The following is a 60,948-nucleotide window of genomic DNA, read 5'->3' as shown; positions in this document are numbered from 1 at the left end:
TCCTCTTCTCACTCTTTGTTCCTTCCAGGATTCATGAAGCATCTGCTTGGTGCCAGGCAATACTAATAGACTCTGAGATATAAACATGGCAATATCATTTATTGAGATACAGATTTATGTTCCTACATAAATATTTTCTTCTGCAATTTATAGCTCTTGTGGTCCTTTAGTTCAGGCAAAATGGAAAACAGAAGTTTCTAAAGACAACAGGCAACATTCTTTCAAGTTTTTTTTTTCTTTTCTTTCTTAAAGTCTGAGACAAGGAAGAGACCGTGGAGGGAACCAGAGAGCAGAGCTTTGGAGCAGGTGAGATGTGGGTACTATTTTCCCATGGGCAGTGTCTGTGTCCTGAGAATAGCTGTGCGTCATCTCAGTGGTGCCCTACTAAGATAGCAAGGAGGAGGTGGCAATGCATTAGAAATTATAGATGTGAGAGTTTTCAGGCTTGGTAAAGCAGCCAAGGTTCAGTGGACCATTTAATTTATCATCTAATTGAGGACAATGTTGAGAGTGAAAGGAGATGCTATTAATAATTCTTGCAAGACAATAGGTGTAAATTGGGACCATCTTGAGCAAACTGGCACATATGGTCCCCTTACTTGTGACTTTGTAGCTCAAAAACAATGCAGCCCGTACCATAGGGATCCAAGGAGCTTTGAATAATGAGGATTTTAAACTTCATTCTATGCATTTTTCTTCTGTAAGATTTTAAGAGATGCTTCTGAAATTTAAATGAAAATGTCAGACATCCAAAAAAACTTTTGGGAATCAGCAAAGTTGGAAGATATATTATTATTTGATTACAAGACTGACTACTTAGGACTGTGGAATTGGCAAAAAACAAAAACAAAACAAAACAAAAAAACAGGTAATAGGATACTATCCAGAAATAGACTAAAGGAATCTTATACAACAAAAACAAAGACAGAGGCATCACAATACCAGATTTCAAGACCTACTACAGGGCAGTTATAATCAAAACAGCCTGGCACTGGGATAGTCTTGTTAAAGAAAAAAAAAAATAACTAACCTTGAAGAGGTCAGTGTTTCTGGGAAAGAAAGCATAAATTCTCTAAGTGCATCACTGAGCTTGATGTTAAGCAGGGACACTTCCACTTTCACCTTTTGTTGAACTCACATAGTCATCCCAGGCAGCACACTGCACTGCATAAAGACCTACAGCTCAACAACTATAAGCCTTCTAGGTGAAGGCTCCCCAGTCTTGTTGTAAAGGCTCATCTCCAGGTTCATGTTTCAGCTGTGGCTGCCACAAGTCATTCCAGTGCCTTATCAGGCTAGTGATTTCTGGGTGACTTGGTCTTTAATCCAATCTCACAGCTATGGCCTGATTCCTTCCTCTCTGGTGTGGGAAGTGTGTACTCTAATTGGAATTAATGCTATATGGCATCCCTTACAAGTGGATCCAGTTGGAGTGATCCACTTTAGGTGCCATTTGGCACAATCATGCTCAGTTGTTCTGGTAAATGTACAAGTGCAGCAATTTTGATTTGAAAAGGACTTGGTTATCAGGCCACCATAAAAATCTCTAAATCAAGCAGAGGTGCTGTTGAGGAGAGGGGAAATCTACCAAGGATATGAAGGCAGGAGACAATCAGTGTTAGCTGCAATTCCACCACCAGTGGCAGTGTTGTATCCTTTATTACTTCCCATTTAATTTTATCTCCCAAGTTTCCCCAGGAAGAGAGAGTCCTGGAGGAGATGTTTCCTACAGGTTTATGGAGAAGTGGACCCTGGCAGTGCTGCAGGTGGACAGCAGTGGACATGAAACTGTGCCACACAGATTCTCCATGGCTCCAGCTACTGTAGCACTGAGAGCAGAGGTCCTGCTGCTTTCAGAGCCCTCGGGGATTGTCTCATCTCACCTCATCAAGGTCACGTACAGGGACTGACAATGTAGGATGTAGAAAGACCTACTTGTTTATTTTTAAAAATATTTATTCACTTATTTGGAAGACAGAGTTACAGAGAGAGGGAGAGAGAAAGACAGAGAAATCTTGCAACCATTAGTTCACTCCCCAGTGGTCACAATGACCAGGGCTGGATCAGGCAGAAGCCAGGAGTCAGGATCTTCCTTGGGATGTCCTATGTGCCTGCAGGGGCCCAAGCATTTGGGCCATCTTCCACTGCTTTCCCAGGCACATTAGCAGGGAGCTGGATAGGAAGAGAAGTGGCCAGGATTCAAGCCAGTGCCCATATGGGATGCTGGTGTCACAGGCAGTAGCTTAATCTGCTATGACACAATACAGGTCCCAGAAAGACCTATTTAACTCCAAGCATGACAACTCTGACAGGCCGTCACATAAACATCATTTAAGTTATGATTTAAGAGGTCATCTATGGAATTTAGAAGCAAATCTATTTAAAGTTCCTTCTGTTGTTTGAAATTAGGATATTATTAATTTTACATTTCTACAAATAATTTAATATTTACAAGGGATAAGCTCTAAAACCAGTGTTATTAACTCAAAGAACATGTGTGCTTTTATACTTTCTGACCAATATGGCCCAGCTGCTTTTCCAAGAGTCATGCAAGTTTGCTGTGGCATATATCAAAATTTATAGGGGAATTTCAAAATATTTGTGGAAGGTGGAATTAAAAAAAACCTCTATACATCATTTTTTTTCATAATATGCATTTCCATAGACTTTTTGAATGTCCCTTGTACATGTAGATTTCAAAGTTTTTTCCCACACAAATTAACACCTTTTCATAAATGTTTTTGATCTCCTTCATATATTTCTGTATAACCCCAGATTTGTAAACATTTCTACCTCAGTTTTTTGTGGACTCTTGAAAATTCTGCCTAGTTCATTTTAGCATTGAGAAAAATGACTTTACCTAATTTTGAAATCTTGAGTTGACAAGGTCTAAAAGTTTTACCCAAATTTTAATGAAGAAAATGAAAAAAAAATTTATCAAATTTCTTTTTTTAAAACAAAGACTTTATTTATTTACTTGAAAGTATGAGTTGAGAGAGAGAGAGAGAGAGAATTTCATCTGCTGGTTTATTTCGCAGGCACATCATCAGGGAGCTGGATTGGAATAAGAGCAGCTGGGACTTGAACTGGTGCCCATATGGGATGCTAGTGCTGCAGACGGCTGCTAAACCTGCCATGCCACAGTGCTGGCCCCTTATTTTTGTCTAATGCAAGTTACCAGCAACTTGAGGAAGCAATTCCCCATTCACTCGTGTTGTCATTTTCAAAAAATTTTTTCAGACTTTTGGGCCTTGTTTCTTTGTTTAGTAGGAGGACTTGTTTTCTATAACTAGACACTGAGAAGTTGGAGAATGCTATCTCTCATATCCAGAAGCTGGCTTGACTTTCCTGCTGTCGTTGAAATTCTCTATTGAAACAAATGACATCACAGAACACAGACAGCAGATAATGGCACTCTGTGACTGCGATAGATCAAGACAAAAACAAGCCAACTGTGCATTCACATCTGAACGCAAAGCATGCATGCAAAGCAAGCATGCAGTCACGGTTTTGTCTTGACTTTCTCTTCCAGATGAAATTTATGAGCAGATAGAATCAGAGAATTACATCATTTCTGACAAGATGCAATCCAGAAAAACTCCTGCTTCCTAAATCCTCCCATAAATTCTAACACAGGCCCAAAGTCCGTACGTTCCGACATCTTAGTGAGACACCTCCTGTCTGTGACGTGCTTTCTCTGTGACTGCAGTGAGCCATCTACACAACTTGTTCAACCACAGTGCGTGTTCCTGTGGAGGGCATTCGCAACCATGATTCTCTTATTTATAATTTCAGCATGACCTTGCTAGATTCACTGATGAGTAAATAAAATCATCTCTGAAATCCAGGGGAAATTTCTAGGCTGACTTATCCTTTTTTTTAAATTTTTTTTAACTTTTATTTAATGAATATAGATTTCCAAAGTACAGCTTATGGACTACATTGGCTCCCCCCCCCCCCCGATGACTTCCCTCCCACCCACAACCCTCCCTTTTCCCGCTCTCTCTCCCCTTCCATTCATATCAAGATTCATTTTCAATTTTCTATATATACATAAGATCAGTTTAGTATACATTAAGTAAAGATTTCAACAGTTTGCACCCACATAGAAACACAAAGTGAAAAATACTGTTTGAGTACTCGTTATAGCATTAAATCTCAATGTACAGCACATTAAGGACAGAGATCCTACATGAGGAGTAAGTGCACAGTGACTCCTGCTGTTGACTTTACCAATTGACACTCCTGTTTATGGCATCAGTAATCTCCCAATGCACCAGTCATGAGTTTCCAAGGCTATGGAAGCCTTTTGAGTTCTCTGACTCTTATTTTATTTAGACAAGGTCATAGTCAAAGTGGAGGTTCTCTCCTCCCTTCAGAGAAAGGTACCTCCTTCTTTGAAGACCTGTTCTTTCCACTGGGATCTCACTCACAGAGATCTTTCATTTAGGTGGTTTTTTTTTTTTTTTTTTTTTTTTTGCCAGAGTGTCTTGGCTTTCCATGCCTGAAATACTCTCATGGGCTTTTCTAGGCTGACTTATCCTATTCTAGCCTTTCAGGATAACCTTTCTAACTTAGAATATGTCCTCCCCTAGTTCCCCAAATTTCTGGTACACTGTTCTTTAGATAAGTAATGGGCAAACAAAACTTTTTTTCTTTAGACAAGTAATGGGCATGCATACATACACACACACATATAAATAAATACATACAGGTATATGTATTTTTTCTTTTAAGTAATTTTATCATAGACCTCATTATGGAGAGATGGCAATCCAGTTTTCACTTAGCTGGTGCTCTTCTTGACATTTATGTGTGCTCAGGCATTTTGATACTTTGAAGTTTTTCTGAACTTGAGTAGAGTTGGGTCAGTTATCTGGGAGTACGCAGAAGGCCATCCGACACCAACAGGAAACAGGTCAATGGTGAAGAAGGGTTAGTCATGAGGATAATGAATACTTTGTGGGATCACATCCAATGTGGGGGAGCCAAATTCTGTAATGCTTGAGAATTGAAACCAATAGAAAGACTGAGTAATACTTTATAAATAATTCTCTGAATTTCTGAGGAATTCTTCATGGGGGAAATTGATTTGAACAAAATGAGAAACAATTGATTTGGTTGTGTTTTATTTTGCAACATAGTTTGATACTCTTAATACAAACAGGATGCATATGACATTTCCCCCCAATTCTCAGGAAGTAAAGTTTATTTTCCTTGATTTTGACATATAGTGTATTTCACACAATTAACACAAGTTAGTGAGTAGTACTATGATTGAATCAGTGTGAATTCCATTATTCATATTAACCTATGATCATGCATTTCAAATTATGACATTTAGAGGACCTACAGAACAATTGTCTGAACACTGCATTGCTCTAGATTCCATATCTTTATCTTTAGGAAGATGTCCACAAAGAAGCCCTCATCACAACTATGGCATGTAGAAAGTAAATTCATCATTTAAAATTATTCAAGCACAGGAGGCGGTGCTGTGGTGTAGCAGATAAAGCCGCCGTCTGCAGTGCCAGCATTCCATATAGGCGCCAGTTCGAGTCTCGGCTGCTCCACTTCTGATCCAGCTCTCCGCTATGGCCTGGGAAACCAGTGGAAAATGGCCCAAGTCTTTGGACCCCTGCATCTGCATAGGAGACCCAGAAGAAGCTCCTGGCTCCTGACTTCAGATCGGTGCAGCTCTGGCAGTTGCGGCCAATTGGGGAGTGAATAAGTGGATGGAAGACCTTTCTCTCTCTCTCTCTCTCTCTCTCTCTCTCTCTCTTTCTCTCTTTCTCTTTTCTCTCTGCTTCTCTCTCTGTGTAACTCTGACTTTCAAATAAATCTTTACAAAAATTATTCAGTAACGGTGTCTATATAACAGCTAATAGATTCCAGTTGAATAAAATGAACTCAGTGGGAATTAAGCATTAAGGTGGATTTGCTGGCTCATGGAACTGTAACTTAAAGGGAGATCCAGCATCAGACATATTTTGGCCAAGATCTTGGCTGTCTCTTCTTTCTGGGTTTATTCTCAGGGTAGCTGTGATCTCTTGGTCACAAAGATGGCCACCCACAGCAACTGGGACTACCTGCTTCCTTGTCCATTATCAGGGTGCAAAGTATCACTTCTCATGGTCACAAAATGATGTTTCTAGATCTTATCTTAAATTGAAGCATGGAAAAATTGACCATAATTGCGAGAGATGTGAAAATAGAAAATATGTTGATCGATCTGGATCATGGAACTGGCACAGTCCAATCAAACATCATGGTCACTTCATAACTCTACATGGTCACTACATGGCAGAGAACAGAGGAAATAGACGCTGGTCAAGTCCATTCCAGGACTGCAATTTAATCATATCCTTCTAGGAAGTGATATTCCATCCTACCTGTAAGTGGCAGTATTGAGCTAAAAGCACAGCCTCCTAGGCGAAGGCCATTCAATTCTTACCTCTACCAGTCATTAGTAATGTGGTTTTATACAAGTCATTTATCCTATTCATGCCTCAGCATCTTCATTTGTAAAACAAATTACTAAAATAGTCCTTGCAGAATTTCTAAGATGTTTCAATGGAATAGCATATATAAAGCCAATAGCATGGAGCTCATCATTTTGTACACACATGGAACGATGCATTCGGGTGTGAATGAAGTCACCTTTTGACGGATAAGGTCACACACATTGCATGGATTCTCCATGGCTTCACTTTTATCTGTGTGGGCATGTGCATGCTGCCTAGTGGATTTGTAGGCTTCTTTCCTCAGCCTTGTCACTTACGTCAGCTACCAAATTAGCAGACTCACTTCTTTGCCAGGGACTCGGGTGTGGTCTGATGCTGTAAAAGTTTTGTGTTGTGGCATATTGTGATATAAAGATTCAAAAAGAGCCTCTTTAGGGAACCCCAGTGGGCATTTTCCTTTACAGTGTGAATATCACTCCTCATAATTAGAGAACAAGATAAGGCAGCATCGTACTGACCATCTAGAAACGCTTGTTGGTGAAATTACAGTACAGCCCCATCAAACCATAATTAAAAAGCATTAATGTTTTGCTTAAAGCTTGGTTATTTCTTTTTGCTCAGGAAAACAGAACATATCCACATGGCAACAATCAAGTGGTTTTCTCTTGGCTGGTTATCTTTTATTTCATTTTAATTGAACTTATCTTTGTAAAAGAATTGGAGGTGAGGTGAGGACAGTGGAGAGCACCTTAAAAAGATGTATTTGAAAGACAGTTACAGAGAGGTAGAGAGAGAGAGAGGTTTTTCCATCCACCTGTTCACTTCTCCAATGGCCACAATGGCTGGAGCTGAGCTGATTTGATGCTAGGAGCCAGGAGCTTCTTCCTGGTCTTCCATGTCAGTGCAGGGGCCCAACACTTGAGTTATCTTCTACTTCTTTCCCAGGTGCATTAGCAGGGAGCTGGATTGTAAGTGGAGCAGCCAGAACTAGAACCGGCGCCCATATGGGATCCTGGCGCTTCAGGCTGGGGATTTAATCCGCAGCACTACAGCATAGGCCCTAGAAATAATTCTTGTAATCATTTACTATATGTGTCCATTTGTAAGGAAAGATGTATCACATAATGCAAAGTCCCCACATTTTCACTATCAGCCCAGCAAATTGAAGGTTCTCAATCTTGATTACACATATATTCACTCACAAAAAGTTAAGGAGCCATTTCATCAGTAGAAAGTGTGCTTATCTATCATATGTTCCCAATCTAATCAGGGAAGAAAATATTTCCCAGGATCCTCCCTAATTGACTGCCCTGTCATCTGTCTGGCCAGAAATAGGACGCTTGTTAACCTCTAAACCAATCACTGACAAAAGAGAATAGGATTATCAGGACGGACTTGGTTCAGTCATAATTTATCTTAGAGGGCAGAACTCACATTGTCACTGAGCACATGGCCAAATCAGGATCCTCATTCTTTATTTTTAATATTTATTTTTATTTGCTTAAAAGGCAGTCACAGAGAGTGAGAGAGAGTCAGACAGAAAAAGAAAGGGTGGGGGGGAGAGACCTTCCATTCACTGCTTCACTCCCCAAATGACCACGATGGCTAGGGCTGGGTTGATTTGAAACCAGTACCAGGAGCTTCTTCCAGGTCTCCCACATGGGAGCAAGGGCCTAAGGATTTTTGCCATCTTCTGCTACCTTCCCATGTGTATTAACAGGGAGCTGGATCAGAAGAGAAAAAGCCAGGACTGGAACCAGTGCCCATATGAGATGCCGGTGTCAGAGGTGGCTGCTTAAACTGCTGCACCATGGTGCTGACCCCAGGATCCTTTTAGAAGGAAAAACATGGAGAGGATATTGTACTGAGAACTATCAGTCTTCATCACACTGTCGATTAATGTTGTTCAAGCTAACTACGGATTAGACTGGGGAGTGGTATCAGAGGCTTGTTATCCCAAATGGATTTATTGCTTTACATGAGAATGTCTTTACCTTGCATCATGGAGATTTTGTTTATAGGAAAATGAGTGGTCATTAGTTTTTTTTTGCCATCAAAAAACATTTTAACAAGCAGTTCAGAATGACATGATCTGTGTTCAAAACTTAATGCTATGAGAGTAAACTATAAACATGCATGAAATCAACATTAAAATAAGTCTCTCACAGAGTGAAAAAAGGACAAATTTTTCTCTCTTTGTATTAAAATGTCAAAGAAGTATGTTGCTTCAAGCAATATTGTATTACAAATTTTTCACTAGAGGTCATTATTTTATCTTTGTTTGCCAGTAAGCTAACACATTTCCTCATTCATAATAAATGTTCAATAATTGTTATATTGAAATAATCTTCAAATACATAATTTCATCCAAAGTTACTTGGTAAAATTATAAGACAAAATTCTTGTCTTGGCATTGATGGATACTTCCTAATTTTCCTATTACCGTACCTCAGGCAATTTGGCAACCTGAACCTTCAGCTTCCTGTGAATGTACCAAGTTGATGTTGGTAATGTCAATCCATGAATTGGCATCCTTTGGCATACAAAGAGTAGTGCGGGGATTAGTGTGTTTCTGTAGCACAAAAGCCTCATTCATCCCAAGCTCATCAATCCCAGAGTTCATAGCTGAGGGATATCAGTAGTGCAGGGAACCAGCTCATCCTGCCCTCACCCTCAATGAAACTTGTGTCTGAGTCAGAGCAATGCATGAGTGTGCAGGTCCCACTGCAAGTTGTTTGGCTAGTTTTCAGGGTTCCCCGATTGGGCGACTCATTTCTCAGTTTGAAAAGAGGAACCAATGTGTAATAGTAGAAATTTCTGGCCAGCAAGATGTTTAAATACACTTGAGGAAAGAATGGGTCAAGAATAAATGCTACCTAGAATTTTAGGATGTAGGTTTCTGGAAGCAAGAGGCCTACAACGTCTGTCCCTCCAATCTGCAGCAGTCACCAGATGCAACACTTAGCGTTTTGTTGGGGTGATGCTGGAGGGAGAGCTGACATTACCAGAGAGCCTTCTTTGCTCCTGAAACAATAGCACTGTGGACAAGAGGAGAGTTTTCACCCGTCAACACTTCTGGGTGGCCATCTTGAGCCAGTACTCTCTTGGTAGGGGGCAATCCCATGAAGCCTCAGGACCCTGTTAAAGCCAATTGGGTTGTCTTTTCAGTCATTCTCAGGCTTAGCTGCTCTTGAAGTCTTCCCTGAAAGGAAGCCAAGAGCATGAAATTCCTCACCTAGGGCTCCTTAAAATTAGGAGTTGCCTTGGGCTTGCATCTGGCATTTTGGGATTAACACTGAGTCAGTGTAGTGATGACAAGCTCAGATTATGGAGCCACATGTTAGAGGTTCAAATCCAGGCTCTGCTGCTAGCAATCTATGTGACCTCAGATGAATTGCCACACCTCTCTTTACCTTATTGCCTTACCTTGTCATGGGGCTGTAATGATGATTAAAGAACGGTATCTGGGGCCGGTGCTGTGATGTAGCAGATAAAGCCACTTGCCTGCAATGCCAGCATTCCATATGGGTACGGGTTTGAGTCCTGATTGCTCTACTTCAGATCCAGCTCCCTGCTGATGTACCTGGGAAAGCACTGGATGGTCCAAGTCCTTGGGCCTCAGGCCAACATGGGAGACCCAAAAAAAGCTCCCAGCTCCTGGCTTTGGATCAGCCCAGCTCCAGCCTTTGTGGCAATTTGGGGAGTGAACTAGTGGGTGGAAAATTCTCTCTCTGCCTCTCTGTAATTCTGCCTTTCCTTTTTTATTTATTTATTTTTATTTATTTGACAGGTAGAGTTAAAGACAGTGAGAGAGAGAGACAGAGAGAAAGGTCTTCCTTCCACTGGTTCACTCCCCAAATCACTCCCCAAATCGGAGCTGCGCTGATCTGAAGCCAGGAGCCAGGTGCTTCTCCCTGGTCTCCCATGTGGGTGCAGGGCCCAAGCACTTGGGCCATCCTCCACTGCCCTCCCGGGCCACAGCAGAGAGCTGGACTGGGAGAGGAGCAACCGGGATTTGAATTGGCTCCCATATGGGATGCTGGCACCGCAGGTGGAGGATTAAGCAAGTGAGCCTCGGCACAGCCCTGCCTTTCAAATAAACAAATAAATCTTTTTTAAAAAAGTAGAGAACTGTATCTGTCACACATAAAACATGTAAGTAGGACTGTCATCATTGGCATCTACCGCCTTAAGATATATGTCAACCTTAACAATTCTAGGTGGGGCCTGCAGGCAAGTGGCATCAACTTAGAAAATTGCTAGGATATAGAAGAAAGGTGCTAAAATAGTCTGACTAGTTTGTATAATCCATACATACTCGGTTGTGGTCATTTGGCACTAACATCTTTTGTTTGGAATTTCCTTTAATATCATTTTTTAAACTCTCAAAATATAAGATTTCATCTATGAATTTCTTCATGTACTCAAGGCAGAAGTGCTACATGTATGTCAGATAAAACTGTATTCAGGTGCTGGTGTTGTGGCCCAGTGAGCTAAGCTGCTGCCTGTGTCATGGGTATCTCATATGGACACTGATTTGGGTCCCGGCTGTTCTACTTTCAATATGGCTCCTGATAATGTGTCTGGGAAAGCAGTGGAAGATGGCCCAAGTACTTGGCCACCTGCCATCCATGTGGGAGACCCAGAAGAAGCTTCTAGCTTCTAGCTTTGGCCCAGCCCAGGCTGTTGTGGCCATTTGGGGAATGAAGCAGAAGATGGAAAATCTCGCTCTTTCTTTCCCTCTCTCTCTGTGTGACTCTTTCAAATAAATAAACAAATATATCTTAACAAAGGATCGTGTTCAGATTTTTTAAAAAAGAAGAGGCAAGCCCTTGATAATACCAAAACAAGTAGCCAACTAATTCAATCATAGGGCTCTAGTTTTAGGACAGTTAAGTTCCAGGGTTGATTTTATTGCTTTCAGTTTAACAATCTGATTATATCAACATGTAATTTTTCCTTGTAACATCCATAGGACTTTGGAATGTTGGAATCTTGTCACTGCCTTTCATTATAAGGAGAATTGCATGGTAGGATTACTACTGGTTCAGCGGAAAACAAAATTTGTGGTATCAAGGAATTATCTGTATATAGAGACTAGGAAGACTCATGAACAGGTCATATGCAGTTAGGATAGTTTTTTAAAGCCATGAAATATCTAGTTGGTATTACTCAACCCAGGAGTTTCTGATGTTTGGAAATCTTTGCAATGTGGGTAAGCGGTTGTTGAAACGTGACACTGTAACCTGGTCTCAAAGATAACAGTTTGTTTGTATGTTGAAATGCTTACAAGCTTATACATCACATGTACATATGTTCTTGCAGCCCACTTAGAATGAATTATTTCAGCAAGACAGTGAGTTTGGGCAGATAGTGCAGTAGAGTCATTGAAAGTACTGGCTCTATTACTGGACTCCTTAGACTCAGATCAGAGCACCGACACTCCTGGTATGTGATCTGAGGTTGATCCTTGAGCTCTGTAAAGATCTCTTTTCTTTTCTGAATAATAGGTATAAGAACAGCATTGACATCATTAGGTTGCTGAATTATCAAATGTGAGAATATATGTCAAGTGCTTAGCCTAGACCCTGTATAGTAAGAATCACGATATTTTAGATATTCCTACTGAACACACTTCCTAGCTTGCCCTTGCACTGGTAAAGGCCATAATGATGGTTACTATCAAAAACTGCTTTATTCAGGAACTTGAGTTAGAGTTCTCATTAAATGCTTTTCATAGTCTGAGATGGGAAGGTCCTGTAATTGAATATCTACTCTGTTTCTGTCAGAACCTGTGAGTCAGATTGAGACTAGCTGTCACCTTTTTTGTACTGTTCCTGTTGAGTGAGGGCCCTCCCCCCACCTGTTGTTTCCCTTGATAGACTAAAGAGCTGTTGAGAAAACTCTCAAGAGATGAACGCATCCTTCCTGGAAGGAGGAAGCAACTTGTTGGAGATCACGTAGAACCAAGTTGCAGCAACAACTTGGACCATGTTAGTAATAGCAATGAGCATTTACTATGTGCTGGTGCTGAATGAAGCACCTTACAAGTGTTAACTGGATTAATCACCATAATAACCTTTTGGAACTGGATTTTCATTGTCTCATTTTCATATGAGGAAATCAAAGAGAGGTGTATAGTTTGTCCAAATTCACATGACTCGGAAGAACCACTGTGTGCTCTGAACACAGTGCAGATATAAGAACTCTGCATCTGAAAATTCTTGTCCTCTGAAGTGTGTAGGGTACTTATGTTTTTTTTTTTTATTTTTTTTATTTTTTTTATTTTTGACAGGCAGAGTGGACAGTGAGAGAGAGAGACAGAGAGAGAAAGGTCTTCCTTTGCCGTTGGTTCACCCTCCAATGGCCGCTGCTGCAGCTGGCACACCGCGCTGATCTGATGGCAGGAGCCAGGATCCAGGTGCTTTTCCTGGTCTCCCATGGGGTGCAGGGCCCAAGCACCTGGGCCATCCTCCACTGCACTCCCTGGCCATAGCAGAGAGCTGGCCTGGAAGAGGGGCAACCGGGACAGAATCCGGCGCCCCAACCGGGACTAGAACCCGGTGTGCCGGCGCCGCAAGGTGGAGGATTAGCCTATTGAGCCACGGCGCTGGCCGGTACTTATGTTTTTGGAAGGGGAAGGATTAACTTGAGTAGAACTTTTCCTTTTTCTTTACTTAGAGATAATCATCTCCTTCTATGAACTCACAGTTGATTTTTTTCACTGTTGTCTGCCTGTAGAAACTTTAGCTAGCTTGGGAGGGCAGTCAGCTGCAATTAATCCACTTATTTAATTTAATTTAATTTTTTCACATTAGAAAGCCACAGAAAAATTTTGATCTATGCCTAGCACTTGGCTTAGTGATCTTATAAAGTGACTTTTATAGTCCAGTCCTGGAGGGTCTTCCAACCAGGTAAAACTAAAAAACCACACACAGAGATTGGCCATAGATGGGGCCATGGGGTTTCAATTTTGTAACTTACTTGAAAAGCATAGGCCATATGCTGTGTCAGGACTAGAAAGACCAGAAGGGAGCCTGAGATTGTACCCTCTGCTGCCACTGTGGGTTTGCATTTCTTTGACTGGCTGTTTGCTGGGGAGTTATGGGAGTTATGTAGAAAAGCATGTCATACTCTGCTGAATTTGGGAAAAGCTGTGCAATGCCAAGGTAAACAAGTCTTTTCAGGACCTTTATTGGACAATGTCCATGGTGAATTGCCATGAATTAATCTATCTCCTGAGGTTTTGTTAAGTATAGTTGTGGTTAGCATTCTTTTTAAAAAGACTTTAACTATTTGAAAGTCAGAATTTGAAAGAATATATATATATATATATATATATATACACATAGAGGGAGAAATAGAGAAAGATCTTCCATCTGCTAGTTCACTTCCCAAATGGCCACAATAGCCAGGGCTGGGCTAGGCCAAAGTCAGGAGCCAGAAGTTTCATCCAGGCCTCCCACTTGGGTGCAGGGTTCTAAGGACTTGAGCTATTTTCCACTGCTTTCCCAGGAACATTAGTAAGCAACTGGATTGGAAGTGGAGCAGCCAGGACTTGAACTGGTGCCCACGGGGATACTGACATTGCAGGTAAGGGCTTAACCCATTACATCACAGTACCAGTCCAATGCCTAGCATTCTATAAATGTTAATTGTTAACTTTGAAAAGGGATACTTCAGTTTTGAATTTGGGAGTTGTTTTCCTCACCCTCATGTAATTAAATCTTATTTACTCTCATGTGGTCACCTGCAGACCTACGAAGGGGAAAAATCCTGAAAGACAAAAACAAAAACAAGAAACACTGCAATCATTGTCTCTGTGGCAGGCCATGCCTAAATCTATTTTTTTTTTTTTTTTTTTTTTTTTTTTGACAGGCAGAGTGGACAGTGAGAGAGAGAGACAGAGAGAAAGGTCTTCCTTTGCCGTTGGTTCACCCTCCAATGGCCGCCGCGGCCGGCGCGCTGCGGCCGGCGCACCGCGCTGATCCGATGGCAGGAGCCAGGATCCAGGTGCTTTTCCTGGTCTCCCATGGGGTGCAGGGCCCAAGCACCTGGGCCATCCTCCACTGCACTCCCTGGCCACAGCAGAGGGCTGGCCTGGAAGAGGGGCAACCGGGACAGAATCCGGCGCCCCGACCGGGACTAGAACCCGGTGTGCCGGCGCCGCTAGGCGGAGGATTAGCCTAGTGAGCCGCGGCGCCGGCCGCCTAAATCTATTATTGACCTAATGATGTATTTAAAAATAATGCGGAACCATGTAAACATTAATGGCATCAAGAAGTTCTTTATGAGACGTCCATGGGGTTCCTCTCCCAGTCTACAGATAACTCATGATACAAATCTGTAATCCTCAGTTCTTAGGACCTGGGCTGCCTGACCTTGGACTTAAAGGCCCTTCCCTGAGATACCCTCTAGTGGGGTTGCCAATGCAGGCAAATAACTGGAGCCCTCCTTCCCAGTTGCTCCTTCATCTGAGAACACTGCATGCCAAAAAAATTTAAAAAAGCCTCCAGTTTAAGACATTAACTCAGCACTTTGCTCATTTCAGATAATGAAGACAATCAAAGGAAGTACAACTGTTCATACAAATGCTAAAAATTGTGGCCAATGAAATAATAGGATAGATGTGGAAACTGCAAATAGATCCACATCACTTCTTCCTTTTTACAAAAAATTATCTTATTTGAAAGGCAGAGTTATAGAGAGGCAGTGGGAGAGAAAGAGAGAGAGAAAGAGAGAGGACTTCCTTCCTTTGGTTCACTCCCTAGATGGCCACAACAGATGGGGCTGGGCTGATCCAAGGACAGGAGCCAGGAGCTTCTTCCCACACAGATGCAGGGGCCCAAGCTCTTGGGCCATCTTCAACTGCTTTCCCAGGCTATAACAGAAAGCTGGATCAGAAGTGGAACAGCTGGGACCGGAACCCACGCCCATATGGGATGCTGGCACTGCAGGCAGTGGCTTTACCCACTATGCCACAGTTCCTGTCCCTTCTTCCTTTTCTAATTTCATGGCTACTAGTGTGGAATTGGTGGGATTCGATTCTGCCAGCTACTCTGAAGGAATGCTGGACCATGGACATACTGCAGTAATCTCATTCAAAGTCAGCTCTCTTCTAGGGAGGTCCAAGCAAAATCCCCTGTATTACACAGAGAAGAGCAAGCAGCGTGGAGGTGAGGGCCAAGTGGTTGCATTTTGCATAAGAAAGAAAATATTGTGTTCAGGTAAGAGAGACAGTCCAGAAAATCCTGTTTCCTGGGGAAAGCTAAAGGGGTGGGACACCTCCAAACCAGCATGCTGGGGGATATGTATTAGATGGCAAGTCTGGGATTCAGGTACATATGCATACATAAGTCTGCAATCAGCCATACAAATGGAAATTGCTATCAGGAGTACTCAGGGTAGGGGTAGAAAGAGAATGGAAGACAGCAGCAGCAAATTCAAAGAGGGATGTTAAGGAATGAAATCATTAGGACTTCAGGATTGATTAGCTATTAAAGATCAGACAGAGTACTAAGGATAATCTTGTTTCTAGTTGGGTAGATTCTAATGCCATTAAAGGAGAAAAGGTAGGGTAATAATGAAGTTGAGTCACACAAATGGCACTTAGGTTGTCAGCTGTCAAGTTCCAAAAAGGTAACTAGAAAAACTTACTGATCAAGCTAAGTTTATTAATACACTGTCCAGTTTTAGTGCATTCCCAAAATGCTTACTTAGGCAGGGAAGTGGTGGCATTTTAGGACCTCAGGTGTGTGATTCTAAGGTGTGTTTGCAAGGAGGGAAGGGGTAGAGATTGGGGGAACAGCAAGGCAAAGTTGTGGAAGCAAGTCTAAGTCACAAGTTGTTCAGTCTTCCTAAATAAGCCCCGCAGTTTGTAGTCTTCCCTTCCACAAAATGCTCTTCCCTAGAGTAGGAAGTTGAGTCATTTTCCCTGGTCCCAGTATTATCTAATATATGGATACAAAAGCAGGTGCAGTCCCATGTCTCAGTATAGTTTAATATAGGGATCAGAGAATTCTCAAGATGTTCTTAGCACCCTCAAGAAGACAAATCCACCAAAATGTGCAGAAACCGAAATAAAAATAATGGCTTCAAGTCCTGAGCAGATCATACTTTGTGACTCAAGCAGGAAATTAAGAAAAAATGTTGTACAAACATCCTCCAAAGAGCCCTCTAACAAATTCTACTCAGGATGCTAAAAACAATCCTGGGAAGTTAGTTGCTTGCCATCCAAACAAATCAAAGAGGGAAAAGGAAGGGAATATATCTTTTCTTCCCCCCTTTCTAGTCTCGTTAGGATATGTCAAGCTAGGACATTTTCATCACACATTTATTTTGACCACCAGCAAAGACTGAAGAAGAGAAGGAAGATAAGAGTATCTCAATAATTGTTTGATTTTGTTAATATTTTTAAAATTTAACAAAACTTCCCAAGGTGCTGGCATAGTGGCATAGCAGGTACAGCCACTGCCTGTGATGGTGGGATCACTCAGGGCACCCATTTGAGTTCCTATTGCTCCATTTCCAATCCAGCTCCCCGCTAATGGCCTGGGACACAAGATGGCCCAGGTGCTTGGGCAACTACCACTTATGTGGGAGACCTGGATGAAGCTCTTGTCTTCTGCCTGGCCCAGTGCTTGCCATTGTGGTCATCTGAGGAGTGAACCAATGGCTGAAAGATCTCGCTTTCTGTCTCTCCCTCTTTCTCTGTAACTACACCTTTCAAATATATAAATAAATCTTAAAAAAGAAGCTTCCCAAGTCTAGCCAGATAAACCAGACCAACAGCGAGATACATAGTGTGAAGAAGGTTAGAGGTTACTGTACATATCATCTATGTCCTCATCAAGGCCCTGCCCCTATACTTTAGCCACCGTCTTGTTACCAGGACAATTAAATGTGAATATTGCCTTTAGGAAACTCAGCTCAGTTTTGATAGAATTTTTTTTTTGACAGGCAGAGTGGACAGTGAGAGAGAGACAGAAACATCTTCCTTTGCTTAATGGAATCTGAAAGATCCCTGTACTTATTTCACATTTGGGAATATAAGGCCAGAGAATTTACATAGGTTTAGAAACTAGGCTCCTGATTCTTAGGTTGGGATTGTTTTTTTTTTCCCACTGCAAATTCCCACCCTTCATGCTTTCCCATTATTCCTTCATTCTTCAGAAGCATCTACTCTTTTTTGAGGCAGGCAATGTAGAGATAAAACATACAAGTAAATCTGAGTTCTAGAAGGAACAGACTTGTTATTAGTAGAGCTTTGGGGAGTAATTTCAGCCAAGGCAGAGGCTGGATGAAGAAGGGTGCATTGGTGTTCAAATAGTTATTTCAGACACAGGGAAGTTGCCTGCTTTCCTTCCATCTTATCCTTCTTATACTACTGACTGAACTTTTTGTCATCATGTAGAATAACTCTAGCAGCTTTGAAAACTTAGGAACACCCTAATTGGAGCTCTCCAATGGTTATTTAGAATTCTCTGAAGTGATAGAATATTAGCTCAGTTCATATTACAAGAAAAATAACCAAGTTCTTTCCTACCAGTCACATGGAATGATATTAGGTAGAGCTCATTTTTCCCTTATTTGCATTGGCTAATGAGATAACAAGGCCGCTATTCATGTCTGGAATAATTTATCTAAAGTAGAAGGACACATCTTAGGTAAATAGAAACTTCTCTGCTCAGCAACAAAGGACAATATTTGACTCATCCCTTTGAATAGACTCCTACAAATGGTGACTTTTAATATATATGACTCACAACAAAACAAATGTACATTAAAAAATTCCCCAGTCCTAAGGTGGGTCTTGGTCCCAAATCTGTTTTTAAATGCCAAAATGCAGTGATTTTCTAAATCTCCCCCTCTTTTTCTGGTGGTCTCCTTTGAAATAACAGAAGCACTGATGCTTCAGATGGAAACAGATTGATGGCAACCGGGGGAAGCTGAGCAGTGTGGCCATAGTTTCAGAGTGAGTAAGTTTTAGATGTCATTTTTCTCTTGCTCAAGTAGAAGATGCTAATATTCTTTGCAAAGTTCAATTATTATCCCACCCGAAATCACAGTGTGAAAAAACTTTCATTATAATAAAAGTAAATAAATGTGTGTGCATATTAGACACACTAAGCAAAATGCAATGGATGAATCCATTGAACTTGGCAAGCATTGCAAGGGTCTCACTCAGCAGTAGCAGTCACCTCTTTACTTTTCATCTCATGTTGAATATTTGAATATACAATTGCTCTATTTCACTTGAGATTGTTATTTCTTAATTCATTTTTTTTCTCTCAGGTTTTTGTCATCTGATGAAAGACAATACAGGAATAAATGGTCCCCCAGATCACTAACACATTGTTTATAAAGCACCTACTACCTGCCAGGCTGTTTCTGGCACCAAGAAAAGCACTGTCCCCACTTACTAGGAGTTTATGTTGGATTGGAGTAGCGGGAGAATAGATAGTAGACAAGTGAGCACAGTAATTATTGTATATTGAAGGGGCTAATTTGCTAATTTGGTTTGGGCAGTCAGATAGGTCTCTGATGGTGATGATGCTGAGCTATGACTTGGAGCCACATACAGCTCCTGGGAAAGCACATTTCAGAAAGAACAGTCTGAGGGTGAGAAAGGGGGCATGGGCAGCTGGAGCATGGTTAATGTTACCTGAGGGGCAGAGATTGGCAGCCCTTGAGAACCTTCGTGGTATTTGGTAAGGAGTCAGTACTTTATTCTAGGGGCAATGGGAAGTCGGTGGGGGCTTTTTAGCAGATCAGCATTGTGATTTGATTTATTGTTAAGGAGACCACCCTGGCTGTTGTATCAGGAACTAGCAGGAGACTGCAGTAGAAATGCAGCTAAGAGATGATGAAAGTTGGGCTAAGGTAGGTGCAGTGAAGATGAAGATCAGGTCTGGGTGTGAAGGTGAGAGGATTTGTTGGTTGGTTACATGGCATTGTGGCTGGGAAAAGGAAGATAAGTTTCTGGCTTCTGTCTTGGGCATCAGGGTGGGTAAAAGCATCATGTGCTGAACTGACAAAGCCTGGAGCGTGATCTGGTCGTCAGAGGAAGGATTACAAACTCTGTTTTTGTCGTACGATCCTGGGGAGAACTCTAAGACTCTCAAGTTGAGCATCATTGCTAATAATCGCTTCCATTGATGGAGTATATCACATATTGCTACCCTTCTTATTTCTGTCATTGATTGGTGGATTGCATGGGCAAATGAGAAAAGCCAGAGAAGAACGGGACATGAATGATGAGACGGCGGGGCTCTGAAACCACCTAAGGGGAGCCTACGGATGTGGTGATTACTGTTGAACACTACATGGACATGTCAGCCTTGGCTCGGTGACAGGCCCCTGAAAAGAGGCTCACTACTTCTTCTTCATCCATGCATTCAGCACAGGGCCTTTCTGGGGGCTGAAATGGGTACTTCCCAGAGAAAGGACAGCAATGACTTGGTTACACACTGTTCTGCAGGCCTATGTTATCTTCGATTACACTTAATTTGTCATTCCAGTTGTCACATCAAAGCCTCCAAGTTTATGAACTTCTACGTTCACTGAGATCTAGGATTCAGGAAAGGAAAATATTTATTTGAATATTTCAGCTCTTATCTCTTTGATATTTCAATAAGTATAACTCAAATGAATCATTCAAAGGAATTTTTTTCAAAACCATAAAGTAACACGGAAGACAGATCTTATCTTTCATACACTAAGTTGCCAACTGAACTTTAATTTTCAGAAGGATACTATTACAGTTACTAGTTAATATAAGGACCTTCCAAAAGTTAATGGAAATGCACATTAATGTTAATTGCATATTTCCAAGAACTTTTTGAAGCTTCTTCATGTTTATATTAATGACCATTATATTTTTTAACTTTTTTTGAAGTTGATTAATACAGGTTAATTGGAAATTGCAAAGAAAGTAAAAATAGTTCAATTTATTCTTCATCTGGTAATAGTTATTATTTTAAAAATTCCAATGTGTGCTTTTAATTAATCTGAAAGGGTAAAAACAATATAGTTGAAACATTATGTGAAAAAATATATGTGCTTTTCTGTTATATAGGTTACTTCAAAACATTCATGGAGAAATAGTATTAAAAGATAATGTACCTTTACCATGAACTTTTTGAAGATTGCCTCATTTTCTCTCTCTCTCTCTCTCTGTCTCCCAGTGATTACTGACTAGATGTGACTAGATGGTTACTTGAATAATGGGAATTCTCATGAAAAGGAAAACACTAACACAGACCTTAGAATCAGCAAGTTTCTGAAAAGGTAAAAGAGAAATGAGACTCCGCATGGCAAGGTAAAGCAGCAAAACCGCAGATGAGGCAGTGCAACCACAGAAGTAGTGAAATCAGAACTGCGAGGCCAAGGAAAGCGAAACATTCAAGAAAGGTGTGGGGCAGTGAGGCCAAGTGTTACTGGATGGCCATACAGAAAGAAAGAAAAAGAAGAAAGTGCTATATCTGCATATATGTCCACCCTACCTTTTTGAATCAATATGAATATTCACAGATCTCTAGAAGTGTAAGTTTCTCAAGTGCTAAGAGCAGTTGTTATACTTACCACAACCTAGGTGGTAAGAATTTCAAGTGACATTTTATTAGGAAAAAATCCATTGATAAGGATTAGAGACTGATTGTCATACGAGTAAATGTTAGGAATGGAAGGACCATGGGAAGATATCAGAGATAGCTGGCAGGGCCCAAAAGTACTCATCAGAGTGGGGTAGGGATATCTGGCATGTTCCTGACCTCTGAAGTCCACCACCTACACTGTCATGTTAACTGTAGCACTATGCACAATAGTCAAGTGTGGATCAACCAAGGTGCCCACCAATGGATGAGTGGATAAAATACTGTATTATATGTGCTCATTGGAATAATATTCTGTCGTTAAAAAGTGAAATCCTGTCATTTGCAGCAAAATGGATGGAACTCAAGGAAATTATATTAAATGAAATAAGCCAGAGAAAAAGACAGATACTGCATATTCTCCCTTATATGTGCAAGCTAAAAACAACCTCAATCTGATCATAGGACAGAGGTTACTATAGGCTGGGAAGGATGAGGCAGCTATAGGGAGACTGGTTAATGGGTATCAAGCCAGAGTTAGATGGAAGGAATGTGTTCCCAGTGTTAACACAATGGGGGTCACTGTAGTTCACAGAAGCCTATAATGTATTTTATGTGCTGATAGAAGAAAGGAGCTTAAAGACTCCAAACATAATGTAGTAAAAAGCGAGAAATACTGAGCACCTTGATTTCATCAGCTCACACTATACACATGGGTTAAACTTTCACACTAACCCATAAATACATACAATTATTGTTAAGCATTTTTTTTTAATTTATAAAGGGAAATTAAAAGTGAATAAGGAGGACTGGTGGAGGAAGTGTGAGCCAGGCTTCTTCTTCTTCTTCTTCTTTTTTTTTTTTTAAAGATTTTATTTATTTATTTGATAGAGTTACACAGAGTGAGAGGGAGAGACAGAGAAAAGTCTTCCTTCCGCTGATTCACTCCCTATTTAATATTCACTCTACTGAAGCCTGCAACAATCAGAGCTGAGCGACCTGTAGCCAGGAGCTGGGAGCTTCCTCCAGGTCTCCCACGCAGGTGCAGGGGCCCAAGCATCTGGGGCATCTTCCACTGCTTTCCCAGGCCACAGCAGAGAGCTGGATTGGAAGAGGAGCAGCCAGAACTAGAACCAGTGTCCATATGGGATGCCGGCGCTGCAGGCAGAGGATTAACCTACTGAGCCACGGTGCCATTCCTGAGCCAGGCTTCTGACCTCCCTCCTGGTGGTGATCACCAGCAAGAGGTGAAGAGGAAAGATGATGTCAACTCTTGACTCGGTTACAGCTGAAGGAGGCGTAGGAAGAGCAGGATGGAGGAGAAAGTGGAGCTGGCTCGCAAGGTATCTCCTTACACTTTTGACTGCTTGGATCTTGTGCTCTTTCCACCCAGAAGGAAACACATTGCTGGTCTACTGCTTTCCCATGCTACACTGTACAGATAGTCTGGGTATCTTCACAGAGCCTTGCTTCAATAATATTATGCTTGATTTGGTTCAAGTCAGGGGATTTAATGACTTAAACGTAGGACAATTTCCTGCCCCCTTTGCATATCTTCCAGAGAGGTAGCTAGAAGCTTTCACTAACTATTGGATAGTATTAAAGAAAAATTTCATGGAAAGTGAAAAAGAAGAGACAAAAACAATTCAAGGTCCTCAGGCTCTGGGGCTGTGCTAGGCGTGGGAAATCCAGCTGCCAACAGCACATAGTTGTCTTCTTACCAGTGTTTCTTATTCTCTTTTATTCATTTTACAAGGATGCGTTGAGCAACATGTCCTATATGGTGTTCAGTCATCAGATGGGGGGACACAGATGCAAGACATGGCCCTCTTTTCTTCAGGAACATATGGTTCCACAAAGGCAGGGTCAAAGTCCCTATTTCTAACACCTAGACATAGATGATGCGCAAATGATGTTTACCTAGGGTCCAACATTATGGCACAGGAGGTAAAGCTGTAGCCTGAGACCCCAGCATTCTGTATGGGAGCCAGCTTGAGTCTTGGCTGCTCCATTTCCTATCCAGATCCCTTCTAATGGCCTGGGAAAAGTGGCTGGGGATAACACAAGTATTTGGGCCTCTGCACACATGTGGGAGAATTCAGATGAAGCTCCTGGCTCCTGGCTTCAGTCTGTCCCATCTCTGGCTGTTGTGGTCATTTGGAGAGTGAAACAGCAGATTAAGATCTCCCTCTGTCTGTATCTCTTTCTTTCTCTGAAACTGTGCCTTTAAATAAATAAATGCATCCTTTTTTGAAAAAAAAAAAGATATTTGCGTAATGATCATATGAATGTTGCAATGAGGCCAAGTATATATACAATAACTTTACTATGAAGCTCTGTGACTCATGGTGTCTCAGAACCACAAATATGTTGACATTATCTATGGGGAAAGACTCCATGTATCTGAGCACAGATATAATACACAATCTCCCTAATAATAAGCAAAATAGATTCACATGATGTGAAACTCTAAGATAGCTTAAGAATAATTTCAGACAAATTCTTGTTTCAAACCTATCAAGTAGTGAATGTGATATAGGGTCTCAACCAACACTGTCTTTTATCAACGAAATGCATCTTTTTTTTTTTTTTTTTTGACAGGCAGAGTTAGACAGTGAGAGAGAGAGAGAGAGAGAGAGAGAGAGAGAAAGAAAGGTCTTCCTTTTTTCCTTTTCCATTGGTTTACCCCCCAAGTGGCCTCTACGGCCGGTGCGTTGCGGCCGGTGCGCTGCGCCGATCCGAAACCAGGAGCCAGGTGCTTCCTCCTGGTCTCGCATGCGGGTGCAGGGCCCAAAGACCTGTGCCATCCTCCACTGCCCTCCTGGGCCACAGCAGAGAGCTGGACTGGAAGAGGAGCAACTGGGACAGAATCTGGCACCCCAACCAGGACTAGAACCCAGGGTGCTGGCGCCGCAGGTGGAGGATTAGCCTAGTGAGCCACGGCGCTGGCCAACAAAATGCATCTTAACCTACGATCAGGTTAGTTTGGAACTTCTACTGGTGGACACTTATATACTTACTTACATTATGAATTTGACAAGCTGCTATTTGGCAGGTCTCTCTTTGCAAGGCCTGATTTTGTGTCTGCAGTACTGAACTATTTTTTGGGAATCAAAGACATTTCCACCATATACATACACACTTTGTGTCTACTGTGTAATGAAATACAAGAGTGTCTGTGGGGTGGCTTCACTAAACATTCAGCAGAAACCAAATGCTAAAACTAGCAATGCAATGACATGTCTGTGTGCGAAAGCCCTTTGAAAAGTTCTATCTGTGAGCAGATGTATTTCATTTTTTCTGAAAGAGTTCTGTAACAAAGGTGAATAATTGAGGCAATTTTGCAGAATCCAATTAAGTGTAAAATTTCACTGACATAGATTTAGAGAATCCATAAAGATTAAAAGAAAGATTCTTGTGCAAGAAGGATAATTTAACAAGTATTTCTTCTATTGCTTCAAGAATCTGAACCATACTGAGGAAACCTGTTGTAGAAAAGCAGAGTGTATGGAAGTGACTGCACACGCCTCCGCTGTATAGCCCTGCCTCTGGTCCCAACATCATGGTCTTTAGTAATCTGTGCTTTTGTTTCCTCATGTGTTAGATGAAGGAATTGGGTTAGGTCAGTAGTCTACAAATATACTTATTATAGCAAATATGTTATATTATTCTATGCTATCCAAAAATGAAATGCAGAAGGAATATTATTTCTATGCACATATAATTTAGTGCAACTCAATATAATGCTCTATTTAAAATATAAAGTAGAAGTAAATGGAATGCAATTTATAATTAAACAATGTGTATCTTATTACATAAATGTTCAGGCATAGATATGCCAGAACACATAATGAAGCAGACAGATGCTTGTATCTACTTATAATAAGTTGACATTTGAGAGAAGTATGTAGTTCAGAAGTCATGCTACACAAAAGGAACACAGAAATCCAAGTCCAGAAGTCTGGGTGTGTATGCTAGAAAGAAAAAAAAAAACAGTATTAAATAATAACAGACCCAGGCTGATTGTAGATTGTAGATTTTCAAGATTACCTTGAGAAAGTTGCAAATGGAGAAAATAAGAAGGCATTGTATTTCTTTGATAGCTTTATTTGCTACTTCATTGTAAAATGTTTATTTAATCTTGATGGTTTCACTGTTTCCATTTACCAAAGTGAGCATGTTGGTAATTCAAATACCATGGGGGGAGATAAGAGGAATCAAGAGAACAAGGGGATTTAATTTAGAGCAAGGTCAGAAGAGCTCTCTGAAGAGGGAGCATTCACACAGAGGACAGAAGGAAGCAAGGAAGATCCTGCACAACAGAGGCAGACTTTGAGGGAGTGGGCTTAGCATGTTCCAGGCAACAACGCTGTCAGCTCAAGAAGGCTGCAGGCTCTAAAAGCATGCGGCAGAAAGCAGAGCTCCCCGTGTACCAGTGGCAGAAAAGGAGGCCAGGAGCAGGGGAGAGGAGGTGAACACACAGGCACATGAATACCACTGTACGGATGTCTTACTTGTAGCTTAGTGATGGGAAGCCATTGCAAATGCTGAACTGAGTAGTAACATGTTAAGATGTATTTAACCAGGGCCTTTGTCTCATTCACTCAGAAGGAGTCTGTATTTTTTTTTCTTTCCTCCATTTCCTTTCCTTTCCTTTTCTTTGTATTTAGATCTTCCTGGTTCCTCTCTTGCAGTTCTTTTTACAATATATAATACATTATTGTGAATCACAGTCACTCCATTCTACTGTGAAATACTAGTTAGTTCTATTTAACCATGCTTTATTTATTTATCCTCTGTCCAAACTCCCTCTGTCTCTCCTCCCAAATACTTTCCAGACTAGTAATTAATATTCTAAATTTAGATCTACTTCTTTTAACTTCCACACATGAGAGAGAACATATGGTTTTGTCCTTCTGTGTCTGGCTTTATTTCACTTAATATAATGACCAACCATTTAGCTGGAAATGTCAGGATTTCATTATTTTAAAGGCTGAATAATATTCCATTGCATATACATTTTATATATGCACACACATATGTGTATGTATTTATATGTATATCACATTTTCTTTATCCATTCATCCACTGATGAACACCTAGGTTGAGTTCATATCTTATGTACTGTGAACAGTGCTCCAACAAATATAGGAACGCTGATATCTTTTTGATAGGCTGATTTCATTTGCTTCAGATGTATACCCAAAAGTGGGATAGTTGGGTCATATGCTAGATTCATTTTCAGTTTTCTGAGGAACGTCTATATTGTTCTCCATAATGGCTGCACTAATTTGCATCCCATCAACAGTGTATAACTGTTTCCTTTTCTCCATATCCTCATCATCATTTTAAAAAAATATTTTTATAATAGCCATTCAATCTGGGGTAAGATGATGTCCAATAGTGGTTTTGATCTGCATTTCCCTGATGGCTCTTGATACTGAGCATTTTTATGTATATTTTGATCATTTGTATTTTGGTATTGAGAACTATGCAGATCCTTTGCCTATTTTTAATTGAATGTTTCTTGTTGAGTTTTTGAGTTCCTCATATATCCTAAATATTTATTCTTTATCAAATGAATAGTCTTCTTAAAATATTTATTATTTCAAATGACAGAGTGATACTGAGAGGAGAGACAGAAAGAGAGAGTGAGATCTTCTATCTGATGGTTCACTATCTAAATGCCTACAAAAGCCAGAGCTGGGCCAAGCTGAACTCAGGATCTGGAAACTCCCTATCTAGGTCTCCCCTATGAGTGGCAGAGACTCAAGTATTTAGACCATCATTCTCTGCTTTTCCACACAGGCACATTAGCAAGAAGTTAGGTCAAACCAACCCTCTGATATGGGATTCCAGTGTCTCAAGCTTTGACTTAATCCACTGTTTCACAACACCAGTTCTTCAAGTGAATAGTTCACAAATGTATTTTCTCCTATTCTGATGATTCTCTTTGCTCTGTTAATTGTTTCCTTTGTTGTGCAGAAGCTAGTAAGTTTGATATAATCCTATTTGCCTGATTTTTTTTACCTGTGCTTTTGATTTTTTTTAATTGCCAATATTAATGTGTTGAAATTCCCTCTACACCCTATGTATCCCTCTGGTTGCTTATTAGTTTCAGATCTTATATGTAGATCTGTGATCCATTTTGATTTTATTTTTGTTTAGGGTGAAATATAGATCAAACTTAATTCTTTGGTATGAGGTTATCCAATTTTCTAAGCATCATTTATCATAGAGGTTTTTGGTGACTGTTAACGTCATTTGGTTTAGCTGCATAGTTGTGAGTTATAGTCACTCCATTGTACTGTGATCCCTATTCTGTTTCACTGAACTATGTGTCAGCTTTTATACCAGTACCATGGTGTTTTAGTTGCAATAGCTCTGTAGTATGTCTTGAAACCAGGTATTGTGATGCCTCTAGCTTTGTTTTGTTCAAGATTGCTTCGGCTATTCAGGATATTTTGTGCTTCCTTATAAATTTTTGGATTGTTTTTCTAGTTTTGTCAAGAATATCATTGGTGTTTTGATGAGGATCACATTGAATCTGCAAATTACTTTGGAAAGTATGTGTATGTTAATATCACTTTGGGAAGCATGTGCATTTTAATAATATTATTTTTTCCATTTTACAAACTGTGGAAAGTCTTTCTATCTTTTTGTGTCATCTTAAGTTTATTTCATTAGTGTTTTGTAATTTTCATTGGAGAAGTCTTTCATATCCTTGGCTAAATTTATCTTTTTCTTTCTTTTTTGGTAACTATTGTGAAATGGTTTGCTCTTACAATTTTTCTTCAGTGAGTTCATCATTGGCATATAAAAATGCTAGTGATTTTTCTGTGTTGCTTTTGTTTTCCAAGATTCTGTGAATTTGCTCATCAGTTTTAATAGTCTTTCTGTGGAGTCTAGGTTTTTTTTTTCAGAATGAATCCATTTCTAACTGAAAATAAAATGCATAATTATAAGAGAAGAAGTAGGCAGACCAATTAGATAGAGCACAAGTCTATAGCAGTACTTCAGGTTGGAGGTGATGGAGGCCTAGGCATTCTCATGGTTAGTCCTCTCGTTTTTCACCTTGGTAGTCCAAGTCTCATCTAGCTAGAGCTTCGCCACTAAAACACACTGTGGTGTCCAGTTGCACGTGGTGATGCTAATGGTCTCACTTGTGCATGGAGCAGAATGAAAGCAGACTTGGCAGGCCTGTTCCTGCAGGACTGCAGCCGGGACAGCATATTTACCTAATGCTCTACTGACCTACTAAAATACCCTAGTTCTAAGTGTGTCATACAATCGCCTAAATAACAGCTTCTCAGGGCATTAAACCTTCCAGGAGGAAGCATGTTCTGCTTCACTGGTTTGAGCTATGATCGCATTGTCATGGTGCTGTCAGGGAAGACAAAGGAGGTTCTGGGAAAGACAAAGATATTCACTTGGACCTTGTGAATAGACTCAGACACTTCCTTGAATCTTGAGTTTCCCAGCTCTGACCTGATTCTGAGCTCCATGACCCAGCTTTGAGGACAGCCTTGTCCGCCCTTCCACAGTATGGCATTTCTACAGCCTGGGCAAAGAACAAGGTTCTGGAATCCAAGTTGGTTGCTTTAATTTCATGTCTGTTTTCCAAAGGAACTTGTTAGAAATAAGAAGGAAATTTGTCTGTTCCATTTTTGCTATAGTAAATTTGCTTTCTCTTGAGTTCACTCTGATTGTCTTCTATAATGATAGTCATATTCAATGATAAAAAAAAATCTTTTTTTTTTTTTTTTTTTTTTTTTTTTTTTTTTGACAGGCAGAGTGGACAGTGAGAGAGAGAGACAGAGAGAAAGGTCTTCCTTTGCCGTTGGTTCACCCTCCAATGGCCGCCGCGGCCGGTGCGCTGCGGCCGGCGCACCGCGCTGATCCGATGGCAGGAGCCAGGAGCCAGGTGCTTTTCCTGGTCTCCCATGGGGTGCAGGGCCCAAGCACCTGGGCCATCCTCCACTGCACTCCCTGGCCACAGCAGAGAGCTGGCCTGGAAGAGGGGCAACCGGGACAGAATCCGGCGCCCCGACCGGGACTAGAACCCGGTGTGCCGGCGCCGCTAGGCGGAGGATTAGCCTAGTGAGCCGCGGCGCCGGCCAAAAAAAAATCTTTTTCAGTACAAATATGACAGAATACAAGAGCCAAAGACAGTATTGCACTCCAGATAGCCCATGTCAACAAGTGAGACGGGCAACAAGGGGAGGCCCTGTTCCTCAGCATGTTTTTTTAAGTCTAAAACAACATTGTCATTCAGTGTCATTCAGTGATCAAAGCCTCACTGTGGAGTCATGCATCAAACATTTATTCTGTGGCCACCACAGGCCAACATAGTTCACTCATATCCATTATTGTAACAGTGTAATATTTAATGTTTGCTGTTTGCTAAAATAAAAAAAATTAGCTATTTGCTAAAATAAAAATTCAAAAGCAAAATAAATTCAGACATGTTAAAAAATAGACCTCAATATTTCCGAGTACTCAATGTCTGGGACAAGGATTAGGCCATTATTTAAAAATTGTCCAAAGCTGACCTCTTGAGCTTGCAGTGTATATACAGGATCCCTTTCTTTGGCAAATTCATTCATTGTTCCAGATAGTACACCCTCTAGACAGTTAAACTCAATTCTGGAACTATTCTTTCTCTTTGGGATAGCTCAGGTATTTAGAAAAATACTCTGAACATCTCAGACTGGAATATTATAAAACATTCTGTGTAGTAACTGTAAAAGGGAAGCATCTACATTTAACATGTCCCATCTATAGGTTTTGCAACAAGGATTAAACCAACTGTAGGTGGAAAATATTCAGGAAAAAAAAAACTGCATCTGTAATAAATTGGTAAGGTGTTCTTTGGTTGTCATAATTATCTAAATAATATAGTATAACAACTATTTACATAGTATTTACATTTTATCACATATTGTAATTATCTACATTTGATTTAAAGTGCACAGGAGAATGTGTGTGGATTGTATGCAAATACTATGCCATTTTATGTGAGGGGCATAAGTATCTGTGGATTTGGGGTTCGAAGAGGTCCTGGAATCAATCCCTCCAACATGGGGTCATGACAGTACAGGTAAATATTGCCACAGAAAACATGGCAATGCTTTATCTCCTCCATGATTCTTTCTTCTGTTTCCCTCCTCTCCTTCCATTCCCATCTTTTTTTTTTTTTTTTCCCTCTTCCTCTTTTTGTTTTTCTTCTTCGTCACCTTCTTGGGTTTGTCATTTTCTCCAGCGTATAAGGAACTCTGGAATTCCGGAACAGGTAAAGAGATAGTCTGTTGCTTGGTGAAAAACATGGTGGGGCTTTAAGTTAAGGGAAAAGTTCTAGTCTTACAGTTTTAAGCGAAACTTTCTAGTATTGGGGTTTTATTTCCAGAAACAAACGACTTGTAGATGAATGTCTTTGACCATTCTTTCCAGGGAGACAATGCACTACTTGGACTACAGATAATGAACCTTACCATCCCAAGTTTCTAATGCATCCCTAGGTTGAGATTGCAGGCTAGGTGAAGGGGATACAAAGACAAATGGTCCGTGATCCCTGCACTAAAAAGACTAGAATGGAAAATAAAAATAATCAGAATTATATTATAGAGCTAAATAGTTTCACAATAAAGACCCTAATTGAATTCTCTCAGAAAATTGCAACGACATTGAAGCCTATAGAGATTAAATAGCTAGATTAAGGTCACAAATCTACAGGACTTGACTCACAACTGGAACCTAAACAGCTTGTAAGACAGTTCTCCAAGTTGTAAAGAATCACAGAGAAAGGAGTACCCAAGGTCAATGATAGCTTCTGAGGGGAATCCCTGTTTCAAGTCAGTTTTGAAGGATGCATGGTAGCCCATAAATCCCAAGTGAGGACACTTCATGTATAAGAGAGGCAGAAAAGTTGTCAAAAGGCCAGGAAAATCAGACACTCTTGATATCTAATAAGTTAAGTCCTCTACCCTTGTTCCTGTTCTATTGGTTAATTGTATATACATGGGTTGATATAATCTGTTTTAATTAGATAATTGATCAAGAAAATAGTTTCTCTGTCTCTGTCTCTCTCTCTCTCTCTCTTTTTTTTTTTTTTTTTTTTGGAAAGACACACACACACAAACACACATGCACACACAGATCTCCCATTCACCAATTCACTCCCCAAATGCCTGCAATAACTGGGCCTATGCCCACTGGAAGTCAGGAGTCTAGAACTCAATCTGTGTCTACCACTTGAGTGGCAGGAACCCAACTACTTGAGCCATCATCTACTGCCTCCCAGGGTGCATGTTAGTAGGTAGCTGGAATCGGAAGCCTAGCCAGGACTTGAACCCGAGCACTCTGATATGAGATATGGATGTCCCAAGTAGCATCTTAACTCTGTGCCAATTGCGAATTCTTGATCTAAGTGGTGACTGCATATATGCCCACATTTACAATAATGTTTTAAAATAATTATATATTCTTTTCACTTGCTGTGTGAATGTGACATTTGACACGATTGCAAAAAATGGAATAAAGAAATCCGTGGTGAGAAAGGAGCTAACTGGAAGAGAGAGCTCAATAAAGAGCCTGCCAAGGGCCGGGCTCACAGAGCTGATGCATGTGTTAGGGCTTTATTCCTTTCACTTCCACCAATGACCATGACATTTTGCAGAGGCCTTTTCTGGTCTCCTGGTTTTGAGCAAGGAACCCCAGAATCCTGTGGTTCAGAAATCCTGATTTTGAACTCTCTCACTGTGTGGCTGAGCTGCCCTTTTCCCTGTGGATTTGGGGGCCCAGTTTTCATTGACAGGATGCACAATCACCTTAGAATCAACATTCTGAAGCAAAGCTCACCCATAGCAGCAAGAGCTTTAAGAATTCTCTTTTCCTCCTGGATTGAGCTTAGACAGCCTGAGAAGGCAAAGAAAGCGTGTACCCTCTCAACAGAGTAGAACACTAGATGCCCTCATGCTTGCTCATCTGAGGAATGTGAAAGCTGTTGACCCTGCAGGCACCACTTTCCTCCTGTCCAGATCCCTGTCTTCCTTCACTCCTATGTGACTGCTGGGAGACAGTGGAGGTGAAGCACTCATAACAAAGTCAAAAGGAAGGGTAGCCCTGGAATTCTTGAGCAGAGGTGGACAGAAGGACATGGGGGCTTGAGGATAGAAGAAAAGAGGAAGAAGGGGCAACAGCTTATTCAATTAGTTGTAAGGGAGTGACCAGCTGGGACAACAGCAAGTCAACGGCAACATTACAACTGTCAGAAAGGCACAGGCGAGGCTGTGGGAGGGAGGTGGTCCAGAAACCACTCTGGGCAACCAAGTCATTCCCATCTCATATTTTTTTAAAATTTTTTCAACTGTTTGTGAGACTAAAATCCAGGCCACGTGCAACAAGGACTTTACAGACCCTCTTGCTCTCAATAGCACAATTCTGAAGCCTCCCTATATATTCAGTTCACCACCTCTACAAGCACATCCTGAGTATAATGTGTCTGAACAGGGCTTGGAGAGCCATAGATGAGACGGTTCCTCCTCTTAAGGAGCTCCCAGTATGATTGAGGAGACAACAGGTTCTGTGACAAGGACAGTACTATACTTACTAAGGGTGTGGGTTAGACCATAGGGATAAAAGAAAAAAGTAAGCAGGGTCCCTGTCTTTACCGCTGCACCTAGAATAACAATGTTGTATCATTTAATCCAGAATAATTAGAAGATTTTGAATGTTCTCATAAAAGGAAATGAAAAGTGTTTGAGAGGATGCATGACTGAAGTATCTTGAGTTGATTAACACACAATGTATAAATGCACCCAAACATCACATTGTGTGTCATAAAGATGTACAATTATTGTGTCAATAAGAATTTTAAAAACCAATAAAAAATAATCAAGAGAGATAAAAATGTTGTCTTCTCCGCAGAGCTGAGATGGTAGAGACTTAGATTTGGAGGACAACTTTTGGGAAGGAATTCTAGAAGAAAGAGTTTAAAAATTGAGTTCTGAAAACAAGAGAACAGTTGAGGAAGAGATCGGGGTGCAGTACTAATGGTCAAGATTTCATGATGAGGGGACTGGTGTTGTGATTCAGTGGACTAAACTGTCTCTTGCAACTTTGGCATCCTGTGTTGGAATGCCAGTTCAAGCTCCAGGCCCATGCTACCCATTGTGGGAGACCAGGATGGTCAGCCTAGCCCAAACCTGGCTACCACAACTATTTGGAAAGTGAGCCAACAAATGGAAGGTCTTTTCCTCTGTCTCCCTCCCTACTGCTCTAATAAATAATAAGTGAATCTTTAAAAAAGATTTCCAGATTAATCTTTCTTGGGCCACTAGTGGAATGATGATTTAAGTAAAGTGATTCATTTTTTTTTTGACAGGTAGAGTTATAGACAGTGAGAGAGAGAAAGGTCTTCCTTCCATTGGTTCACTCCCCAAATGGCCACCATGGCCGGAGCTGAGCTGATCCAAAGCCAGGACCCAGGTGCCTCCTCCGATCTCCCAGTGGGTTCAGGAGTGCAAGCACTTGGGCCATTCTCCATTGCCCTCCTGGGGCCACAGCAAAGAGCTGGACTGGAGGAGGAGCAACTGGGACTAGAACTGGCACCCATACAGGATGCCGGCGCCGCTAAGTGAGCCACGGTGCCAGCCCTAGGTAAAGTAACTCTATGATAATGTAGAGCAATGGAACATGATAAGGAAAAATGAAGAATAATGGTATTGTCTATCTTGATTCCTCAATGGATTCATGAAAATTTGCAACACAAGGTAGACCACTGATGCACTGGGAACCTAACTCACCTTGCTGACATTTTCAAGACACTTAAATTGTTTGCTTGTACAAAAATTTTCTTTTTTAGTAGAATAAAGAAGAAACTGCATTTGTTTATTGAAAGTCTGTAAGGTGTTGGAGTAGTGACAGCAGGAAACTGATTTCTCAACTTATACTTTTACCAAGAGGTATCAAATTGCTCAAGAACGAATATGCTATTGAGTATTGGCATTTCCTGGTGAAGACTCACAATTAGAGGGAGAACGCTGGACATAAGACACTATTCATCATGGGTCTTGGGACATCTTCCTGAAGGTCTGAGACTTACACTGAATATTTGAGAACCAATGTCATTGAATTAAATAGATAGGAATATCCTTCCTAGAATAAAGAGACATTCAGTCATGCGTGTGATACTTGAGCCACTGCTGCTCACTTGCACTGACTCATGAAGTGCTACTTCATGTGCTGTAGCTACTTGTCAGCCTTATGACTCAACAAACTGAACTATTGGCCAAACCAAATGTTGTTGCTCAATTACAGCTGCCCTGTCACGGCACATGCAATGTTGAATACGACCCTACTAGCTTCAGATCTGCCAAGAGGAGCAGAAAGGAAGCAGGTGGAGAAACAGCCTGACCTTGGCTACAAAGGGCAACAGGATGCCGCAGACTCAAGGTCATGCTGTTTTCCCCTCTGTTGAAATGGTTGTCTATGACAAATCTACGCAAATATAATGAATAAGGAAAATACTTTCTTAAAGACAAATGCTTTGTACCAAGTATTTCTTTTTTTTTCTTTTTTTTGGGGAGTGGGTGGGTAGGGGAGGTGAGCTAGCCATGGGTGCTGTCAGCTCATTTTAGAGTCTAGCTTCCAACTTTGCTGCAAGCCAGGGTCAAGGAGCAAGGAATCCATAGAAAGGCCAAGACCAAAGTTTCAAGCTGGAAGTGAGCAACGCTGCAGGGCTGGCTGAGCAGATAGTTGTTTTCTCATAATCCCTTCTTTTCTTCTCACTCTCCTCTCACAGAGTGGCTAGACATCACTTAAGTCAGAAAAACACTGCCATCCATGTGTGGGGACAGAGTGGCCTGGCCCTGGATGGTCACTGGCTTTACTTTATTCAACTTTCCACTCTTAAAGCTTTCTCTTCTCAACTAAGAGGATATGACTATCAGCTCACTAAAGTGAAATGTGGTGGTCTTTAACACATCAGAAGGAAGTTTCATAAAATAAAATAAAATAAAATATGCAGGAAAAGTAAGCATTCTGCAAAAGTAAAGTATAACTTCTTGGTCCTATAGGAGCAAGTGCTTCCAGATGTGACGTGCAGCCCCTCTGAGATCCACCTGCCATAATGCATGAACACACTGCCCTCTGCCTGTGTCATCTTGTGCTGGGTCACTTCATTTCCCCTCTAGCTTTCAGTCATATCATTTCCCCCCATCCAGGCAGCTCTCAGGCAGTGAATGTGTGTCCTAAAGTTTGTCCTTGGATGGATTGGTAAAGATTATTCTTTTTTTTTTTTTTTGACAGGCAGAGTTAGACAGTGAGAGAAAGAGAGAGAGAGACAGAGAGAAAGGTCTTCCTTTGCCATTGGTTCACCCCTCAATGGCCCCTACGGCCGGCATGTTGCTGCCGGAATGCTGTGCTGATCTGAAGCCAGGAGCCAGGTGCTTCCTCCTGGTCTCCCATGGGGTGCAGGGCCCAAGCACTTGGGCCATCCTCCACTGCACTCCCGGGCCACAGCAGAGAGCTGGCCTGGAAGAGGGGCAACCGGGACAGAATCCGGGCCCCAACCGGGACTAGAACCCGGGGTGCCGGCGCCGCAGGTGGAGAATTAGCCTAGTGAGCAATGGTGCCGGCCAAGATGATTCTTTTGACACAAGCCATGGCTCTAGAAATGAACTGCTGAAAGATCAAGAGTCTATTGTTGGGGTCAGCACTGTGGTGTAGTGGGTAAAGCTGCCACCTGCGGTGCAGGCATCCCATATGGGCACCAGTTCAAGATCCACTTTCAGTCCCACTGTCTGCTGTGGCCTGGGAGTGCAGTAGAGGATGGCCCAAGTGCATAGGCACCTGCACCTGCATGGGAGTCTCAGAAGAAGCTCTGGGCTCACAGCTTTGGATTGGTGCAGTGCTGGCTATTGTGGCCATACGGGGAGTGAGTGATCCAGTGGATGGGAAACTTCTCTCTCTGCCTCTGCCTCTGCCTCTCTGTAACTTTCAAATGAATGAATGAATGAATAAATAAATAAATCTTTTTTAAAAAAGAGTCTATTGCCTCTAAGATCAATCCCATTCACAATAGCTACAAAAACAATCAAATACCTTGGAGTAAACTTAACCAAAGACGTTAAAGATCTCTACGATGAAAATTACAAAACCTTAAAGAAAGAAATAGAACAGGATACCAAGAAATGGAAAAATCTTCCATGCTCATGGATTGGAAGAATCAATATCATCAAAATGTCCATTCTCCCAAAAGCAATTTACAGATTCAATGCAATACCAATCAAGATACCGAAGACCTTCTTCTCAGATCTGGAAAAAATGGTGCTGAAATTTATATGGAGGCACAAGAGACCTCGAATAGCTAAAGCAATCTTGTACAACAAAAACAAAGCCGGAGGCATCACAATACCAGATTTCAGGACATACTACAGGGCAGTTGTAATTAAAACAGCATGGTACTGGTACAGAAACAGATGGATAGACCAATGGAACAGAATTGAAACACCAGAAATCAACCCAAACATCTACAGCCAACTTATATTTGATCAAGGATCTAAAACTAATTCCTGGAGCAAGGACAGTCTATTCAATAAATGGTGCTGGGAAAATTGGATTTCCACGTGCAGAATCATGAAGCAAGACCCCTACCTTACACCTTACACAAAAATCCACTCAACATGGATTAAAGACCTAAATCTATGACCTGACACCATCAAGTTACTAGAGAACATTGGAGAAACCCTTCAAGATATTGGCACAGGCAAAGAATTTCTGGAAAAGACCCGGGAGGCACAGGCAGTCAAAGCCAAAATCAACTATTGGGATTGCATCAAATTGAGAAGTTTCTGTACTGCAAAAGAAACAGTCAGGAGAGTGAAGAGACAACCGACAGAATGGGAAAAAATATTTGCAAACTATGCAACAGATAAAGGGTTAATAACCAGAATCTACAAAGAGATCAAGAAACTCCACAAAAACAAAACCAACAACCCACTTAAGAGATGGGCCAAGGACCTCAATAGACATTTTTCAAAAGAGGAAATCCAAATGGCCAACAGGCACATGAAAAAAATGTTCAAGGTCATTAGCAATCAGGGAAATGCAAATCAAAACCACAATGAGGTTTCACCTCACCCCGGTTAGAATGGCTCACATGCAGAAATCTACCAACAACAGATGCTGGCGAGGATGTGGGGAAAAAGGGACACTAACCCACTGTTGGTGGGAATGCAAGCTGGTCAAGCCACTATGGAAGTCAGTCTGGAGATTCCTCAGAAACCTGAAGATAACCCTACCGTTCGACCCAGCCATCCCACTCCTTGGAATTTACCCAAAGGAATTTAAATTGGCAAATAAAAAAGAGGTCTGCACCCTAATGTTTATTGCAGCTCAATTCACAATAGCTAAGACCTGGAGTTCTTTTTTTTTTTTTAAGATTTATTTATTTATTTGAAAGGCAGAATTACAGAGCAAGAGAAGGAGAGAAGAGATAGAAACAGAGACAGAGACAGAAAGACAGACAAACAGATAGATCTTCCATCTGCTGGTTCACTCCCCAAATGTCCCCAACAGCCAGGGCTGGGCCAGGCTGAAGCCAGGAGATACCAGCTTTCTTTCAAGTCTCCAGTGTGAGTGGCAGGGGCCCAAACACTAGAAGTTGGTTTCATAATCAGTTGTAGTATCAGTTGTAGTAAGTGTTCTTCAAGCTACCAAATAAGGCAACTCCTTCACACGAAGCTAAATCCTTTGTCTCCGCTCTGCACCTAAGTGGTTTTGCAAAACACCTGTTCTCAGAGCCTCAGTTTCCAGCAATATAAATGCAAGCAATTTTAAATTCTCAAATGTTACACTGATGTGATTACAGTGTCCATATTAGTATCCAGAATTGTGATTTTTTAAGATTATTTTTGAGAATCTGCTTTGAGTGAGATAATATGCTGGATTTTTATGTGGTTCTGCTTATTTTATTTTTACACCAATTTTGTGAAATAAGAAAAAGAACAGATTCAGTTATCTAGCATCACACAGGCAGCAAACAAAAGGGCTGGGATTCTAACTCTGAACTACTTGACTTTACAGGGATCATTTATCTTTTTTTTTTTTTTTTTTTTTTTTTTTTTTTTTTTTTTTTTTGACAGGCAGAGTGGACAGTGAGAGAGAGAGAGACAGAGAGAAAGGTCTTCCTTTGCCATTGGTTCACCCTCCAATGGCCGCTGTGGCCGGCACACTGCAGCTGGTGCACTGCGCTGATCCGATGGCAGGAGCCAGGTACTTTTGGTCTCCCATGGGGTGCAGGCTCCAAGTACTTGGGCCATCCTCCACTGCACTCCCTGGCCACAGCAGAGAGCTGGCCTGGAAGAGGGGCAACTGGGACAGAATCCGGCGCCCTGACCGGGACTAGAACCCGGTGTGCCGGCGCCGCAAGGTGGAGGATTAGCCTAGTGAGCTGCGGCGCCAGCCTTTTGTTTGTTTTAATGTATTATTCTTACTACAACCTTTTTTGAAAATGGGAAACTACAACAGAAACATTCAGTGGACATTTAAGGATTCAGTTTGGAACATTACATTTATTTAGATTAAAGTTTAGCAAAAATTGGTAGGTTATTCATAGAAGATTAAATAGGATCTCTGACAACGTTCATAATAGTAACAGATTGGTATTTATTTTGTGGTCTGGTGTTGGCCTAGGGATTTATAATGATCTCAGTTTTTCCAGCCCCTGCTAAGTCAGGAGGGCTGTGACTTCCTCATTTTATGGATGAAAAAAGGGAGAGATAGAAACACAGAGTTTGGGGGGTCTTCCCAGGAAGGGCTGCCTCAACTGTGTGTACTGTGTGTGCTGTCTCTCCCCCGATGCTAAGGCTGCAGCAGAATGAACGCATATGTACGCACAATTCATGATGAAAACAACAGAGGGATTAAGCAAGCTCTCTAAGGGTGAGGACCACTCTGATGACGGTCTGGTCTTCCTGATTTCCACCATTGCTTAAGTTATTCCAGAATGTGCATCCTCATGTTTAGATGAATAACTGTGACTCCAGTGACAAATATAAGAACCTGTTGTTTCTTTTCCAGGACAATGAGTTGGCTTTGCGTCACTGCGATGAGGGAAATGAGTTCTCGGTCTGGGTTTAAGGAACAAGCTAAGCCCAGACTATCAAAATTCTTGATTTGTGGTTATGATCAGAGCCTTGAGCAACGGCCTCATTCAGGTATGGGATGAGAAAGCAGACTTGTACAAAATGGAAAAGTGAAAGTTCTTTAGTAAAAAAAACAAAAATCTTTTTTCCTTCTTTTTTTACAAAGGGATAGTATATGAGGCTGCATAGGTAACATAATACTCTGAACTAAATTTTAACATTTTCATCTGGTAATTTTATTTATTTGAGGTAAGAAAGCACTAGCTGTGCAACAGGTTCTACCTGAAGGCTTGACCAGTATCAGCTCAATTCTTTGCCAAGTTAGTTATTTACTGTATTATGAGATGGGTACCACGGGCCATGTTGCCTGAGTTCACAATGATAGCAGTTGTAGCAATGAGTCTTTAGTCCAGTGATGTCTGATTCTCAAGGGTGTGTTCTTAAGCACTGTCCTGTGTGTTTTGAGCAGCTCCTTCCTGATGTCCTTGAACCAGGTTTCTAGTCACTCTGCACACGTGGAGATTACAACAGTATGATGGCAACACTTACATAGCATTTCACCTGTGTCAACACTCATTTCCAAAGCAACCCTTTAGGTAGGTGTTCTTGATTTCAATTTTATAGATCAGCAACTGAATGTAGAGAGGTTAAGGAACAAAGATCACATACCAGTAGGTAGTGGAAGTGGGATTCAAATCCCAGGCATTACCCTCCCAAAGTCACATAATTCCTTCTTGTCCCTCTGAATTACTAACTAATGTGACCTAAATAAGTATGCAACTCTTTCAAAGAATTACTCTGCCTGTTTTCAAAATTGAAGCAACATGTGAATTTCAGGCTTTTATTAATCCTCCAACTTTTATATCCATGATATTTTTTATCATATGAAGCCTTAAGTTATAAATAAAAATAGTTTTTTTTTTATTCAAAGCATTAAGAATATGCAAACAAGATATATTGAGAATGCAGGGCCTGCAGCTTGCAGTTCTGGGCTTGATGTGAGTAGGTAAAGGGAGGCACCAAATCACCCGCCCCTGGAAGAAAGATGCTCTAGTCTCATGCTTTCCTTTTCCCACAGCAGAATCCCGACATACCCAGGGAAATGGCCATGGCAGCCTTAACTCTCAGACTTGTTGAACCAATAGAAATGGGAACATTTGACTTTGAACAAATTATATCTAATATTCCTAATTTTTTCCAAGGGAGACATCAAGTTCAGAGTTAAACAGTCACATCTGGACTTAGTGCCAAGTGGACAGACAGACAGGCAGATAGATACCAAGCAAAATGATGCTTATAGCTCAGCATTCAGGAGTGTTGAGATGGGCAGAATTTCACTTTCATCCCAGCTCTGTTATTCATACCTAGTGTCATCCAGGTCAAGATTTGGGCCACAGTTCCTTCAACTGTGAGTTGGGGCATCAGTCAATAGATGTGTATTGAATGTCTACAAGTTTTCGGCCACTGCTCTAGGTACTTCATAGAGCAATGAACAAAATAGACAAAAACAAAGGCACAGAAAAATAGACATCATTACGAAAGAATGTGAAGGCAGAAAATCCCCCAGTAAACGTACAAAAGAAATCCAAAGTAAACAATATACTCTCCAGTTAAAAGATACAGACTGGCCAAGTGGGTTAAAAAACAAGACCCATCTATTTGCTGCCTACAAGAAACATATCTCACGAATAAAGATACATGCAGACTGAAAATGAAAGGATGGGAAAAGATAGTCTATGCTAATGGAAAGCAAAAAAGGGCAGGTGGAGCCATACTAAGATAAAACAGACTTTAACACAAAAACTATTAAAAGAGAACAAAGAAGGGTATTATATATTGATTAAGGGATCAGTTCAATGGGAATATGTGACTAAAATAAGTATATACACACCTAATTACAGGGCAAGTGGCTATTTAAAAGAAATGTTAGAGTCTGCCTTGTGGTATAGTGGGAAAGGCTGCCACCTGCAGTGTGAGTATCCCATGTGGGTGCAGGTTTGAGTCCCAGCTGCTCCACTTCGGATCCAGCTCTCTGATGTGGCCTGGGAAAGCAGTGGGGGATGGCCCAGGTCCTTGGGCCCCTGTGCCTGCATAGAAGACTCACAAGAAGCTCCTGGTTCCTGGCTGCAGATCAGCCCAGCTCCAGCCTTTGCGGCCACTTAGGGAATGAACCAGTGGACAGAAGACCCCTCTCACCCTCTTTCTCTCTGCCTCTGCCTCTCTGTAACTGTGGCTTTAAAATAAATAAATAAATATTTAAAAATATGTTAATGTATCTAAAGGCAGGCAAACATTCCAATACAATAGTAACACCCCACTTTCATCAATGGATAGATCAACCAGACAGAAAATCAACAAAGAAACAACAGAGTTAATTGACACTATAGGTCAAATGGACCTGACTGATATCTACAGAAATTTTCACCCCACAGTTGCAGAAGGCACATTCTTCTCACCAATGCATGGAAATTTCTCTAGGATAGACCACATGGTAGGCCATAAAGCAAGTCTCAGCAAATTCAAAAAATCAACATCATACCATGCATCTTTTGTGACCACAATGGAATTAAGCTGGAAACCAATAATTCATGAATCTCTAGAACATATGCAAACACATGGAGACTGAACAACATGCCCCTGAATGAACAGTGGGTCACAGAATAAATCAAAAGAGAAATAAAAAAATTTTTGGAAATGAACGAAGATGACAATGCATCATATCAAAACTTATGGGATACTGCAAAAGCAGTATTAAGAGGGAAGTTTATAGTGATAGGTGCCTACATCAAGAAATCTAAAATTCAACAATTAAATAAACTATCACTGTATCTAAAGGACTTAGAAAAACAACAATAAACCAAACTCCAAATTATTAGGAGTAAGAAATATTTAAAATTTGAGAAGAAATAAACAAAATTGAAACAAAAAATACAAAACATCAGTAAAATTAATGTCAGGTAGGAAGTTAGATATGAGCTTATGTGTGTATGACAGGCCTAAAGAGAAGACATCTATATCCAGCACATGCATCTACATCTCAAAGTCATCCCGATAATGTTTCAGGAGCAGCCCAGTGTTCGCATTCTGCCCTGCCCCCTTCTACCTGATAACTTGCCAGATGCGGGTCCCCGCCCCTTCTGCCTGACAAATCTTCCACAATCTCCCAGATGCAGCCCAGTAACTGCATTTCAAACAACCTGCTCTGGATCCCCATTCTCTAGGGGGTCCTGCTCACCCTTCCTCTGAACCCAGGATGGCGCCAGCTAGGCTTCCTCCTGTCTGATACCTTCAAGGGAAAACTCAGATAGGAGCTTCTTAATATTTAAAGCCATAAAATCCTTTGTTTCAGGAGGAAATCTGTGAAGACAGAGACCCATCTCCTTGAAAACCTCCGGCCTCAACCAGACTGCGTGCTCAGCCCTCTGCCTCTATGCTGAGCCACCTACCTGGCCTGCCCAGGTGTGATCTCTCTACTCAACCATGTAACCTCGCTCCCCCCTCCCCCCAGTCTGAGCGACTGGGCACTCTCAGGTCCTGTCTGGAGAGGTGCCCATCCTTTCTTGCAGATGTCCCTACCCTAATAAACCTTGCTACTTTTTACTTTCCACTACTCTGTCTCATGCCTGAATTCTTTCTTGTGTGAAGACAAGAACCCTGCCATTTCTCCAGTAACATTAAAAGCTATTTTTTGAAAAAATAAACAAAATTGACATACCCAACTAACCACAGAGAGAGACAGAGGACCTAAATTAATAAAATCAGAGACAAAAAAGGAGATGTAACAACAGATACCACAGAAATAAAAAGAATCATTATGAATCACTACAAAGAGCTGTATGCCAACAAATGAGGAAATCTAGAAGAAATAGATAGAGTCCTGGACATATACAATCTACCAAAATTGACTCATCAAGACAAGAACACTTAAACAAACCAATAACCAAGACAGAGATTGAATCAGTAGTAAAGTCCTCCCAACAAAGAAAAGGCCAGGTCCTGATGGCTCCACTGCTGAACTCTAGCAGACATTTAAAGAAGAATCAATCCCAATTCTTCTCAAGCTATTCAAAACAATTGAAAGGGAGGGTATCCTTCCAAACTTCTTCTATGAAGCCAGCATTACCTTAATTCCTAACACAGAAAGAGAAACAACAGAGAAAGAACTAATGGCCACTTTCTCTGATGAAATTAGATGCAAAAATCCTTAACAAAATACCAGCCAATCGAATCCAGCAACACATCAGAAAGATCATCCACCCAAACCAAGTGGGATTTAACTGTGGTATGCTGTGATGGTTCAACATTTGCAAATCAACAAGTGTGATTTGCAAAAGCCATATGATTATCTCAATAGATGAAAAGAAGCACTTGATAAAATACAACATCCTTTTATGATGAAAACCTTAAGCAAATTGACTATAGAAGGAACATCCTTCTACATAATGAAGGCAATCTATGACAAATCCACAGGAAGCATCTCATTGAATGGGGAAAAATGGGAGGCATTCCCACTAAGATCTGGAAGCAGACAAGGATGCTTGCTCTCATCATTGATACTCAGTATAGTCCTGGAGTTTTAGTTACAGCCACCAGGCAAGAAAAAGAAGTCAAAGAGATACAAATTGGGAAGAAGGAAGTCAAACTATCCTTATTTGCAGATTGCAAAAAGGTATCCAAAAGACTCCACTAAGAGACTATTAGAGGCTGGCGCAACAGCTCACTAGGCTAATCCTCCGCCTTGCGGTGCCAGCACACTGGGTTCTAGTCCCAGTTGGGGCACTGGATTCTGTCCCGGTTGCCCCTCTTCCAGGCTAGCTCTCTGCTGTGGCCAGGGAGTGCAGTGGAGGATGGCCCAAGTGCTTGGGCCCTGCACCCCATGGGAGACCAGGAGAAGCACCTGGCTCCTGCCTTTGGATCAGCGCGGTGCGCCGGCCGCAGTGCGCTGGCCGCGGCGGCCGTTGGAGGGTGAACCAACGGCAAAGGAAGACCTCTCTGTCTCTCACTGTCCACTCTGCCTGTCAAAAAAAAGGGGGGGGACTATTAGAACTTACAAAAGGGTTTGGTAAAGTAGTATAAAATCAATCATCACACAAAAATTAATAGTCTTTGTATACACAATGCCATAGATGTGAAAGAACTAAGATTAATCTGATTCAGAATAGTTATAAAAATTTTAAATATGTTGGAATAAATTTAATGAAAGACATCAAAAAAATGAAAATTACAAAACATTAAAGAAAGAAATAGAAGACATAAAAAAGTGGAAGAATCTTCCATGTTTATGGATTTGAAGAATAAATGTCATCAAAATGTCCATACTACTGAAAACAATTTACAGATTCAATGTGATCCCAATCAAAACACTGACATTTATCTCAGATCTAGAAAAAATGATGCTAAAATTTATATGGAAACACAAGAGACCCTGAATAGCTTAAGGCAATCTTAAACAACAAAAACAAAACCAGAGGCATGAGAATATCAGATCTCAAGGCATACTATTTGGCAGGTATAATCAAAACAGCCTGGTATTGACACAAAAACAAATGTATAGATCAATGTAACAGAATAAAAACTCCAGAAATCAATTCACACATCAGCAAGCAACTTATTTTTGACAAATCCCTAGAGCAAAGACAGTCTCTTCAACAAACAGTGCTGGGAAGACTAGATCTCTGCATTCAGAAGTATGAAACTAGACCCCTACCCTATACCTTACACAAAAATCCATTCAAAATGGAGCAAAGATATAAATCTATGACCTGATACCATCAAATTACTAGAGAACATTGAGGAAACTCTGTTGAGTACCAGATGTAATGACGGTCAAGAAGGACTCGCGGTGAGCTCCGCTAGTTGAATGTTTCATCTCCTTTTTTTAGTGTTTGGAATGGCTTCTAGGACACAGCAGACACCCAAGAAATACCATTTTGAAGAATATTACAGTCAAATAAAACCAGGGGTGTGACAATGACTATCAGTCAATTGAAAATTGATTAAGAGGATGGTTAATGAGAAAATTGAAGGATTTTCTAAATTTTTAAAAAGTTTTATTTAGTTCTACCTTGAATCTCTATCTACGTTAAATATTGTGAAAATGGTTTTGTGAAACTCCAGCCATTTTGACAATATCTTGAAATGTTCAAATACCAAATATTGATTGAATTGTAATGTTTCACATGGGAGCTAGACAAAGTCTAAACTATTTAGAGCTTAATTCTCATTGAACAGAGTACATCATCTTATAGTTATGAAATGAAAATTTTAATTTTTAATTATATCCCTACATTTGGAAGTAAAATTAAGAGCAGGCAGTGATGTCACTGAGGTATAACAAGATCACTCAATGTTGAATAAATGGCAGAATTCATAATGATTTTCATTCATTCTCAGGAGCTGTTTACAGGTACACTTTCTATATCAGTGGCTTTCTTAGAGCTATGATGCCAGTTATGGGCAGTAGCACAATAAAAACAGAAGATAATGACATTTTCTATAATTACCACTTCATCCACAAATCAAGCCATATCAATTATTCGATAATGATAAAGTTACTATGAAGTTTAAGTGAAATAGAGTTGTGATGCTTGCTTGTTAACTGGAGTACAAGAGCAGTTAGTGGGGACTCTCAAAGTGGTCCAAAATGCTGGGTTGAGCTCTCCTTCTGTTTGGATGAATCTGCGAAGACAAACATTTTTTATTCAGAGTGACTTTACTTTGGGAAAATCGCCAGTTGGTAGCACAAGAGGGTTAAATGGAGATAACAATCATGCAAAATATTTGGCACTATAACTACTTCAAATATGAGCCCGTAAATGTAAATGTTATTTCCCATAGTCCTCTCCCTTCTTCCTGTTTCATCCCTTTTCAACTACTTCATGTCTGAATCATGGCTCTATTCCACTCCCTGAAGAAACTGCTTTCTGGTGATTTACAATTTCCTTCTTTTCCTCCTGTGCCTCTAGCTCTTTTTTATTTCCTTGCTGCTCCCCAATTATGAAGTTCAGAGAGCTTAAAGTAAATTAGCTCCACCTTGAAAACTCTTAGTGCAGTAGGTGTGTAAATGATACTAAGTAAAAGTATGAGAAAGAGAGAGAGAGAGCAAAGAATAAGGAGGAGGAGGAAGAAAGGAAAGGAAGAAAGAGAGATAGAGGGAGGAAGAGGGGAAAGGAAGGGAAGGGGAGAGGAGAGAAGAGGGGGAGGAGAGGAGAGAAGAGAGGAAAGAGAAGAGGAAGGCTAAATCTAAGCTATTAAAGGTCCAACTTGTGTTGTTAGACATGAGATGTCAAAAAGAACTTGAAGTTCTGGTCATTTCACCATTGTGATGTCTTGTACTTGTCACCATTCAAATACAGACTGGATGTCAACAAGGCTGGAGCTTTAGGACATGTAGCAAGGGAGGACAGTCCTTTTTAATATCAGGTTTTTCCTGGTCAAAATTTTTCCCGGTTAAGCCCAAAACTTGACCATTATTTCAACAAGGTAGAAAACTGTCCTATGAAGACAGACTTCAAGGACAGGCCTGATCTTTGGTATGAACTGCTTAGAAGAGTCAAAATCAAAGTGCATGAAATAGTGGATAACATGAATAGGATGCCTACGCATTTGTTTTCCAGTTCCAAGAAAACAAAAGTAATGAGGGCATCAGGTGAAGTTGAGAAGAGCTAACTGTACAAAAGTTTAAAGGATCTATTCCTGGGACCAGCACTGTGCCCTAGGACGTTAAGCCTCTGCCTGTGGTGTTGGCATCCTGTATGGGCACCAGTTCATGTCCTGGCTGCTCCAATTCCAATCCCACTCCCTGCTGATGGTCTGGAAAAGCAGGGGAAGTTGGCCCAAGTGCTTGAGCCCCTTTACCCATGTGTGAGACCTGGAAGAAGCTCCTGGTTTCAGATAGGCTCAGCTCTGGCTGTTGTGACCATTTGGGGAGTGAACCAGCAGGTGAAAAACCTTTTTCTCTGTCTTTCCTTCTCTCTCTTAACTTTGCCTCTCAAATAAATTAATCTTTAAAATAATACATAAATAAACAAAAATCTTGAAGAAAATAAAGGAACGACTCCTTTTCATAATGATTTGTGAGCTTAAACAAAGGGATTCTTCTAGCTTATCACATCATAAAAAGCTTGCAAAAATTCTCAGCAGTCCCTATAATGTCCTTCAGTAAACCAGTTGTGGTAGAAAGAAGACTTGACTTGACTCCAGGCAGTTTGATTTAGAATCTTTCTACTACCAGCTATATAAACATGGTGAAGTTATTTAAATGCTCCAATTCCCTCTCCTTGTTTTTCCCCCCTCCATCTGAAAAATGGGAATAGTAGACCCTACTGGTGCCCATTCCCACCATAATTCCTGGGCCAGTGTACCCATTCTACATCTGCTAGGAGTGCTGGTTGGCAATGGTTCTCAGATGCTGCTTTTCCAGAGAAATGCCATTGTCTGGAGTGGTTATTCACTCCACTCCCTTCGCCTGATTCACTTATGGCCAATGAATAGCTGACATTGGTGATGGGGAGTAACAATATCTACCTCACAGTGTTGTTAAGATGAAAAAAGATAGACTACACAAGAAAAATGCCTGGAATGCTGAAATGAAAGTTGACACTTAAAGAAATGAAGGAGAAAAGACAAATGGAAAAGAATGAACTTAGAGAAAAGTCAGAGCCCATTGTTATAATGCTAGACACATTATGTACAAGAGCATAGTCATGACCTTGTACTCTTTCTAGGATAGAATTCTAGCAGGAGGGTTGGCATGTCTAACCCAGAATGATTGTGTTGTTCTCATATGTGGAAAAAGCTTTCTGAATCATACAAAGAAATGCTGTCTCATGAACTAATGTGCAAGATAACAGGATGTTGCCCTCCGTGCCAGGCTGGTTTCCTTAGCAACTTCCTGGAAAATGCAAAGTATGAAATATTCAGACTTTAAGTAGAATGCTTGTCATGGCTCATTGCTGTTCATGACCCATTGGAAGATGATTTAAGATCTGGTCTGAGTTAAGCAACTAGGAGTACTTCTTTCAGTAAATGATAATGACAATAATTAATTGAATGTCTATTGTATATTGATTCTACTTACGAGAGATCTTCAAAGAGTTAACGGAAAATGCTAATTATCAAAAAACAATGTGGGCCGGTGCTGCGGCTCACTAGGCTAATCCTCTGCCTGTGGCACTGGCACCCCGGGTTCTAGTCCCATTTGGGCCCATATTCTGTCCCGGTTGCTCCTCTTCCAGTCCAGCTCTCTGCTGTGGCCCGGGAAGGCAGTGGAGGATGACCCAAGTGCTTGGGCTCTTCACCCGCATGGGAGACCAGGAGGAAGCACCTGGCTCCTGGCTTCAGATTGGCACAGCGCGCTGGCCATGGTGGCCATTTGGGGGGTGAACCAATGAAAGGAAGACCTTTCTCTCTGTCTCTCTCTCTCTCAATAAATAAATAAATAAATAATAAAAATTTTAAAAAAGAAAAAAAAAACAGTATGTGGACTTCAAATTTCTTTTTTACCAAAAACACATCTTTTAATTCCATTTTTTCCATGAACATTTTGATGTCCTCCTATACTCATCATAATAAGTTAATCCTTCAAGGAAGTTATAAGCATCCCAAATTTAAACAAAAGGATCTTTAGACCATTCTTAAGTAATTTGCTGGAGATCACACAGCTGGTAGGTTGTCACACCCAGGGTCATGAGCCAGCATTTCTGACCCTACAATCTGTGCTCTTGCCACTTTCTCTGTAATGCTGAATTAGAGCTTCACAAGGGTAAGAAAATAGGATTTTTTTTTAAAGATTTATTTATTTGAAAGTCAGAGCTGCATAAACAGAGGGAGAGACACAGAGAGAGATCTTCCATCTGCTGTTTCACTGTCTAGATGGTTGCAACAGCCAGTGCTAGACCAGGCTGAAGCTAGGAACCAGGAGCATTTTCCAGGTCTCCTGCATAGGCAGCAGGGTCCAAGCACTTGGGCCATCCTCCACTGCTCTTCCCAGGCCTTTAGCAGGGAGCTGGGTTCGAACTGGAGCAGTCAGGACAAGAAACACAGCCCATTTGAGATGCCAGCACTTCAGGCAGCAGCCTTACCCACTACACCAACACCATGCTGGCCCCGCAAACTTAAGATTTTTATTCTAACTTTAATTCCAAAGCTGGTGTCCCTTTTATTTCCCGTTATTTCTATGTATCTTTGTTTCTACCTTATCCATATTTTTAAAAATTATCATTTGAGAGGCAGAGAGACTGAGGCAGACAGAAACAGAGACAGCTCCCATCTGCAGGTTCACTTCCCAAATGCCGGCAACCTCTGAGGCTGGGCCAGTATGAAACCAGGAACCAGGAACTCAATCTGGGTGTCCTGAATGGATGACAGAAACCCAATTACTTGAGCCATTACTGCTTCCTAGGGTATGAATTAACAGGAAGGTAGAATCAGGAATCAGAGCCAGGAATTAAACCCAGAAACCCCAAAGTGGGACACAGGTATCTTAACTGCTAGACCAGATGGCCCCTGCCTTATGTCCACTTTTTCATTTTGTAATTTCTCTTTTTTCTCCTAGCACACAACTTGTACAATGAGCATGTTTTCACTTGTCCTCCTTCAACCATATGATTAATTTTTTAACTCAGAATGAGGTTGCTAAAGCTAGAAGCAGTTACCGATGGGCCTCTCCTGTGGCTGCCTGTGTGAAACTCTCTAATTTCTGTATACCTGAGGAAATATACACTTCCATGTTGATAGCTGAGAACTGAAGAACTGCACTAAATGTTTGTATCCATGCTGTCTCATTCAACTCCCAAAATAATCCTCTGAAGAAGTAATTGCTAGCCCCATTTTTATTAAAGAACCTTGGAGAGGAGAGAGATTAAACATCATGGCCAAGGGTACATAGTGCACAGCAAACCTAGGCTTTTATTCTAACATGGATTCCAAAGTTGATGTCACATTTATTGCCCGCTTATACACCTTCCTACCTGTATGAAAGCTTTGCTTCCATTTTCCCCAGCATCTTTCTTTCTGAAGGATCAGGATTTCAGTAGTACCATGACATAGGTAACTGGAAAAGCAAGAAAAGCTGTGCATTGTCTCTGAGAAAATGTGATGCTGAAGTCTAAGCAGGTGACTTTGTAGGGGAGGTTGGTTTCTACAGAGGAAAATGTGACCTAAGAGAAGAAAATGACTTAGAAATCTAAGAGCACTTTGGACATCAATACTCCGCAAAATGATGGGGATTTGTGCCACTTTTCTCCTTTGGCTCAGTCTTTATGGAAGGATTAGTACAGATAAAAACAGAATGTGGAAGAGGGGTGAGCAGCACGTATGAACTGTTCTGAGTGCAGAGGTTTAGAGAGAACCACCAAAGGGCTAATTAAGAGAATTCCTGTTCTTTGATGAATCATAGCTGAGGGATTGACTGGCCTGCTTGTTTCATAAAACACGGAAATGGAGTTAGCGGGAGGCATTGTCCTTACTACTCACGTATTTCACAGGAGTGCGCACAAAATCTTCCCAACCCTGTGTACGAGATTGCTCAATACCTCGGTGCCATTATGAACGCATGGCTGAAAGGTGGTGGGTAATGTCTTGCAGATTCAGCAGCCAGCAGTGGGATCAGGTTATCTGAGTTGAGGTAAGAATGTTGTTGCTAAACAGAAGTACCTCAAGTCTCCCATGAAATGTTTTTGGCATTATCTCCTTTTTCAGTGATCACTCTCCAAACTGGATATTCTGCTTGAGGAATGTTGATTGTTTTCTCCTTCAAGGATGGTATTCAATCAATAAGGTGACAGCCAGCCGATGTGAATTTATTCTGGAAATGCACTTCACAAACACTAATGAATAACCTTGTTAAAATTCCTTGTTAAAAAGTCACATTCACTGTCTTAGCAAATCATTAAAATTCAAGATGCTGGCAAAGGTTTCTTGCTTATTTCTTTTTAAAGTATGTCTAATTAGTGGATAAATTCACTTTTATCAAAAATATTGTAATAATTCTTTTTATTCATCTTTTTTATTTTTTCCCAGGAATGATCAAATTACTCTGATCCAAGGGTGAAATGTCAAAATAACATATGAGTAAACTAAAGCATAGCTGACCTAATAAGGTAATTCAAATAAATGCCAAGTTTTGACTGAACATAGTTGGAGGCTATTGAAAACACCCTTGGTAATGCTGGATTATTCTTTTTTAAAAATATTTATTTCAAAGGCAAAGTGACAGGAGAGGGAGAGGGAGAGGGAGAGAGAGAGAGAGAGAGAGAGAGAGAGTCAGTCTTCCATCTTTTAGTTCATAACCCAAATGGCTGCAATAGCTGGGGCAGGGCCAGGCTGAAGCCAATACCCCATAACTCCATCCTAATTTCCCACATGAGTGGCAGGGGCTGAAGTACTTTGGCCATATTTTCTGCCTTCCCAGATGCATTAGCAAAGAGCTGGATTGGAAGCTGAGCAGCCAGACTCAACTGAGTACTTCAATATGGTATGCTAACATTGCAAAGGACAGCTTAATCCACTGTGCCACAACATTAGCCCATGAATTATTCTGTTTAGAGCAACACATTTGAGCTTAGTTTTGTAACACTTCATATATTTAAAAGACATTATGATATTCAAACAACCATATAAACCTACCAGAAATTTAAACTTAATTTCTGAAATATACAAAATTTTAGCATTTTAAGGAGAAGAGTAGAAAAGCAAATCAAATCTTGATCTTATTACACATTGAGAAATCTCACCTTTCTGTGGATGGTTTGCTTGAAGAACCTTGAATGTTATGACTTTTACTTTTGCTGACAGTTCCTTCACATGAGACCAATGCTATTGAAGTTCCATGTGTGACTTTATTTCCAGGTCAACTGCAGAAAGGAATGATTAAGATGTATCTAAACCCTTAGTTGAGTGGATGAAAAGTCTGATGTGCAAAGGGGTTGAGTGGCTTTCTCAAGGTCACATAGCCAGTGAGCAGCTGGGCAGGGGCTCACAACCTGGTTGTCCTGGCCAGTTTAAGTTACCTTTAAGGAGAGAGGAAATTGAGTCAAACTATGAATATACTCAACTATCAGCCTATAATATTGCAGAAGAGACTCCATCATCAGAGATTTGTCTGGTCTGGTAAACATGCAACAAGATGATTTAAATAGCCAAGAATTTTATAAATGCTTGTTAAAAAGTGACCCAAATACTTGAACAAAAAGGAAAATAGAGGGTAAAACAATTAGTTTAGATTGTTCCATAGATAATATCTCAAATTCAAGCCAAAGGATTCTCTATAGAGGTCTTGAAATAGCTTAGCTCTGCTACTACTACTCTGTCCTCTTTATTAAATGAAAACTTCAATCTATAGCGTAGGATTTGAACTAGATGAACTCTGTGGGCACTGGTATCTCCCAAATCCTCAGGGACTCAGTAATTGCTAACTTTTATGTATAATGGAATTAGTATACTAATTTTATCCAGCTAGTTGCATCAGCAAAAGGCAGAGAAAAATTTTAACAATGAATATTTACTAGTGATGTTAGTATTCAGGAACCCAAATACTGTAGCAAGTTAAAATATCCTGAAAACAAATTTAGATAAGTACTTTCAAATCATTATTGTAATACTGAAACTTTGACAAACCAGTTACATATCATTTCCTTCAAAATTTTTTCATTATGTAGGTACTGTATGTAGTATGGTTTCTCATGGTGGTCCATGAGCTAAGGCTGTTATATGAGATGTCTACTATGGTTGAGCGAGAGAGACTTAGAGATTCTTAGTTCGGGATGAGCCTTGTAGGTCATGGCAGGTAGTTAAGAAGTCAGGCTCCAGAATTAGAGATCAGATTTTTAATCTTCCTCTTCCTTTACCTCCTGTAGGAACATGGACAAGCTGCACAACTTCTCATTTGAAAATGAGGATAGTAATGGTGCCAATTGGATAGAGTTGTGAAGATTCAATGACTTAATACATGGAAAGCATCAAGGATGTTTGCAAAATAGAAAACATAGTCAAATAATCTCTGCTGTTACTGTCCAGGATTCTCATTTAATATGTGAGAAAAGTGGGGCTGGCACCATGGCACAGCAGGTAAAGCTGCCGCCTGCTGTAGCGGCACCCCATATGCATGCCGGTTCAAGTCCCAGATGCTCCACTTCAGATCAGGCTCCCTGCTCTCATTTGGGAAAGCAGTGGGAGATGGCCCAAGTACTTGGGCCCCTGCACCTGCATGGGAGACCCAGAAGAAGCTCCTGGGTCCCGGCTTGAGATTGTCCCAGCTCCGGCCATTGTTGCCAATTGTGGAGTGAACCAGTGGATGGAAGAACTCTCTCTTTCTCTCTGCCTCTGCCTCTCTGTGGCTCTGCCTTTCAAATAAACAAACGAATCTTAAAAAAAATGAGGAAAGCAAAACCCTTCAGGATCCAATTATTTCCTTTATATTTAGAGAATACAGTTTTATCTCTCATAGATTTAAATCCATGTAGCAAACCTCTACATTGTGTAATGTCATCTGATACTGACAGCTCATTTTAGAATTGGAAAATGCTTTTTTAATAAAAAAATATTTTGATCTGATTCACCATGGGTCACTCTGGGGCTGGCCTTTTAAGTCATTGGGACATGTAATCATCTGTGTGGTATGTTTTTAGAACGGGGATTGCCCCATGACAAAAATAATTTCCTCCTCTGACTGATGCTCACAATTCCCTTCAGTTTAAGGACCTGTTCCCTATTGAAACCCGCATTTAAAAAAAATTGGGAGGTTATTTAAAGCTTTTCAAAACCATTTGTGACATATTATACAAGAAAAGTAAAAAAAAATTGAAAAGGGAAAGAGGGAAGAGAAAATGAGGGTCCTAGATCCTAAAAATGGAGCATAGAATTGGGCTAGTTTGGGTAGTCTGGAACTTGAGAGCCAACTTCCTCACAATGTTGCACATAATCAGCTCTCCACTAAAGTAAACTGTCCCAGCTGAATGAGTCTTACTTCATTTGCATTACACTGTCATGTTCTGGGCACAGTGGAGGAGGCAGAAGACAAGTGACGCAGTCTGAATCTTCAGAGAATGCACAATCCAGTAGGAGACAGAAGACTAGTGCACCTGTAACTACACAAATTGCTAAGTAAAAGGCAGTGGGAGACCATGGAGGATCAGCAATTCTCCCCAAAGCAATCAAACACCTCCGATGACAAAGGAGAGAGTTGATGGTGGAGATCTGATGGCTCCCCACAAATATAAAATTCCTTTGGAAACATCTGTTTTAATGTAAGGGTTGTAGCAACAGTTTATTTTCTTTTTCTATTTTAATTAATTAATTAATTAGAAAGACAGAGTTGCAGAGAGGCAGAGGTGTGTGTGTGTGTGTGTGTGTTGGGGGGGAGTTCTTCCATTCACTGGTTCACTCCCCAAATGGCCACAACAGCTGGAGCTGGGACAATCTGCAGCCAGGAGCCAGGAGCTTCTTATGTGTCTCCCACATTGATACATGGACTCAAGGACTTGGGCCATCATCTACTGCTTTCCCAGGCCATAGCAGAGAGCTGGATTGGAAGTAGAGCAGCCAGGACTTGAACTGGCAGCCATATGATATGCCAGCACTGCTGGCAGCAGCTTTTTACCAGCTACACCACAGTGCCAGCCCCTTTAGTGACATTTTCCCTTGTTGATTTTAATGGACATAAAAGCAATATTTTGAAGCTATGAATACTGATGTTTAGGGAGCTGCCCATGTTGACCCTGTGACTTCCTATATAGTCAGGTATAATGATTCAGAATCCTGAAGATCAGTACATAACAATCTGTTGCTCAGGTAGGTGGAGGTAACTAATTGAACACTACAACATTTACTGTGTCATTGCTCCTGGTTGCCTGTATATTCCACTAAAGGCTATCATTCATGGTCTGGAAGGAAGCAGGTAGTAGAGTAACCTACACTTTTTCCTCCATGTACTAATCGCAACATGCTGGTACCCTAACACTTTTTGGATTAGTAGCTGGTGGTGAGAACAATGTACTGGGGGAAAAAAATCTAAGATCATGTGGTGGCTTCATGGTGATCCTGCCCTAACAGGGATCTTAGTGTAAGGATTGGCTTCCCTATTTGAAACTCAATATCTATTGGTTTGTGTTTTTTTGTTTTATGGGAAAGAAATAGGACTATTAAACAAGACTTTAATCATTTGGGGAATAGACAAAGGTAAACTGAAGCAGAGTATGAACATTCTCTCCTTTCCTCATCAATTTGGATATTAGAGTTTTTGATTTTGTTTTTTGTCCATGCGACATGGTGAGTGTTTTCATCTGTACAATTCCTAGGTTGAACTAATATTTTGTTCGTCAAGCCTTTTAAAAAGTTTTTCTTTCAAATTTTTTACTTAAAGTTTTGTAACAGACATACAAACATTGTACATATTTATGAGGTACTATGTGATATTTCATTATGTATACATTGTATAATATTCAATTAGCAAAAATATATTTATCTATTCAAACATTTAATATTTCTTTACAGTAAAAGCATCCAAAATCCTATCTTCTTTTTTTTTTTTTTCTTGACAGGCAGAGTTAGACAGTGAGAGAGAGACATAGAGAAAGGTCTTCCTTCCGTTGGTTTACCTCCTAAATGCTTGTTATGGCTGGTGCGCTGCACCGATCCAAAGCCAGGAGCCAGGTGCTTCCTCCTGGTCTCCCATGCGGGTGCAGGGCCCAATAACTTGGGCCATCCTCCACTGCACTCCCGGGCCACAGCAGAGAGCTGAACAGGAAGAGGAGCAACCGGGACAGAACCAGTGTCCTGACCGGAACTAGAGCCTGGGGTGCCAGCGTCACAGGCAGAGGATTAGTCTAGTGAACCGCGGCGCCAGCCATCTTCTGTTTTTTTAACAGAGGAACACACTGTACATTAACATAACCCTCCTGTGCAAAAGATTCCCAGAACTTCTTACTTTCATCTAGCTACAACCATCAATCAACCTTTCCCCAATTCTTTTTCCCCACTTCCCTCTCCAGCCTCTGGTGACCCTCATTATATTTTTAGCTTCTAGGAGATCATCTATTTTTTAAGACTCCATGTATGAGTGAGAACATGCGATATTTGTCTTTCTGTTTTTGGCTTATTCACTTAACATAGGGTTCTCCAATTCCATCCATGTTGTTGCAAATGGCAAGATTTCATCTTTGTTATGACTGAGAAATATTCCATTATATACATGTAAGCATTTTCTTTATCCATTTACCGATAGATGGACATTTAGTTTGTTTCCATTTCTTGTCTATTGTGAATAGTGTTAGAACAAACAGGGTCATGAAGAAGTCTCTGACAGATTTCATTTCCTTGGATACATATCCAACAATGAGATTTCTGGATCATATGATAGATCCATTTTTTTAAGGAAACATCATAATAACTGTACCAATTTACATCCCCATCAACCATGTGTAAGGGTTCCCTTTTGAGGCCAATGCTGTGCCATAGTAGTAAAGCCACCACCTACAGTGCCGGCATCCCATATGGGTGCCGGCTCGAGTTCTGGCTGCTCCACTTCCAATCCAGCTCTCTGCTGTGGCCTGAGAAAGCAGTAGAAGATGGCCCAAGTGCTTGGGCCCCTGTACCCCCATGAGAGACCCAGAAGCTCCTGGCTCCTGGTTTCGAATCAGCACAGCTCCGGCAATTGCAGCTATCTGGGGAGTGAACCAGCGGATGGAAGACCTCTCTCTCTCTCTCTCTCTCTCTCTCTGGCTCTCCTTCTCTCTCCATGTAACTCTTTCAAATAAGTAAATAAATCTTATATAAAAAAAGGGTTCCCTTTCTACCACATTCTTGCTATGCTCGTTATCTTCTGTCTTTTTGATGATAGCCAATCTCCTGGAGTGAGGTGACAGCTCATTGTGATTTTGATTTGCATTTCCCTGGTTATTAGTGATGCTGAGCATTTTTTCATGTATCTGTTGCCATTTCTACTTTTCTCTTTGATAAATACGTTTAGACCTGTTGTCCATTTTAATTGCAATATTTTGCTATTCAGTTTGAATTTTTTATGTAGTCAGAATATTAATCCCTTATCAAATGTATAGCTTGCAAATATTTTCTTCCATCCTGTAGGTTGTCTCCTCACTCTTTTGATTACTTCCTTTGCTATGAAAAATCTCTTTAATTTGATGAAATCTCATTTGTATATTTTTAGCTTTTACTTCCTGTGCTTTTGGGGTCTTATCTAGAAAATCTTTGCCCATTCCAATGTGCTGGAATGTTTTCTCTATGTTTTCTTCTAAGAGTCTCAAGATTTCAGGTGTTCTCACATTTTGGTATTTAATTCATATTGAATTGATTTTTGTAAATGATAAGATAGAGACCTAGTTTCATTCTTTGGCATGTATATATCCCAAAACTATCCTTTTTCCTATGAATATACTCAACATATTCCTCAAAGATCACTTGGCTATAGACATGGGTTTACTTTTAAAGTCTCTACTATTTTTCATTTGTCCATGGATCTTATCTGTTTTTATGCTAATACATGATGTTTTAATTACTGTAGCTTTGTAATATTTATTAAAGTTATGGAATGTGATACCTCCTGCTTTGTTCTTTTTGGTCTTGGTTTCAGCGTGGCCCAGCCCAGCCTAGGCAGTTGGAGGCATATGAGAAGTGATCCAGTAGACAGATCTCTCTTCATTTGTCTGTATGTCCATCTTTTTCTTTCTCTCTACCTTTCAGATAAAATTAAAATTAAAATGATTAAATAAATAAAAGAATAAATAACTATTAGTTCAATGGATGAAAGAAGGAAATGAAATAAAGAAAGATTAAGCACAGAATCCCTTCTAAGAACATGAAAAAGGAAAGAAACACTACTGTGGATATGTTCTAGGTGAGTTAATTATATTTTCATTGCTTATTTTGACAAACTAACAGTGTAAAAAGATCAAATCATCAAAACTTGAAAGAAATGGTTTCGTCATTTTTTTGAGGAATATTCCATTTTTGTTGTTTAGTAATTTGGTCTACTGCACTACAAAACATATGTGGGCATATGTTTGGATGTACAACTTTCTATGTTGTCAGAATTCCAGCTCAGGGCTGAATAATGTTACTGAGAATGCTTCTTTTGGTTGAGACCTAAGGTTGTCCATTCTCTTCTAGTGTGACATGGAAATCTTTTCTTTATTAATTGGCTATTGAATTGCTACATATGCATAGCAAGTGGCTAGAACTCAAGAAATAGCCACCAGATTTCTTCAAGGTAAATCTTACCCCTCTCCTATTTCAGGAGGAAGGGGGGCATGTCTTGCTCTATACTCATTCTTTGTATTTTTATACATAAAAATCAATTGAAAGATGTCTGCAGTATTGGAGATGTTTATTTTCCATTGATTAAATATCTGTTAATTACAGATCATCCATGTGGTACACAACTTTGAACCATCATATGTGAGTTCAGCGTCCTGCATGTGTCTTTACAGTGTCAATGAAGGAAGAAAGCAGCCAAGATTGGGTGACCCCATATAGATTAAGGAACAATTACAAAGCTTTTGTAGAAAACATACTGAGAGAGCCATGTCGTTCCTATCATTTTTTGGGGGGAAATTGGGAAGCAAAGCTAACTTGTAAGCCTGTTTGGCTCAACCTTATGAAATTTATTTCAGAGACTTCTTTGAAAACCTGGAGCCAGGTCAGAGTCACAGATCTTGTTGGCTCTAAGCTGAAAGGCCCAGCTTCCAAAGTGAACACTGCTGCTGAGAGGATGGCCAAGTAGGGTCAGTAACATTGCAAGCAGAAGATGCCTCCTGCCTTTACCTGGCCAGCTCTCCTCCAAGGCCAGCTAGGTAATGGAAGTCAACAAGGTGCCTTCCCCAAGGAGGTTCACACCCCACGTGAAGAGATAGGTCTGGGCCTCATTACTGACAAGGCCTTAAAGCCCACCAGATTATTATCAGGCCCCTTCTGTCAGTTTCTATTTGCCTCTCAAGTGGAGAACTTATTTGTGGCTTAGGCAGCAGCTTCCTTAGGTCCTCTAATAATGACTCTGTCCTTTGTCTAGACCCTATCTAGCCCACTTGAGGCCTCATTCCTTTGTAATCAGAGCCTCTACTCTTACATCACTGGCTCTACTCCTGACCTGTGTCCTCTCCCCCACTTAATGTTGTATTATTGTTCAGAATTTCTCTACAGACAAACCCCTCTACCTGCAAAAGATGAGTGGCTTTTCTCCCAGTCTTGGTTGGGATCAGCTTTAAACCATGCTCATCAGACAGACTTCACAAGGGTCCAGAGACCCCTCTCATTTCCTCTCCTCTGTGAAATCCTCTGATTACTTGGTTAATGCCACTACTAGGTGTCGCTCCCCGTCTTCGTGGAGGAACGACACAGGACCCTGCGTTGTTCTTTTGTCTGCTCGGCCCTCCCCGGGTTTGCTGCTGGTTCTTCCCGGGTTGGCTGCCGTCCCTTCCACCTCCGTGGAAGGGCAGTTCCCCCTGCCACATTCCCCACTTCGGCGGGGGAGCGGCACACCACCGGCCGGCTCTCTCGGGGGCTGCACAGGTGTTCCCCTTAGATGTTCCCCTTAGATGTTCCTGGTGCATGCCGTCTCTCTCCTCCTTTATAGTCCTCCTCTGCCAATCCCAACTCGGCTGCCCACACGCCGAGTACGCTGCTCTCCTCCAATCAGGAGCAAGTCCTACAGTTTATTGGCTGAACTGGAGGCGGCTGTGTAGAAGCTGTTTTCTCCTCTCCCAGCGCCATATTGTGGGAGAGCAGATGCATAGAATAAGTCTTAATTCTAGTAACTTAGTCTAGTCCGAGTTGCTCCCCACAACTAGGACCATTGGTTGCAATTCTCACCCTGTCTTTATACTACCATGCCTGTTTAAGTGTTTACAGGACATGATAATGGAACAAACCAAAGGCTTCACCAACCAGGCAGTCAACCAAATGCTGCTACAAGGATATGCTCAGCTCCCCACCCAGGGGACAGTGGCTTGAGACATTACCCCATGACAGTAGATAGTACCTCATCATACTAATAGGAAGTAGCTCTAAAGACCGATCATTGTCCCTCTACCCCTCCTGGACTTTTGAGGCTAATGGAATGCCATACAACTCTTGCTTTATAAAAAACAAAAGAGGGGAATGTTAGTAAAATGGCACGGTCTTATCTATGGCACGATCTACACCCCCGGACACCATCCTAGGCTCTAGCCCTGCTGCCATTGCTGTAAGCCGGGTGGCCACATGGCCCAACTACTGGTGTCAGCTCCACCCCTACCCTAATGGGATTTGCTGCTCCTACTTCCCTGCCTGCCTCCTGGCAAAGTTTTAAGAGGGCCTGTTCCTGAACACGTGGCTCTCTTTCTCTCCATGTCTCTGTCTCTCTTGTGATCTTTCTCTGTCTCTCTCTCTCTTTCTGGATCTCTCTGTCTCTTGATCTCTCTCTCTAGCTCTCTTTCTTGATATCTCTCTTATGCTCTCCTTCTCTCTCTTTTCCTTCTTCACCCCTTCCCTCCAGTCTGTTGGGTTTCCCCCAATAAACCCTTTCGAAACAAAATAAAACAAAACAAAACAAAAAAACCAGCCAAACAAAAAAAAAAAAAACAAAAAAACCCTGGAGCCAACGTGAGTTCCTTCATTTTCTACTGCTATAAAAAGTAGCATTTTAAATAAAAATTACTAATACATGAATTATTAGCAATTTTTAAAAGATGGCCTTGACACTTAGAAGCTTAATACATCAAAATGAAACCAAAGCACTGTAAGGAAGCAGCACTTCGG

At 40.9% G+C, this 60,948-nt stretch overlaps 2 long non-coding RNA genes across 3 annotated transcripts; one reads left to right on the top strand and one right to left on the bottom strand.

Moving 5' to 3' along the window:
- Positions 1 to 23,499: 23,499 nt before the first annotated feature.
- LOC138843557 (uncharacterized) lies at positions 23,500 to 42,808 on the top strand. The gene is made up of 3 exons (XR_011378395.1): positions 23,500 to 24,034; positions 39,137 to 39,273; positions 42,551 to 42,808. It is a non-coding gene; the product is annotated as an uncharacterized lncRNA (long non-coding RNA).
- A 2,430-nt stretch (positions 42,809 to 45,238) lies between these two features.
- LOC138843558 (uncharacterized) lies at positions 45,239 to 53,591 on the bottom strand. Of its 2 annotated transcripts, none has more exons than XR_011378396.1 (3): positions 51,936 to 53,591; positions 50,172 to 51,018; positions 45,239 to 45,879 (listed from the first exon to the last, which is right to left on the bottom strand). It is a non-coding gene; the product is annotated as an uncharacterized lncRNA (long non-coding RNA). The 2 variants fall into 2 exon arrangements; XR_011378397.1 differs by having other exon boundaries at positions 50,172 to 51,007.
- Positions 53,592 to 60,948: the final 7,357 nt, after the last annotated feature.

This window comes from Oryctolagus cuniculus, chromosome 8 (assembly GCF_964237555.1).
Source record: "Oryctolagus cuniculus chromosome 8, mOryCun1.1, whole genome shotgun sequence".
NCBI lineage: Eukaryota > Metazoa > Chordata > Mammalia > Lagomorpha > Leporidae > Oryctolagus > Oryctolagus cuniculus.
The sequence above is the reverse complement of the archived record's forward strand: the minus strand, read 5'-3'. Positions and strand labels throughout refer to the sequence as shown.